At 40.5% G+C, this 72,089-nt stretch overlaps 2 protein-coding genes across 2 annotated transcripts; both read left to right on the forward strand.

Annotated features, from left to right (window-relative positions):
• Positions 1–1,131: 1,131 nt before the first annotated feature.
• On the forward strand, positions 1,132–2,661 carry LOC148025016 (chlorophyll a-b binding protein type 1 member F3, chloroplastic-like). Its single transcript, XM_087694715.1, has 2 exons — positions 1,132–1,384; positions 1,908–2,661. The coding sequence occupies exons 1-2, from the start codon at positions 1,242–1,244 to the stop codon at positions 2,557–2,559; spliced, it is 795 nt and encodes a 264-aa protein (XP_087550841.1). The 5' UTR covers positions 1,132–1,241; the 3' UTR covers positions 2,560–2,661.
• A 33,274-nt stretch (positions 2,662–35,935) lies between these two features.
• On the forward strand, positions 35,936–36,737 carry LOC148025017 (ruvB-like protein 1). Its single transcript, XM_087693792.1, has 2 exons — positions 35,936–36,057; positions 36,262–36,737. The coding sequence occupies exons 1-2, from the start codon at positions 35,943–35,945 to the stop codon at positions 36,387–36,389; spliced, it is 243 nt and encodes an 80-aa protein (XP_087549918.1). The 5' UTR covers positions 35,936–35,942; the 3' UTR covers positions 36,390–36,737.
• Positions 36,738–72,089: the final 35,352 nt, after the last annotated feature.

A 72,089-nucleotide genomic window follows, 5' to 3' on the forward strand; every position in this document is an offset into this window, starting at 1 on the left:
TACTCAAGTGAATTAGGTTCCAAGATGGAAGCTTGGACTCATAAACACAATCTTGAGTATGACACTAACTATGACTGAAAGGACAAAGTACAGTTGTATTCCATCATTGAATGATAAGAATGTACATCACTTGATAGGCTCATGATGGTTCCCTTTTTCTCCACTGTGCTTATCTGCCAGGCATAATGCAACTAGTACCATACGCATATGTTCACACGATAAGTCACAGATTATGCGGCAAAACCTCCTCGCGACCCATGCCCTATATAAAAGCACTTATAAGGCTTCTCGGTTACTCAGGATTACAATACAATGTCCACAAAGTAATATATTTAGAAAAGACAATAGCCATTCAAATTTTCTGTTATGCGCTTGGCTACTCTGCCTCCAAAGCTAGATCTGCCATGCATAATGCAACTAGTACCATACGTGCATGTTCACACGATAAGTCACGGATCATGCGGCAAATAGACAAAAATCTACAATACATTTCGATAAGGTATCGTGATAATTTCATAATTCCGATAAAATAGCGTGATAAACATAAGTTCATACCGTAATAAACATAATTCCATAATAATTTATTTGCGCAATATTGTAAGACTATAGACTAGGGCCTTCGATTAATGTCAATGTCGACCAAGACTAAAGAGCTGAGGTTGCAAGTCTTTTGATTGGCATGACATCCCCTAGACTCCATATCATGGCCATTGTATAAAATACTTTTGCGATAGTGGTTGGTGGCTGGGTGGAGTCCTGGTACTTGCTTAATTGCAAGTCTTAAGGAAGTCCTCTCTTCGTGGAAGGAACGAATGGATGGGTTTTACAATAAAAACAAAGTGGAGAGATTGAAAAAAGGAATAATGTTGTAGAGTGATATTGTTATGTCAACATTGTTATCAGGGAACGAACGGATGAGAGGCGATAAATCCTATTGGGCGAGCGAAGGCGCATGTCGATCGACAGCCACGAAGAGGCCCGGCACACGGCCGCGAGAGGGGGCCACGTGAGACATCAAACATTCCAGCGGCAATCCAAGCTGGGCGCAGGCGATTGGCTGTGGGGATCTTCGACGTTTGCCACATGGACTCACCGCGCGCACGAGTATTTAAATGATGGGCGAGCGACTCTCAGTAGAATCTCCGATTTGATCCTTCCCAGTTCCCACTCCTCGAATCTTCAATCGTCGGAGAGAAGCACAGCGCGTAGGCGCCCAGCTCTAGCCGCTCAACACAGCAAACATGGCGGCCGCTACTGCTCTCTCCTCTTCCTCCTCCGCCATTCTCAGCGGCTACAATGAGCTGGCGGGCAAGGTGCAGGGGGGCCTGGGAGAGGCGCGCGTCCAAATGATGGGGTCCAAGAAGGGCAGCGGCGGCAGCATCTGGTATGTCATTTATTCACAGGTACAGCTATCAATGAGCTGTAGTCCTTAGCTTGCTGATTGTTAACGAGATAGCGGCGGTAAATGTTGCTTACTAGCTCGCCAATATTAGATATCGGGGTAGTCCTGGCCGTCCATTCGCACTGATCTGATCGAGACATTAGTCTGTTCGATGTTGTCGAAACAATTTGCTTTCCGGTAGGATCCTTGGCTTGCAATGGGTTTGTTGTGTGGTTATTAAGCCCAGCCTCCAGGGGTGTACGCTAGTTGGAAGGAAGCTTGTAATGCTGGCGTCATCTCCGTGAGAGATGTTAGGTGTAATTCAAATAACCTACTACTTTCGCATTGAATAGTAATGATATTTCTAATGTAAATTTTCGGAAATACGAACGGATGGGAGGCGACGAATCCCATTGGGCGAGCGGAGGTGCATGTCGGCGGTCGACAGCCACCGCGCCAGGCGGCCTCTTGGTTAGATACGTACTGATCTTATCAAGTTGGTTTGCTTGCTTGAATCAAAATGCAGGTACGGCCCCGATCGCCCTCTGTACCTGGGGCCATTCTCCGGCAGCCCGCCGTCCTACTTGACGGGAGAGTTCCCGGGAGACTACGGGTGGGACACGGCGGGGCTGTCGGCGGACCCGGAGACGTTCGCCAAGAACAGGGAGCTGGAGGTCATCCACGCGCGATGGGCGATGCTGGGCGCGCTGGGCTGCGTCACCCCGGAGCTGCTGGCCAAGAACGGCGTCAAGTTCGGGGAGGCCGTGTGGTTCAAGGCCGGGGCCCAGATCTTCTCGGAGGGCGGCCTGGACTACCTGGGCAACCCCAGCCTCGTCCACGCCCAATCCATCCTGGCCATCTGGGCCTGCCAGGTCATCCTGATGGGCGCCGTGGAGGGCTACCGGGTGGCAGGGGGCCCCCTGGGCGAGGTGAGCGACCCGATCTACCCGGGCGGCCAGTTCGACCCGCTGGGCCTGGCCGATGATCCCGAGGCCTTCGCAGAGCTGAAGGTGAAGGAGCTGAAGAACGGGCGGCTGGCCATGTTCTCCATGTTCGGCTTCTTCGTGCAGGCCATCGTGACCGGGAAGGGCCCCATCGAGAACCTCTCCGACCACCTCGCCGACCCCACCGTCAACAACGCCTGGGCCTACGCCACCAACTTCGTGCCCGGGAAGTAGGCTGTATCTCTGTTCGTATGTGTAGGCGCGCCGATCCGCCGCTTATTGTACTATAGCATGAGGATTGATTATTAAACCTGCCCGCAAACAAACTTTCTCCAACCATGTGTCATCTTCTTTCTTCTTTCAAACGGCTCGCGCCTCGATTCTCTAATCGGGTGCCAGTGGCCACGCTGCCACTGCTAGCTGGTGGGATGTTTTTATACGCTCGCGGCTCCCTGCCTCGGATCTCCAACGTTTATTAAGCAATTGATAGGGAGTCAGAGCTGCCCCCCGTGCCCATCTGTTCCTACAAACAATTTTTAGACCTCTCCTTGCAGTTGCGACATCTCTTTCTTGCCTCTGTTTATGTCGTACTCTTATGACCCTTTTGCGTTTCACTCCATTCAACGACTGTACGTGTGTAACGAAAGCACCCAAAGCCGATTTCGGTTGTTTCATTGCGCTAAACCCCATGAGTGTTGCGGAGTTGCCAATGACAACTACGACCAAGCCCAGGAGGCCCCAGGTCTGCTGCAGCATGGGTCCATAGGAATCGCTAATAAGGAGAAAGAATTGCGACCCGTCACTAGAGTTGTCGACCGTACATGTACTTTACTATCCACTTGCCCCCCCCGCCCCGCAAAAATGGCAAGGCACGATAATTGCTCTCTATCTTGTATGCTTCAAAAGACTTTTTCGACTTTTCATGTTCCCCACCATTCACTTCGGTTGTCCTTTTTGATCTTCAAATAGTCTTTCCGTAAAAGCTAATATCAACCTCGCAAGGAGAAACGTTTCTCAAAATGTTGATAGCTTCTAATATTTGCTCTCAACCCTTGATGCAAAGCTCTCACATTCTTGGAATATATCATGTCTATGCGGCTTAGTCCCAAAACCCAACATTTCTAGCAACGTCTTACCAATCAATGTCGGCAATGACAACTATTGCAAAAGAGCTGCTCTTTTGCAATATATTGGGTCCATAGAAGTCACTAACAAGAAAGAAGTGCCATGTTTCGCAACATTTCTCAACTGCACATGTACTCTACTATTCACTTGCTCCCTAACTTTAGGGTAGCTATGTTTTGTAAATGTTTCATGTCATATATAGCTACACCTGAGGGATAATCTTTATATCTTCTTCACAGTGGTGCTCAGATGTGATTAGAAAAAGAACATGTACATTGTCTATAATTTGAAGTGGCATTTTTTATACAAGGGGATACCATACGTACATGTGGAATGGATACAAGGGGTTTGATTATACAAGCTAAACATACGTTAGGGTTAATTTTTGGAAAATATTGGTGCTATGCTATTGGCCCTAGAACATGCCTATGGACATGCTAAAAGTTTGATCGAAGACTTTGTACCCAAGCTTGTAAAAGAAACTAAATTCTTGTAGATCTAGAAATTCATTATTGCGCCATGGCCTCTTTGGCACATTTCAAGTCGCACTGGGTTGATTCAAATGGAGTTGCATTCACTTAAAATTTGAGTACGAAGATTGAATACTAACTAAATTTTTAATCTAGCCTTCTAGTTACTATTATTCAAGCATATTATTATAAGGGGGTCTAATACAAGCTATTGAGAAAGTGGATGGATAGCACATGCATGGAAAGAATGGCTTGGAGGACTTATTCAATACATTATTTGCTTATCACATGTGGAATATAAACGGGATGCAAGCTTAATAGAGAATTTTCTCAAATCCAAGATTTTGTCTACTTCATATTCTTGGTGATCTTCAATTATGATTGGAGGCACTGGCTTTGATATTCTTCTAGGGATACTCGATGTATGATATGGATCCAAGATTAAAACATGGAATACAAGATGGATTTTCATGGATTCGGGAAGTTGGAGATGATAGGTGATTGGATGTTTGGCAAAGAATCTTGAAGGTCCAAAGTCATCGATAATCCAATTTCTGGAAGGGGCGAGAAAAATATAGATAATGTCAAATAAGCCAAATGCAATTTTCAATTTTTTATGATGGATGTTGCATCCGAAGCTTATCTACATTTCTCTTATATTTCTCTTGAGCTTGTTTGATCTGCGCTTGCAAGTCCTTATGAATATCAAAGGGGTATTAATCCAAGACTATAACAGCAAAACTCTTCTCTTATGATCTTACATGATTGTCTATCCTTGGGCATTGACCTTAGTTAGCAAAAAATAGTGTGAATTGAGTGGAGTCATGGGAGGAAATATTGATGGATAGCGCATGCATGGAAAGAATGGCTTGGAGGACTTATTCAATACATTATTTGCTTATCACATGTGGAATATAAACGGGATGCAAGCTTAATAGAGAATTTTCTCAAATCCAAGATTTTGTCTACTTCATATTCTTGGTGATCTTCAATTATGATTGGAGGCACTGGCTTTGGTATTCTTCTAGGGATACTCGATGTATGATATGGATCCAAGATTAAAACATGGAATACAAGATGGATTTTCATGGATTCGGGAAGTTGGAGATGATAGGTGATTGGATATTTGGCAAAGAATCTTGAAGGTCCAAAGTCATCGATAATCCAATTTCTGGAAGGGGCGAGAAAAATATAGATAATGTCAAATAAGCCAAATGCAATTTTCAATTTTTAATGATGGATGTTGCATGCGAAGCTTATCTACATTTCTCTTATATTTCTCTTGAGCTTGTTTGATCTGCGCTTGCAAGTCCTTATGAATATCAAAGGGGTATTAATCCAAGACTATAACAGCAAAACTCTTCTCTTATGATCTTACATGATTGTCTATCCTTGGGCATTGACCTTAGTTAGCAAAAAATAGTGTGAATTGAGTGGAGTCATGGGAGGAAATATTGTATTCAAACTCAACATGCGGTAATAAATCCACATAATTATCTTGGTGATAGTTGATTGTGCATCTAAGGTATTGCTCCAAGACACGATTCACTCTTTCTATTTGTCCATCACTCTGTGGGGGTGATTGGTTGAAGAAAGATTCACTTGTACTCCCAAAAGTTTAACAAGTCTTCTCTAAAACCCAAATATAATGTGGACACCATGATCACAAACAATATCATCAAATAAACCATGGCATCGATATACTTGTTTTAGGAAGAGCCTTGTTGTCCCTTCTCTATTGATACTATTTGGTTGTGGGACAAAGTGTGCCATTTTTGTGAAATGATCAACCACCACCAAGATAGAATCATATCCTCTAGAAGAAGGTAGTTCAACAATGAAATCTGTGGCTAAGGATGACCATATCTTACTTTGAATAGGTCATGGTTAAAGAAGGCCACGAGGTCCATGAAAAGGGACTTTAGCTTGATCCAATGTGTCATAAGAATGTACAAAGTCCTTGACTAATTTTCACATTTGTGGCCACCAAAAATTGCTTAAAACTAGCTTGATTGTCTTGTTAACCTGAAAATGCCCTATTGAGGGGAGATCATGTCTCTTCTTGAGTATATCCACTTGTAAAGGACCAGGGGAGATGTAGAGAAGTCCTTAATAATAGAGCAACCCATCAATGTCCTAAATATCCCTTGAGTTTGTTCTTGGCCTTGATGTAATTTCCTCCTTGTGTCCTTGGTGAACGAGTCTTTTGTGATTTTTTTCTTAACCTTTGATAAGTATTCAAAGTCTTTTGGGGCTTTGTTGATAGTTGCTCTTAACTTTACTTGCTTAGATAATTTCAAGATTACTGAATTTTGTTAATCATGGGCTTCATCACCTTCTTTTGATACCAGAATGGATCTTTGATATAAAGCATTTGGCTTTCCTTATTGGTGGCTAGGTGTATAGGTAATGACAAAGTCAAATCTAGATAAGGAAACCACTCCATCTTGCTTGGTAATGATTCAAGATAAGGGAAGTCATAAAATATTCAAGATTCTTATGATCTATATATATAGTGATCTTATAAGGGGCACCTTCAAGTAGATGTTGCCAAGTCTCTAAGGAGTCCATAATAGCTAGAAGTTCTTAATCATGAATTTCATAGTTGATTTCTGCAACAACAGAGAATCTTATTGATTGGAAGGATACTAGATAAACTTGATTGTTATCATTGATCTAGGATAGAACAGCCCCAAGTGCAAAAATTGAGGTGCTTTTTGAACAGATGGGTGGAGAAATAGCGAGCATGACATTTTGCAAGATACAAAACACATAAAAAGAATGCACGCAATATAGAAAGCTAAAAGAGTAGTCTTTCTTCTTCTAGAGCAAAATGGTATTGTTATTATAACCCTATCACGAGCGAGTTCAAAGTGAGCAAGGATGATGTTTTTTATGAGATGAGTAGTTGGTATGCATGTAATGTGATGTATTGGATGGTGATGATGATAATGATAGTTATATACAAAAAAAAAGCAAGAATCATGAAGCCCTAGTGAACCAAAAACATCATCCGGTGCTACATCTATAGCTAGTGCTTGGTTTGGGAGACTAAGGAGTAGCCCCACATCTTTAAGTGCATTTGCCAAGTGTTGCAGGTAAAGACAAAGAAAAAAAGAAAGTGTTGGATGGTAATGATGCATCTACTAGTCATTTGGGATTCGATAGAGATTCCAGTGGTTCAGAGAGTTTGGATGATGAGCTTGGTATTCCTTTAGCCAAGGCACTAGTTTAGATGATGAGCACACGGTAATGTAAAGAATCTACTAAGTGATCTAATGGTATGTAGGTCTAGCAAGGTCAGATGCCTTATTAAAAGATTTTTTTATCAAGGTTATGTAGCTCACCATTATGCTTATATGATAAAGGTGATTGAGGATTTTGAACCCACTTGCTTTGAGAATATTGTTAGTCATGCTCATTGGGATGTAGCAATGGATGGGAAGATGGTTGCATTAGAAGACAATAAGACTTGGGATTTGGTACCATTTCCTAAGAGTAAAAAAGCTATTGGTTGTAAGTGGATTTACAAAATCAAGCATAATGTAGATAGTTCTATTAGCAAGTATAAGGCTAGGCTAGTTGCAAAAGGCTATGCTCAAACATACGGCATAGATTATGAAGAGGCATTTAGTCCAATTGCTAGTATGCAATTGTTAGATACATGATTGCTTTGGCAGTAGCCAAAGGTCAAAGTTTATAGCAAATGGATATTAAGAACGCCTTCTTGCATGGTGAATTGCAAGAAGAGGTAAATATGGAGCATCTAGCAAGTTATGAGGGTTTAAAAGTATCTCACATATGTTTGCATGTTAAAGATAACACTCTATGGTCTAAAGCACGTACTTAGAGCATGGTCTTACAAGATCGAAGAGTATATTTTCAAAATTGGCTTTTATGTTTCTGATTGTTGACCACTCACTTTATGTGAGAAAGGGAGATGTAGATTTGGTCATCATAGTCATTTATGTAGATGACTTAATCATTACATGTAACGATGATAGTGGCATTGCTAAAGTTAAGGACTTTTTGAAGAAGAAATTTAAGATGAAGGATTTGGTTGAACTAGGATACTTTCTTGGTATTCAGGTGATCAAATGTGATGATGGTATATGGCTATCCCAAAGGAAGCATGGCTTAGATGTATTACACAAGTATGGTATGACAGATGTAAGACTCTTTCAATGCCATTGGAGTAAAATGTGAAGTTGAGTACTGATGTTGGGGATAAGATCGAAGACCCTACTATGTTTAGGAGGATAGTAGGGAGTCTGATTTACAGGATTATCACAAGTCCAAACTTGAGTTATGTTATTGGTATTGTTAGTTAGTTTATGTAGATGCCTAAAAACCCTCATTTGGATGCAATTAGACATATATTGAGGTATGTGAAGTCCACTTTGCATTATAGACTTCTTTATAAGGAAGGGTAGGATATACATGTGTTTGGATACACATATGTAAATTTGACTAATAGCATGAGTGACAGAAGATCTATCTAGATTCATGTTTTCCCTTGCTAGTGCAGTAATTACATGGAGCATAAAAAAACAATCTATAGTTGCTTTATCAAGTATAGAGGTACTGCTATGGCAACATGTGAGGTGGCATGATTGCAAAAATTATTGGATGATTTTGATTTGGAAGAAGATCGTCCAATTGTCATTCACTGTGACAACATAAGCATCATACAGTTAGCTAAGAATCTAGTATTCCATGCTAGGATAAAATACATTGAGATACATTACCACTTTGTGAGAAAGAAGGCACTTTCAAGAGAGATTGACTTGGTATATGTCAATACACAAGATCAAATAGCTCACATTTTCACAAAGGCATTGGATGTAGAGAAGCTTCAAAAATTTTGAGGCTTACTTAGAGTTGCAGAGATACAGTTGAGCTTGAGGGGGAGTGTTGAGTAGACATTGATGATGGACATCCTGGTTAGTCCGCATGTCTACACTTAGCATGTCAGTGGTCATTGGTCCTCAAATGACCACTAACTTATCACTTATTTTATTTAGTTTTTTGCACCTACCTATAGTGACTGACATAATTATAGTGCCAATTGATTAGTATAGTCAGTTATACATTATTTGACTTAGTAGGCCACTTTTCTTTATGATGTATCTTGTCTATACTTTGTGTGTATTATATTGTGTGTGAAAGAAGAATAAAAAACTAGCAAGAAAATATTTTAGCCTCCATCTCTCTTCTTGTGGACCTCTTGAATGAGCTTCCTCTTGTGTGCAACAACTCAAGCAAGTGATCAATTTGCACTCAAGGATCACAAGTTGGTGATAATGATTCAAATAATCCCAATAGCAATCCTTTGATAGACCCTAGGTACCTATTTAAGTCCATAAAGGCTCTTCTTCAATTTTCACACTAAGTTGTCCCTACCACTTCTCACAAAACCCTTAAGCTACTACTTATAAATGTCCTCATGTTAGTTCCTATGTACAAAAGTTATCTTAATATCTAGATGATACACATACATATCCAACTAAGAAACCAAGGCCCAAACCAATTTTAGGGTACTCATCTTGATAACATGAGAGAAGATCTCATCAAAATCAACTCCTTTTACTTGTTTAAAGCCCTTAGAAGCTAATTTGAACTTATATGCTAGCTTAGAGTGACTAGGGGTACTCTTCAACTTATACATCCACTTTCATGGCAATGTACCCTTTTCATCAAGCAAGGAAACTAAGTTCCATGTATAGTTCTTTTGTAAAGAATCAAACTTAGATTACATAACCCTCTCATAAAGTATGAGAATCACCTCTACATATAGTCTCCTCATAGATAAGGAACTCAATAGAGTCTATCACCATGATATAATCCACAAAAGGATCATAGCAATTAGGAGGATATGAAGCTCTAACATTGTATCTCAAAACTAACGATGGGGCCTCTAAGGCATATCCTCTTTGTTCGGCATCATGATCCTGCATAATAGGTAGATCTTGAGCCACTACATCATCAACTGTTACAAACTATCTCATTGGGAGTGGCTAAACTATAGCAGGAGGCTCCTCTTGAAAGATCACCTTGTGTACCTCAATTACCTACTCTAATCTCATATGCATCTTATCCTCATGGAAGATAAAATCATGGCTATGGATAACCTTCTAAGCTTGCGGTTCCTAAAGATGATAGCCCATCTCACCTACATCCCCGTATTAAAGAAATATGCATTTGATAGACTTCAAATCCAATTTATTGTACTTATCTTTTTGAATATGGCAAAAAGTCTCACATCTAAAGACCCACAACTGTACATATAAGGAAGGCTTACTAGACCATATCTCCTCTCCAACTCTACCACCAAGAGTAGTGCACGGGAATCTATTAAATGAGGTGGATGGCAATAGTAATAGCTTTAGTCCAAAAATGTTTGGATAAGCTGACCTGACTAAGCATACTATGGAATCTATTTTGAATAGTCCTATTCATGCACTCTACCATAGCATTCTAGGGTGAGATGTATGGGGTAGTCAATTAATGCTTAATACACTTTATACCACATAGGTGCTCAAAAGCCTTAGATACATATCACTCCCATTGTCAAACCATAGGTATTTTAGCCTGTACCATGACAGGTTCTCAACCATGGCAAGAAAGCATTGAACCATACGAAAAACATATGATTTTTACTTAATGGGATTGGCCTAAACCTTATGTGAAAAATCATCTATGAACGTAAAAAGCATATTTCACACCACCCACATACATAAAATCAAACTTTTTATGTAAATTATGAGTTTGTTTGGCATAAATACAATGATCACATGAATGAAAGCAAGCGTAATCCAAGGATGGGAGATAGTACAAATGGGTCCATACTTTCATTCTTTTTAAAGACATGTGCCCAAGACAATGATACCATAAATACATATGCAAAATATTAGTTACAGCCAATATATGGGCAATAAACCCAAAAATAAGCAAAGGATATAGGCTTGCAATTGGGTGTAAGTATCACTACCATAAGGTTCCCTTATACATTGTGTTGGATAGTTGTGATATTCTCTTCACCCATGTGCCATGCTGATGATCATAGTTGCTACCACATTTGTCTACTCATTAATGCACCACTAGTCATCTTGCTTTAGATACCACTAATTGCTGCCATCCCTAACACTAGCATGCACAGCGGACTCAGAGCCATAGATTTATTTGTTGATATTGCCTTCATCCTCAGTGGGGCAAGTGCATTGTCTTCTTGGATTTGGTCTTGTTGTGGATATCAAGCAATGAAAGTATTGAATGTGGGGGAGGGATGGAAGGAAGTAAGGGGTGTGGTGGGTTGGGGTTTAGTGGAGTCCAAATGTTGGGTGTTTTCAGAATGCGAGGGTGGGGTCACAATTGAGGGAGCAAGTTGTACTATAGATAGTACTATTACAACTAGAGGTCCATATGGGTCCACAAGGAAGGCTGTAGCACATGGTGAAAGATGAGCTTGGTGGCGAGCTTTTCCAAGTAGATTGCTCCCTATTAGATCTTGCCACACTTGAATGTGATTCTAGTGAGGCAGGCTTGCAAACCATCCAATTCTTATTTTTTCATGGACTTGGCACTCAAGAGTGTATGCATGCAATGCCAACACTTCAAGGATAGGGGTTTGGACTTAGCCAAGCAGGCCTAGAGTTGATTAATATTGGCCAACTGCACAATACCTTGAGTGGCAGTGGAGGGGTCTCCAAAGAGTGGATCATCAGGGTTAGGATCTCTATCTCTGTGATCCTTGGTCGAATCATCATTAGGATTGTGGAGATTCAAGCTCATAGTCTTTGGTTAGTGTTCTACCTTAGTTGAATAAGGCTCGGGGAGGGGGGGGAGTCTTTCTAATTTCATGAGAACCCTTATATTGGAAGGTCAAGTGCATCAATAAAGATATTTGACAAATCAAGGGTTGAAGATGGGAGCGACATCTGGCTCAAAAGACGTAGAAGAAAGCAATGAAGATAATGTGGTTGCAGTTTTAGCTGCAGGTAGAGGAGATTGATATTTTTAATAACACTCATGATGGTAAGTGATATCTTTTTAACCATTGAAACCTCTAGTAAAATGTTATTTTCATATATGATAATTACCGATTTATGAAAGAGTTGAGCTTTAGTAAGGTTTGGATTTGTTTTAAAATCACTTTTGTATATGTATCTTAGGGCTAATTTCTAATCATTTTGGAGATTAATTTGTGAGAGTCTTGACTTGAAATTGTACAAGATCTGATTTTGAGCTTATTGAGGCAACATTGAATAACTACAAGATAAAGGGAGTGTAAGAGGTGTATGCAAAAGTATGATCAGAAATGATTGCATTTGTGCCCTTCAAGATCAAACTTGCACATGATTTTCACAGAGCATATCAAGTCAAAGTCTCACATCATAGTTGTATCCAAAAAAACATCTACCAACCATGTAGTTAGGTTTTCTTAAAATGCAAAAATTGAAAAAAACCTTCGATATAAATGAATCACAAAGATCAACTTACAAAAATGGGAGTGCACATTGGGTCCTCTTTAATACAACATTTTGAGCTAGTTGTCCTTATGAAATGTCTTGTGTGATGTCTAAGACACAAAATTACTTTTTGGGGCTAATATAAGAACCATGGTACTTTGAAAGGCAATTTAAGGTAGCCTAACACTCCTCATGCTCAAAATGGATCAAAGAGAGTGAAAGGAAGGCTCTAGTCTTGACCCAAAGAGTCCCACCCTAACGAGATTAAGGCATTGTGCCAAGGGTGTCACTCTGGACTAGTCAAGGACCTAGGAGGATCACGAAGGTGATGGATATTTTCTTTGAGTTTCCCAAGAGGTCACCCCAATGAAATCAAGACATCAGACCAAGGGTGTTGCAACGGATTTCTCACAAGCTTGCAATGATTGTGAAGGCAATGATTTTTGTTTGGTGGATGTTTGTTTGTTTGACTTGGCCCAATAGTTCATACAAAAGTGAGACTCAAAGTACAAAACCACAATCAAGGGTGTGGATGTAAAGAGTAGATAAGGGTAATTGCCTAACTAGTGTGGTAGTTGCTTGGGATCTTGTATGAGCAATGCTCATAATGCTCCACTTGATGAGGTAAAAGGAAACATGATGCTCAATGCATGGTTTTCCATTTGGAAGAGCTGAGTTGGAGAAGTAGTCACTATGGTAGTATCATGTTTTAATTTGAATTGTACAGAAGGGGCCATTAAAATGCACATTCGATTCAAATTTTAGATTTATAGAGGGGATATAACTATTGCCTTCAAAATTCACAAAAGGGGTATATAAACTGGTGAAATTTTTTTAAAAAGGGGTTTTTAAAGTATCCTTTGAACGCATGTTATATAGTGTACTTCTATAAGGTGACCTCCCCGAGGAATAAGGTTAAGTCATACTAACTTAACCATGGTCGGATCTAGGTTATGTGTCTTTTGTATGAGTGTGTTGTACACAATTGACTTCTCAGTGTTGATGATAATGGGATGAATAGGGAGCATGTCTGCTACCCTTTTGGCCTAAAGCTGTGTCCATCTCTCTCTCTGATTTCGTACATGGTATTGGAGCCATAGGTCCACTGTGTCCAACTGCTACACAAGGCTTTCCATACAGTTCTAATTGAGGCTTTTGAAGATCTGCAAAAACACTATTCATAAGGCACTAATAACGTAGCTTGTGTGTTTGCCAATTCTTACAGCTCCAGAGGACACAAGTATTATCTCGACACCTTTGCTAATCAGTTATTTCACCTACTCATAAAGGGAGCTAGCTCGCCGACCTGAAGTGCTACTTCCATTTGAGCCTATAGAACATGCCTTGAGAAAAAGGAATGACCAGCAGCAACGAGACGTCTAACTCCATAAAAATGATGATGTTATCCCCCTCATATCTGAATACACTTCAGATTCAATAGCCCACTCGATGATCTAATACTCTCTTTGGCAATCAGCCACACTGGAGGTACAAATCAATCAGATTTAGAACTGTAGAGCTTGGTTGACATGTTTTTCATTCTATGTTGAAGTTTGATGAGAACAAGCATGCCCCATCTTTTGCATTGATGTATAAGATTTATACAAATGCACACATGTGGGAAGATGATAGGATGATCCACTCTCGATTTTGAGACTCATGATGGATCCTTCAATGCCATTCATTAGCTATATGACTAGAAGACTGTGATAGGTTGTAAACTGGGGATGGTATTGATGCTACTGAAATGCACAACTAAGTGCAACCTTGTTAGGTCCAAGTATTGCAACACCCAGCACTGGCTTAGCTTCACGCTCAGCAACTCCAAATCTTGGTTTAAGTTCTCGGTCAGCAACATAAAAGGGTGCAGATTCAAACTGACTGCGTCGAGGTTTTGGTCAATGTCATTCACAGCTAATCGAGAGTAGAATCTTTGCAACATCTTGAGCATGTATGATTGTGTATTTTGGAGAATAACTAGTAGCAGTAATCAATGTGGATAGCAAGGAAAAAATGCGGATGTACTTCTGGATTATGGAGACAATTTCTACAGGTCATGTTTGTTTTGTAAAACAAGTCCTGAGCGTTCAATTCAAGGGTACAATTGGTATCAATGAACACTATTTGAAGCTTGTATTTGTCTCATGTTTGTAGCAGTAGTGAATGTATCAAGTAGGCTTGAAGATCACTTGGTTTAGCTTGAAATGTACTTGATTCTCTCTTATGCACTGGCAATGATTAATGGCAGCCCATTGCTAATGAATTTCATACCGACAGACTGATAAGTGATCATGTCAATAACTTTGGTTGGTTAAGCACTTGTGGAAGCTATTGAGCTTCATGTATAGGCAGTTCACAATAGACAGACTGTTGTCATAGACTTGGAATAATCTGATGAGGTCACATGGGTATTGAATGACTTGTGAATGTTGTGAGCATTAAATGCTCAGGTTTTGAACTAATTTACTACAGTTTTTGCAGTGGGGCTGATTGTTAACAGTTTGCAGCAAGCATATGTGGCATTGTTGCCTGAAGAGCTAGACAAGCATTGGTGTCTATTGAGTTATGTATTGACTCCCAGAGGTTGTAACACCTGGTTGTGTGGTTTATGGCTTGTTTGAGCTAATAATAAACTCATTTCGATATAGAATATATAACTGGTTACTTACAGACTACTGGTTACAGATTATTGTCAGTCATTGAATGCTGCATATGCCTACATGTCTATTGATCAAATAATGCTACTTGGTTGGAATGCTATTACATTTATATGCTTTGCCACATTTTTGGAAATGTATGATATTGTTGTGAACTAAAATCTACTGGTTTTGCAAAGTTGAAGACTTTGAAATGGCAAACACATGAGAGAAGGACACTATCACTCAGATAGTTGGTGAGAAGCTGGACTACAACAATTTTGTTCTATGGAAATTCAGGATGTCTAATTTCTTAATTGGAAGAGGCTATTGGGACCTAGTCACAGGTCTTGAAGATGAGCCCAAGCTACTAGATGATAGACCTCCAACACATGATCAATTAAAGGCACATAGGACATGGTTGGAAAAGGCCAGCAAGGTCTTGCATTGGCTGTCATTATGTGTATTAGACACAAAAGCTATGCAAATTGCAAACTGTACTTTCCCAAAAGCCACTTGGGACTTATTGATGAATTATGGGCATGTCACTCATGTGAGAAAGACACAATTGAAGCAAAAATTCAGCCACACATGGGCATGTCACTCATGCGAGAAAGACACTTATTGATGAATTATGGGCATGTCACTCATGCGAGAAAGGCACAACTGAAGCAAAAATTCAGCCACATATCCAGGCATGGAAGGTCTATTGAAGACTATGTCAATGAGATTAGAACCATTGTAGAACAACTAGGCTCAATTGGAGTTGAAGTTGAGGATGATGATTTGGTGGCCACTACCCTCCATGGTCTTGGAGAGGAGTATAAGTAGTTTGACACTTCGATATCAGTACGTCAGAAGCAGCCTGACTTTGATGAACTTGTGGTACTTATTTTGCATGAAGAAGTGAAACTTAGACTCAATACAAGTTCCAATGGGTCTAAAAACAGCAGGGATAGTGTCTTCTACTCAGATCAAAGGGGTAGAGTTGGAATAGGAAGGTCAAATTTTAGAGGAAGAGGTGCTCAAAATGCATATGTAGCCCATGGATAGAAAAGTACTGGATGGCAAAATAGGCAGCCTCAAGCAAATAGAGGTGCCTCAAATTCTCATGAAAGAGGGGGTTATTCAGATAGAGGTAGAGGCACTTGGCAACAGCCTCAAATGAGTCATGGAAAACAATAAAATGCAAATAAGGATCGTCATTATTGTGGCAAATACATGCATGTAGCTAAGGATTGCTACAAGAAGCAGAATGATCAAAGAGCAAGAGGAAGGCAACATGGTAATTATGCTTCTTCTAGTGGTATGCAGGAGGATGGCATTTCAATTGAGGGGATGGGTTTGCTGAATCCTGATTAGGATAAAAAATGCTAGCCTTCTTTATTTCTCAAGCCACTCTTGCTCATTGTTCCTTTGGAATGTGAAGCTAGAGGTCGGGATGGATACTCACTTCTAGGTCTACATGTTGTGGGACTTGAATTTGCTCCTCAACCTGAATGTTCTGTTCTTGTAGTGCTTGGTATGTTCTACCATCATCTGCCACTTTGGATCTATAGATCTAGTACCAATAAGGAGTCGAAGAAGTTTAGTGACATGTCCTTGTCATTCATGGTACTAATGGTGGGCTCTTTCCTAGAAAGCTCCTTCCCTTTCACTGAAGATGGAGGTGCGGTCTACCTGGTGGCTATCCCTTAATCCCTAGGTGGTCGATTTGTGAGGATTTTGAGGGTGGGAAAATTAGTTTGAGGTAGGGCCACCAGTTTGAACTTGATAGCAAAGCTAGAAGTAGAGTGTGAGTGAGAGGGTGTGGAACCAATAGGAGTACTCTCACCTTTTGTTGCTAAGGAATGGATGGAGTGGTGATGGTCTAAGGTTGGGGACACCAGTTTGAACTTGGTAGTAAAGCTAGAAGTAGAGTATGAGTGAGCAGGGGGGGTAGAACCAATAGGGGTACTCTCACCTTGTTGTTGCTAAGGAATGGATGGAGTGGTGATGGTCTAAGGTTGGGTAGAGGGGGTAGAATTGGCATCCAAGTCTAACTCATTTGGTTTTTTTGGCAAGGATGGGAGCTTGGAGTGGTGATGGTCTAAGGTTGGGTAGATGGTGATGGTTTGAGGTTGGGTAGAGGGGGGTAGAATTGGCATCCAAGTCTAACTCATTTGGTTTTTTTGGCAAGGATGGGAGCTTGGAGCAAGAGTTTTCCATGGTGGTGAGGAGGTCCCGCTTAGCTTTTCCCAATGATCAAGCCACTCCTTCTCATAGTCTTACTAGAGCTCTTCATGGTCTCTAGACTGAGTGGGATCACACCAACCGGGTGCTTCACTCCTAGAACACACACTTGAAGGAAGAGATTCTCCCTCTCTAGCTATTGCACTTTGCTTTTGATGTCATCTACAAAGGCTAGCTGTGCTTGTTGGCATGCCTCCAACCTTTGCCAATGTTTGTAGAGTGTGGCATTCTTCTAGTAAAGTTGTTTGGAGAGGGCAGTGTTGGCATGTTTTAAGATGCAGTCCCGAAAAAAATGGACCCATGTAGTAGGAAGAGCTAGAGGAGAAAATGAAGAGGGAAGCAAAATTTTTGGATATGCTAAATGCCTCTTTGATGGCCCATGTAGTAGGAAGACCTCTTTAATCACTGAGCTGAGGTGGAAAGCAATGGAGGGTCAAGGTTGCCATGATTGGGGCACAACTTCTCCTTGAACCACTTGGTGAAAAGAGTGTACTTATGACCATGGATGTGGATGGTGGAGCCTCAAACGAGTTGCTCCATGATGGACTATGTGTTGGGGTGAATTGGGGTCGTGCTCCATGGCAGGATATATATAGTGGTTGAGTTGTAGGGAGTTGATCCAAGGTTGTCCTTTGGTGAGAGTTTCCAAACTTCCTCTATTTCGAGTTGGAAGAAGGCCATGGAAGCGAGCACCAAGAAGATGTATAGACAAAGAATGCAGAGAAGTAAAAGCAAAGCAACGAAACAAGGCAATGATCACAAGTGTAAGATGATAAATAAGGGTGATGAGATGAGGAATCTTTCTTAAAAGCCCATTGAGTTAATGCGAATGTGTTGTGGCCAATGCATATTTACCATGTTAGAAAAATATGCCATAAAAGGGCATGATGAAGATGTGCTTTTTGAGATACCACGCCGAAGTTGTGGTTATGATCGAATGAGTGTTCATAAATGAATGCAACATCATTGTGACTGGTGATTGTTGGATCCAAGTCAAAGGTGGGCAATTAGTGGAGTGAAGTTTTGGAAATGTGGTAATGAAGGTGGAGAGATTCTAGATTGATGGAGAATGGATACCAAAATTTGTTGGCATGATAATGGTGTAGTCTAAATTCATTGATTGGTTTTCGGTAATAGATTTTCCTATAAGTTAGTTAGGTAAAAGAGTTAGTACTAGAATCATGGAACACCTAGAAGGGATGGCTCGATCAAAATTTGAGCTTGTTGAGGATCTAATTCATTAAGTTCTTGAAGAACATGATGAGTTGGGCTTTCCCAAAATAGTTTTTTATTGGAAAGCCTCTCAAATTGATGATTTCATTAGGGCTTTGATTTCAAATAAGATGTAAGCACACTACATATCTGATCTTCTTCCAACTAGTTGAGGAATTCCATCCAGAATCGAATAGATTCCTCTAGGATGAGCCATCATTGTACCACGATCTATAAACTGGGTACTACATACTCTAGATTTGTGATGGCTTCTAGGCAAAATGCCAATTTTTAAGGTATCATTCTAGTAGCGGCCCTGAAGGAAGTACAATAGACCCATAATGTAGTCGAAAGCTTGGTATCCAAGTCTTTGTGATTTTGATTTTTCAATTTAGTTAAAACTTTATAGAGTTTATTTGTGGACTCTACTAAGTCATTATCTTGTGGGCAATAGGGTGAAAAGAAGCTAGTTCCTTGATGACCTTATTAACAAAATGCATATCGTGACCAACTGACCAACATAATGGGAGTACCATAATCAGTGAAGATATCTTTGAGCAACCATTTGGCAACTGATTAGATAATGTTGCATTAGAGAGCACATGCTTCTACCCATTTGATATAGTAGTTTGTCTATCCAACAGGATGTAGTTGCTTTTAGTGTATGTGGCTATGAAGATGAGACCAATAAAGTCAAGATGCCTTTTTTGAAAGGGCTTCAAGGGGGGATTGGCTGAAGCAGCAAGTGATCTCTAGCACTAGGTTGAGCCAACCTTCAGTAAAAGTCACATCATTGGACCCATTTTTGTGTGTATTGCCATGCATCGTTGGCCACCACAATCCAATTTACTAGATTTTTTTAATGGTCACCTTGGTAGCAAAATAGCCACCGAAAATCCCTTGGTGAGATTTCTCCAAAACTATAGAGTACTTCATTGGTAGAACTACTCTCTATAGCACTTCAGACTCAAAGAAGTTACTATATGTATACGTTTAGACTGCAAATTGTCATGAAAGTATGTTCGGCTTTGGAGTTCTGATCGCAGAGCCAAGCCATAATAGCAACCTCATCATACATAAATTATGCACATGGCAGGTTTGACACATGACATAAACTGTTGTTTTCATTTCATTAAAACAAACGTTCAAACAAGCAGACACGTGTTCAGATAATTTATATTTTAAAAATACCTTATTTTGAATCCACATGATGCACATATATATTCATGAGTAACTTACCCAAGACTTCAGATAGGGTGTGTTATATAGCTAGCCCATAATAGCCTCAAAATGTTGTCTTCGAAGAGCTAATCATTTTTGCTAATCTTTCTAGAGATGGGACAGAGGCACTTCGATCTCCATGAAGGTTAGCATTTTTCCATACCATGTTCACATTGGATTAAGAGGCAATCTTTGGTTCATTTGTAGCTACTATAAATAAATGCACATTTCCTCATACTATGTTCATAGTGGATTAGGAGGTTTAGGCTTTGGTTCATTTCTTGCTACTATAAAAAAATGCGCATTCAAGATTTCATCATCAACACTAATTGGTCCTTCTCTACAATCCAATCAAGATAGAAAGTTGAGCTCCCAGTGGATGTATCACTTTGTACTCAAATTCTTATAGTAATAGAATCCACCCTATTAATCTTTCCATCACATTTTGTTGCTCAACTAAATAAACCAAGGCTAAGTGATCCACATGGAAAATAAAAGTATGACCTAACAAATATTGTTGAAATTTCTTGATACGCATGCACTCTCTTTTAGTAGCAAAGTAATTCTTCTCCGCATTGGACAATCTCTAGCTCTGGTATTGAAGTCTGGGTGGTGGACTTAGCTATTGGAATCTTCTTGCATGAGAACACCACCAATAGCCATATCAAAAGCATCAACAAAGACATGAAATGGTTTTTTCCAATTTAGGGGAATCAGTATGGGGGCAACATTTTTTAAGAACACAGTCACTTTGTGTTGATTCCAAAGAATAGTGACTTTGTCTTTATCCCAATCATGGGTTATTCTTGCTTGGTAGAGCTAAGGCCTTCCCAAAAACATGCGATTCTATTTGCCTACATGCTTCATATTCAAAATAAGTAAATAAAACAAGAATTGAATTGTTGTAATTTCCAAAAGCATAGAGCGTATGATACCAAGTGGTCTCATCCTTTGTTGATTTTTCATCCTCACTAGGAAGGGGACTGGTTCCTAATCCATCAACTCAATTCTTTATAGATTGTTAAGGTGATAATGTTGAATTTGGATCCACTATCAAACATGACATTTTGGATGATTTGGTCCTTGCACTGAAAAAGGATTACCATAATGGTCGGATCAAAAAATGGATCGGATGGTACTAGCTTGTACTGGATTTTTCAAACTGTCGCCTTCAAAGCATTTCCAGTCATAGCCACAACTTCAGGATCTGGTAAAATACTGGTCAATTCATCTTTAGCTAAATCATCTTGAATAGGTGGTCCTTGAAAGCTTGCACAATATCCTCCTAACTACTATGACCCCTTTATGGATTATATCATGGTGATAGAATCTACTAAGTCCCTTATCTATGAGGATGCTATGCATAGAGGTGATTCTTATTCTTGAGGAGAGAGCTATGTATTCTAAGTTTGATTCATCGCTAAAGAACCGTACATGGAACTTAGTTTCCTTGCTTGATGGAAAGGGTATATTGCCATGCAAGTGGATGTAAAAGTTGAAAAGTACCGCTAGTCACCCTAAGCTAGCATATAAGGTTAATTTAGCTTCTAAGGGCTTTAAGCAAGTAAAGGGAGTTGATTTTGATGAGATCTTCACATGTACTTCCCATCTATTCTCGTGCTGTAACCTTGAGTTTGGAATGTCTAGGTTCTTTGGATTTGTAAATTCCATCATGAACTCGGATGTGGATTTGTCTTCACACCTAATTGTATTCTTTGAATTGATAGGGTTTGTCCATCCCTGTTGGGACCAAAAATGGGCCCGACACTAGCTCTAAGTCTCTAGGGCCTCCTAAACTCACCTAAATAACCCCATGGCTTCACAGCTAGAAGCATATAGACACTATGAATTGATTTAACTAAAGAATGTGTTTGTAGATACTATTTCTAAATCATAGTCTAGTGTATTTCCCTTCCTAACTCCAAGAAATTGGAGTACCCAAACATATCGGTGATATACACCTTGTGGCCAACAGTCACAATATGTGACTAGCCCTCCCTTATACAAATTTCATTGAAAGAATTAAGAATGAAGACATACACCAAAATTTCATCCTAATATTCGAAAGATAATCCAAGATAGCAACATGTTAAGGCATTAGAAGCTAATCTCAAAGGTAGCAAGATCCAAAAATCTAATTCTGATTCCTTAGAAGCAGAAGGGAACATGCTAGGCACTTCAACCATTCCAAACTAATCCGAAGAACCAATCATATGGGGGGACTAGTGAATATCATTGTCCCATTAGGAGACATTTTAAATCTTGTACTAGCCTTTAAGGACCACTATTGAAGATGATCCAACTAAAATGACTACTGTTACCAAATCCTGAAGTTGTGGCTGTGATTGCAAATGCTTTAAAGGTGACATTTCAAAAAATCCAATAGGAGCTAGTATCACCAGATCCATTTTCTGACATCTGACCATTCCAATAATCCTTTTTCAATGCAAGGATCAAATCACCCAAAATGTCCTACTCAACAACAAATCTGAATTCAACATCATCACCTTGACAACCTATAAGGAATTGAGATTGATGGATTAGGAACCAGTCTCATTGCTAGGGAGAATGGAAAATCAGTAAGGGTGAGACCACTTTGGTATCATACACTCTGTACTTTTGGAAATTGATACAATTCAATTCTTGGTTTATTTAGTCATTTTGAATATGAAGCATGTAGGCAAAGATTACCACATGTTGATGTGGCCTTAGCTCCACCAAGTAAGAGTAACATATGATTGGGATAAAGATAAGGCCACTATTCACTAGAATCAACACAAAGTGACTGTGTTCTTAACAAATGTTGCCACTCTCTACCTTAAAACCAATTGTGGTAGAGACAATTAACATTATGGAAGGATTGAGTGATGATTAAGAAGAGAGATTTCTAAATATGAATGTAGATTTACAGCCGTGGCACCTAATTAATGTTTTAGGATTAATGAACAATGTGTGCAATTGTAGAGTCTTCTAGATAAACCCTTGGAGAAGGAAGAGGAAGGTCACAATCAAAAGAGTTTCAGAGCCCAAAACCTAGACTTTGTGGATGATGAGGACGATGAAGTGCTTGTCAAAGCTGAGACAATAGAAGTATTGAGATGATAGAGACAATTTGAAGGTCAGATGTAGAGGGTCACAAGAGTGAAGGAGGATGAATTAGCTACAATATTTTTGGGCTCAAAGGAGACCGAACCGGTGACATTTAGTGCTCAAATGGAACCAACATTCGGAGAGCAACTCATCAATATATTGAATGAGTTTAAAGATATGTTTGCTTGGGAGTACTGAGAAATGAAAGGACTAGATATGAGATTCTACCTGCACTAGATTTCCTCAAAGTCGAATGCTATTTGAGTCTAGATGTAGAGATATCGGGTGAATCCACACATGGCCAAACAAATCAAATTAACTACTGTGAGTGGCTTCATATCCGCATTAGATTAAGCCAATTGGATCTCATCAATTGTCATTGTCCTCAAGAAAAATAAGAAGTTGAGGATCTATATTGGCTATAGAAAACTCAATGCTACCACTATTTTGGATCCATTTCCTATTCCCTACCTAGATAGCATTCTAAATGAGGTGGCTAATCACGAGATGTATTCTTTTTTTGATGGATTTACTGGTTACATCCATGTCCAATTTTTCCCAAAAGATCAGTCCAAATTACCTTTTATTATAGCATGGGATGTTTATGTGTGTACAATGATGTGGTTTGGTCTAAAAAATGCTCCTGTTTCTTTTCAAAAGGATATATAGGAGATATTTAGGCACTATCTCACCAATTTCATGAGAGTATTTTTAGATGACTTTAGTGTTTTTGGGAAAAAAATGCTTCATTTGATGCACCTCCATCTATGTTTGATAAGATGCCAAGAGATAAGTTTGATTTTGAATCCTTTAAAGTGTGTATTTGTTGTTCACGGAGGTATTCTACTAGGCCACATTATTTCCAAAGATGGCATTGTTATCAACATCAAGAAGGTTGTAGCTATCATGCAAATTGCAATGCTAGATTCATTATCTATAGTTCTTTGATTCCTGAGATGAATTTGATGGCATGGATGTAACCTATGACTTTTGGCACATTTAGATGTCCCCTTAAATGAGTTGGCACAAGTGGAAAAATCTATTTTTTAGTGAAATAATGAAGCAGACCTACCATTTTGGTGCCTTAGACTATTAATATCCTGAGCCCCCATAGTGATTCCCTAGATTGGAAAAAAAATTCATGTCTTTATTGATGCTTTTGATGTGGCTATTGGTGGTGTTCTCATGCAAGAAAATTTCAATGGCTAGATCCACCCAGTCTTTTATGCCAGAGCTAGAGATTTTCCAATGTGGAGAAGAATTACTCCATTACTAAAATAGAATGTTTGGGCATGATCTATTCCATCAAGAAATTTCAACATTATTTTCTAGGGCATACTTTTATAATCCATGTGGATCACTCAATCTTGGTTTATCTAGTTAAGAAACAAAATGTGATGGAAAGATATTATGGGCCAGCTATACAATGCACCCTATTTGAAGTGCTACTACAGAGAGTAGTTCTACCAATGGAATATTTTTTAGTTCTAGAGAAAGCTCACCAATGGATTTTCAGTTGTTGTTTTGCTACCAAGGTGACCATTTGAAAAATCTAGCAAATTGGATTGTGGTAGCTAACCATGCATGGCAATCACGCAAGTGGGTCCAGCAATGCAACTCTTGCTCAAGGTTGGGGTCAACCTGGCGGTGCTAGAGATCACTTGCCACTTCAACCAATCCTCCCCTTGGAGCCCTTTCAAAAATGGGGTCTTGACTTTATTGGTCTCATCTCCATAGTATCAACATAAACTAAAAGCAACTACATCATATTGACAACAATAGACTACTATATCAAATGGGTAGAAGCCTGGGCTCTCTCAAACAACACTACCAAATCAATTGACAAATGGTTGTTCAAAGATATCTTTACCCAGTATGATACTCCCATTGTGTTGGTCAGTGGGTGGTCATGATACACATTTTGTTAATAAGGTCATCAAGGAAAAACTTCCTTTTTTGTCATTACGTACAACAAGTCACCACCCTATTACCCACAAGTTAATGACCTAGTAGAGTCCACAAACAAATTTCTCTATATAGTTTTACATAAATTGGTAAATCAAAATCACAAGATTGCATTATGGATCTACCGTACTTTCTTCAAGGCCACTACCGAAATGATACGTTACAAATTGGCGTTTGGCCTAGAAGCCATCACACATCTAGAGTATGTAGTACCTAGCCTATTGATCATGGTACAAGGATGACTTGTCCTAGAGGAATCTCTTCCTTTCTAGATGGAAGCCCTCAGCCAACTAATACTGCTGGAAGAAGTACAAAACTATATTGCTCACATCTTATTTGAAATTGAAGTGCCAATGAAAGCATCAAATCTAGAGGCTTTACGAGAAAAAACTATTCTGGAAGAGCCAACCCGTCTTGGTTTTCAAGACCTAGATGGGATAGCTCCTCGATAAGCTAAAATTTCGATGGAGTGGTCCCTTTTAGGTGTTCCATGATTTTAGTACTAACTCTTTCACCTAACTAACTTATAGGGAAAGCTATTATCAAAACCCATCAATGGATTTAGACTACACCATTATCATGGCAACAACTTCTAATATTTATTCTCCATTGACCTAGAATCCCTCCACCTTCACTACCACATTTCCAAAACTTTAACCCACTAGTTTCCAACCTTCGACATGGATCTAGTCGTTGGCAATCACAATGATGTGGCATTCATTTATGAACTCCACTCATTTAAGATAACCTCGACATCAACATGGTATCTCAAAAAGCACATCTTCATCATGCCCTTTTATGGCCTATTTTGCTAACATGGTAAATATGCATTGGCCACAACACATTCGCATTAACTAAATGGCCTTTTAAGAAAGATTCTTTCTCTCATCACCCTTATTTTTCATCTTACACTTGTGGTCATTGCCTTGTTTTATCAATTTGCTTTTACTTCTTATTATAGATGATTTTAGTGGCTATATGTCGCCAAATGGCTGTACTTTTATATTTTCAGATTTTTTTTCTGAAACTCGAGTAGGTTGAGTTATAACTCCAAAATGTTTTATTGGCTAACATTTCTAAGGTATATCAAGATTTTGAAGGCTCTTTTGCCATTCATGTGAAACAAATACATTAAATTTGCCACAATATTTATAAGTTATGGGATATATATAGAAACATTCGCCACATGTACATATGTACTCATACACTACAACATATAGACCCAATAGCAACGTTTAAAGCGATGGAATTATTCATGGAAAAAATTACCCCTGTCATTGCTATTCCTATCGCTATTAGCGACACGATCGATTCATCGCTATTAGCATTGCTAATTGGGTTAGCGATGCAAATAGCGAAGCTAATAACGACGCTTATAGCGACGATTGTAGAGTAAATTTTCGATGCAAATAGCGACGGTTACAAAGGGGAAAAAAATTAGGTGGCAGGGCATGCAACCCTGCCTCCCTTCTAACTATATGCACTAAATATTCTTGCATATTTCATTTGCCAATGTCACCTACACCTAATGTCTAAAAATTGTGTATCAGATTTTCAAAAAAAATTTGAATCCTTTGATTGCAAAAGCTAGATATAATCAATTCGAAAAGGTATTTCGCAAGGAGCATTTTCATCACTTGCTTAGGCCCGAGAAGAAAAAGAGCTTGTGATTACAAAAGCTAGATATAATCAATTCAAAAAAGTATTACTCAAGGAGCTTTTTTATCACTTGTTAGGCCTAAGAAGAAGAGCTTCACTTCAAGCTTTCATTATAGTTAGAACCCTAAGGTATGAATAAGTCCCATTGATCTTCTGCTCACTCCAGCTTATTCCAAGCTTGTTCAAGTCTTTTTGGGGGAGCATTTGGACATCTATAAGAGTTATACCATAGTGTTGGAGCCGAAAACACTTATATAGGGAGTGGTAGTGTCTCTAAGCTCTACTTTTTCCTTCTTGTTTTTACCTACATCTAAGTCATCTTCTATCTCTTCTTTCTTGTCTTCACCCTCAATCTCAATGGATGGAGGTGTTTTAAGATCAAAATAATCAAATTCATCCTCCCCCTTCTCAAACTCCATTTCTTAAGCTCAGACTAGTTGTTGTACTCCAAATAGATCCCTGAAACGAATGAATTTCTCTTTACCAAGTGATTTGGTAAAGATACGACTACTTGGTCTTCTGTCTTCACATGAAATAGATCAATCTATCCTGCAAGTACCATTTCTTTGATGAAATTGTAATGAATTTCTATGTGTTTGGATCTAGCATGATAGACAGGGTTGCTAGCTAGCATCCATATACACCTCAGGTTGTGTACATAACCCTCACGCTACTCCATGTATACCTCTTCAAGAAAGTCACCATTCACGAATGCATTTTTGACATCCATTTTTCATAATTTTCAACCCTTAGAAGCCGCTAATGTAATGACTATTCTCACCATTTCCATCTTGGCAACCGAGCTAAAAGTCTCCTCATAATCTTGGCCGTATTGCTATGCATATCCCTTTGCAACGAGCCAGGCTTTATACCTTTCCAACGAACCATTTGACTTGCATTTCTCTTTATAAACCCATTTGCTTAAAGACATGGAGTACCTCATCCTTGTACTTCCGAATCTACAACCATGTGTATCAGTTGAAATAATCTATCCAATCGACAGTAGATTCTTGCAAATTTTATTCTGCCATCTGTCCAATCGACAATAGATTCTTGGTAATAGAAGGTACATGTAGTATATCATGTAGGCTATTCTTTCTGTCATCATAGTTGCAGCAGTCTACCTTCCTACTGGTGGGCTGTCCTGCACTTGTGCCCAAAATCTTTCCATCCCTTTTAGCTTCAAGTCTTGCATGACTTCCTGAACAACATCCTTATGAAAAGATATTTTCGAGATGAGAAGCTCGTATCCGCACTGCATTCTCCTTATCTCCCGAAGGGTGATAGTGCCCGGTTTCCATCTCCTCTTCTTCTTTGGTAGTCATTGTGCTCTATGGGGAGCACCTGTTGCTGCACTAGAGGAGGCTCCACCTTGTGCTCCAGGTGGCTAGCTTTGGCATGAGGCCTTCCCATGACCGAGAAACTGGGACATGCTTGCTTGGTGCCTGCCATGCAAGCTCGAGGAGGGCAAGATGGAGAAGAGACAAAGGTTGGGGGTTCCCTCATTCTCCTTTGTATTTGTCCCCTCTCTTTTAGTGGATGCAGTGGCAATGGTAGTGGCAGTGGCAGTGGCAGGCTCTCTCTCTCTCTCTCTCTCTCTCAATCTCCCTTGTGTTTATCTGTCTCCCTTCTTCTCTCTATACATCTCTTCATTAACAAAAAGAAAGAGAGAAGTAAAGAAAAGAGAAAAGCAAACAGAGAAGGGATAATGCATTTACCTCAAAGCTTGAAGAAGAATCCTTTCGTGCTTCTCTCCTGCTTCTTCTTCTCCTTCATGGGTTTCCTCCTTTTTCTTTGCAGTTGTCCCCTCTCTTTTTGTGGTGGATTGGCAGTGACAGTGACCTCTCTCTCTCTCTCTCTCTCTCTCTCTCAATCTCCCTTGTGCACGTTGATCTCTCTCACTTCTTCTCTCTATACACTCTTCATCAACAAAAAGAAAGAGAGAAGTAAAGAAAAGAGAAAACAAAGAGAAGAAATAATACACTTACCTCAAAGCTTGAAGAAGAATCCTTTCGCGCTTCTCTCCTTCTTCTTCTTCTTTGCAGTTGTCCCCTTTCTTTTTGTGGTGGATTGGCAGTGGCAGTGACCTCTCTCTCTCTCTCTCTCTCAATCTCCCTTGCGCATGTTGATCTCTCTCACTTCTTCTCTCTATACACTCTTCATCAACAAAAAGAAAGAGAGAAGTAAAGAAAAGAGAAAAACAAAGAGAGAAGAGATAATGCACTTACCTCAAAGCTTGAAGAAGAATCCTTTCGCGTCTCTCTCCTTCTTCTTCTCCTTCATGGGTTCCCTCCTTCTTCTTTGCAGTTGTCCCCTCTCTTTTTGTGGTGGATTGGAGGTGGCAACGACCTCTCTCTCTCTCTCTCTCTCTCTCTCTCTCTCTCTCTCTCTCAATCTCCCTTGTGCACGTTGATCTCTCTCACTTCTTTTCTCTATACACTCTTCATCAACAAAAAGAAAGAGAGAAGTAAAGAAAAGAGAAAAACAAAGAGAGAAGAGATAATGCACTTACCTCAAAGCTTGAAGAAGAATCCCTTCGTACTTCTCTCATTTTTTTCCTCCTTGAGGAGTTCCTTCCTTCTCCTTTACACTTGTCTCCTCCCTCTTCGTGGATGGCGGCAGTGGCGGCGGCCTCTCTCTCTCTCTCTCTCTCTCTTGCTTGTTTACAAACCTGTAAAATGCCATGCTCGGGTTTTGACACTTTTTAATGAAGCCCCTCTCTCTCCCGTTTTTTATTTCTCTCCATCTCTCTCTTCCTTCCCCTCTATTCTTCTCTCTATTTCTCTCCCTCCTTCCCTCTCTACTCTCACTCAACTCATCTCATTGCAAAGAAAATCAAAGATAGAAAATAAAAAGCTTAAGAAACAAAGATATTGAAAGAAATGTCACCCCACCTCTCTTTACCTCTCTCTCTCCCCTCTCCCTTTACTTTTCTTTCTTAACCTTCTCTCTCATTCTCTCATTGTTTTCCTATTTCTCTCTCCCTCTCTCTCGCTCTCTATATTTTCTCTCTATCTCTCTTTCTCCCTCTCTCTCTCTTCTTTTCACTCTCCTTCCTCTCTTTACCTTACCCTTCTTTTCTACCTCCTCCTCCTCTCTTCCTTCCCTCTCCCTCTCTCTATTTCTCTCCCCTCTCTTTCTCTCTCTATTTCCCTTTCTTTGTTTCCTCTCTCTTTGTTTCTCCCCCCTCTCTCTCTCATTGTTTCTCTCACTCATCCTCCTCTCTCCCTCCCTTCATCTCTCATTTCTCTCTTCCTCTTTCTCTTTGTTTCCTTTCTCTCCCTCTTTCTCTCTTTCTCTCCCTTCATTCTTCTCCCTCCCTTCCTCCCTCCCTCTCTTTCCATGTATCTCTCTTTGCAAAGAAAAACAAAAAAATAAAACAAGAGAATACAAAAATAAAGCAAGAAGAGGCAATGTACCTACCTCAAAGGCCTGAAGATGAAACCCTTTGTACCTTCTTTTTGCACCTTCCCTCCCTTCTCCCTTGCACACTTCTCTTTCTTCTTCATGTATAGTAGCGGCAGCGGTGACGATGGTGATGAGCTCCCTTTGTCTCTCTCTCTCCATCTTCCTCTCTCTCTCTCTCCCTCTCAAAGCTTTAAGCTCTCTCGCTCTCTCTTTCATTCTTTCTCCCAAATGTTTTCTCGACAAATGTTACGCTCGGGTTTTTGAAACTTTTTCCTCAGACCAGCGTCACTATTAGCGTTGCTATTTGTGTTGCTAATAGAATAGCGTCGCTATTTGCGTCGCTAATAGAATTAGCAATGCAAATAGCGATACCTCTTTTTTGCGTCGAAAATGGCCATTGCTATTGCCCCATTCCCTTGTAGTGATACACATAGTACATACATAGACACACTTATCTTTGCTCCTTCTTTATATACTCATACACATGACTCACACACACGCCTCCGCACACACACATTACTTAGCACTACATCGACTCTTGTATTCATACATACATATGCAAAATTCTTAGAATCAAAAGGTTTGAGGTACTCATGGTCCTTGAGCTAGTTAGATCTTTGAAGCATGCATCTTGAAAGTTGCAAAGCAAGGCAGAGCTCTACCTAAAACCCATAAATGCTAAGGGACTTCCCCTCTTCATGGACTTGAGTACAAATAATACCTCCCCTTTAATGAATGATTTATCCAAGAGCAAGTTAATTTTAGCAAGGTGCTAAGTACTCTCTCCATTTTCACATCCAAGATTTTAGCAACACACTAGGACCAATCAACAACACTCTTGGGCTCAACTTCGGCTAGCACTGAGAGGCACTAGGACCAATCAACAACACTCTTGGGCTCAACTTTGGCTAGCACCGAGAGATGCTTGTGGAAAACATTAGCATATCCTAGTCATCAATAAAGGTGCATCTATTTTTTTCCTAAATAAATGTGATAGTCTCTCTTTGATGCTTAGATTTGAGAGAATTGAAGTAAAATTGATATGGAGCATCTCTCAGGAGGTCCGACCTAACTTAGCAAGAGGATCCAAATCGAATGTTTGAGCTACTAACACACAATGATAAGTAACAATGCCGATCAAGAGGTTGGGACCTTGGGGGTGGGGGGATCACCTTATAGAATATGTAATATACCACATGAGTTCAAAAGAAAGGGTATTTTTATTATGTTAACTTACAATTTTCCAAAAACAGAAGGGATTTATAAATTCACCTCATGTAAAATTTACATTAGGGGTTTTTTAATTCAAAAAATTTTAGAAGCACACTTTTTTAGGGAGGCGGGGGGAAGGGGGGGGGGGGAAGGGGATGGGTGGGGGGAAGATGGGGGGAGGGGAATCAATACTTAAAGGCATATATGTTTTCATGAGACAAATATTTACAACTAGCATGGGGGAGGGGGGGTGGATTCTATCATAGCTTTTCATCAGTATGAATTTACCTTGTATTCACATTAAAATCTAGACAACTTCCAAGTTTGAGGATTATAGGCAACAGAGGTGCACGTTTCCATCTAAACAATGCATGAATTTGTCACAAAAGTATGTAGCAATGGAAGCAAAGAGAAACTAAGGTATTAGATTGCAAGAACACAAAAGATTTAAAAGAACATCGCAAGAGCACAAGAATTCAAAGAGAATCATCTTAGGAAATGGAATCCATATACCACAGCACAAGAATAATACAAAGGCTTGGGCATGACTCAATAGCAATGTGTATAGTCTTTCTCTCTCTACTTAGAAGTAGAGTGATGATTAGATGTGTATCTAATTATAACTAATAGTGGGAGAGGGGAAGCCTATAAATAGGCTAAAATAATGCCTTAAAAATGACCAATTGGTTAGCTGAAAACTAGTGCCCAAAATACAAGTTGGCTAGCATGAAAATACTCGGGTATAAAATTAGAAATACATTGTAATGCCCAAAATCTTGCACCCATGAGATGTACTCTACTAACACCCTCTCTTAAATCATGGGTGATCAATAAATATATATATATATATAATGATAATGACACATCATAGTACATACAACAATGACCATTAGATAGGACCATGGATACCCAAGTAGTGGGTGATCAAGCCACCACAAGCATGCCTAGACACTGATGTCAATGTTGATTGTACCAATCCCTGAGTATGACCACAAAAAGTAGTCATACTTGAATCCCAATGCTTGTCATGAACCTCGGTTGGGATGAACTTCTTGTCTGAGTAAAGATGAAGGAGCTCTTATTATCTCTATTAGTACCCACCCTAGGCCATATAGGTCCGGTTTTTTTTACACATCATTCCCCTCCTCAATATACATCATCCCCCTCAATATATAAACCTATAAAACAAAGGGAGTCATGAAGATGAAAATTGATGTGAAGATATCAATAACATCATTATGTTACTCACAAGACACACTTAATGGATGTATCCTTTTGCATTCCTCTTTTTTTAATCAAGAAGAGAATATGTGCTCTTGAAAGATGCTTCTCAAAGCACCCATTGATGCAACCCCAAACCATGTACATGGGCTTCTCAGTCAAAACCCTTTTCCCTCTTTCGTGTTGTTGTCAATCAGTCATACAATACTTGGAAGTGACGTCACTCATTCAAACCAAGACATGGTCTCCCAAATAGTCATACACAAATATGAATTCACAAGTGACCATGTAATCTACAACATGTATCCACAAAGTATTCAAATTGTCTCAACATGAACTCAAATTTGTTTCCTATTTTGCAACCATGGAACTCTCCTCATATGATCAAATGGTTTGCCAAGCCCAAGGGTAGAAGGCCAAAGAACAATCATGTTGCCACTTCTAACCAACAATAGTGTCCTCAAGACTATATCCACTTCCCAAGGCCATATTGTCAAACATGTTAGATCCAACCTTATATTTGTTGTATTCAATGGCAATTGAAGTAGGAGATGGGACATGGGATTTTATCCCACCTCCCACTTTTGTAGACACCTCTCTCATTCCCACTCTAATGACATTGAAAGCAAAGAGTGTTGGCCTTCTATCCATCCAAGAACATGCTAGCAACCCTTGCTTTGATTATAAGAAAATCTACATTGTAACAATCTATCCAAGAACATGCTAACAATCCCTTGCTTTCATCATAAGAAAATCTACATGCTAACAATCTGTCCAAGGACATGCTAACAACCCCTTGCTTTCATTGTAAGCAAATCTACATGTATCTCATGGTGCTTGATCTTGATGCAAAGTTTACCTGCATAGAAAGTTCTTTCGATTACATATGTGTGTGCCAATATTGCCTTGTTTTGGTCCCTCAAATGCTTCACTAAATTCATATTTGAGGAGCACTTGAGACCTACCTATGAGAGTACAACAATATAGTGGTTGAATAGCAACAATAAAACAATATTAGTAACCAGTAATATAACAACAAAACAACAACAATATAATTGGACCCAATTCAAGGTTATGTGGTGCTCATCTACCCCTCGGGATCCCTTCTTCAATATTTGTCATTTTTTCATCAATAGACAGCTTGAAAGAACTCCATTTTCTCTCATCTTATTACTTTAGACTAAAATGCCTTCAATTTACTCTTTTTAGTTCAATGAAAAGATCCAATGTTGTATGTGCATGCTCCTCTACATACAGTGCCACTAGTCTAATCCTATTTTGTTTACATTGCATTTGGAAAATTTACATGAAGCTCCTAATACCAAAGGGCATAATAATGTCTTGAGGACATTACAATGTCTTTGTAGTGAACTAGTGTTGAGAGGGGTTTCCCACTAACCCTTTTGAAATGACATCTCAAACTATTCAAACATAGAGGATATTTTTGCATGTTATCTTTCCCAAGTATCCAAAGTATGGGGTCTTAAAGGTAAAGCTAGAGTAAATGCAAACTTATATAACCTCTTGCATGCTACTTACCTTTTGTAGGCTGTAAATTCCTAAAACAAATATATAGAATTTCTAAACTCTTGCAATTTACAAAAGTTATGAAACTCTCCACAACAAGCTATATATTATTGGTAATTTTTTTATTTTGGCCCCACTAAAGCTTGTTGTGAGTCTCACAAGGGATGGTGGGAAGCCTCTCTAAAACAATTTCTACTAGTGTGTTTACGAGAAGGGATGGTGGGAAGCCCCTCGAAAACAAATTCTACTAATGTGTAAGAATGATGTTGAAGTTTCAAGAATGAGGGAAAATGAGGTTAATAGTAAGAATAACAGTAACAATATTGATAACGATAAAAATAAAACAAAACAGCAACGAACATTTTTTGCTTCTTGTGAACGAACATTTTTTGCTTCTTGTGAGAGAGGGATGGGGTTTAGGAAGCCGTGCATTTCTGCTGTGATATATTGGACACACAATAACGGAGGGTCGATAGCCCTAACTGCCTTCCTTGTGCAACCATGAAGATCGAGGAAGTGTAGTCCACAACCAAGAAGCAGCGGGTGGCTTCCCACACGCACATCAAAGGCCTTGGTTTGAAGGTCGCCTCTCCCATCCTGTTGTTGTCTTTGTTTCCTTATAAACAAGCATACATACATTTAGACTACAAATTGTCATGCTATTGTGTCTTGCTTTGGAGTTCTGATAGCAGAGCCAAGCCATAATAACAACCTTATCATGCAAAAATTATGCACATGGTAGGTTTCACACAAGACATAAATTGTTGTTTTCGTTTCATTAAAACAAAAGTTCAAACAAGCATACACTTGTTCAGATTGCAAACTATAATGATATTAGTCTTGCTTTCTGATACAGAGCCAAGCCATTACACCGATATTATCATATAGGAATTATGCATGGGTGGTTTCCCACACAAGAAAAGACATAAATGTTCAACTATATACAAACATTTAGACTACAAGTTGTGTCCTTCTTTGGAGTTTTAATCATGTAGCCAAGCCATTGTAACTATTATAGTGTAAAGATCAACACATGGTAGGTTTTTTATGTAAGGGGCATTGCATGCATGTTTTGTTCCATGTTGCACTCTTGATGATGGACATGGCAGGTTCCCCACACAATGAATGTTGGGTCCATCTTGCATTCTTGTATGCTTGGATTACTGACTTGGTTAGCCACATTTTCTCGCCAATGCTTGGTGCTGACATGCTAGTTGGTTTCACATGTTATCACAAACTCTTGTATGTCACATTCTTCTAGTCCAGTTTGTCTTGCATACAAATTTTGTACAACATGCATACAATTACATGTTCATAAGTGGTGCATGGCCTAAGTAACATGGTGTTTGGCTTGAAACAAGCATGTGCGGAGTGGCATGAGTATGTTGTATTGTCTACTTATGTCCAAAAAATTTCCATGTTTAATAGTTTTAGTCAATCTCATATACCCTTTGCTCAATCAAATGAGTTGACAAGATGGAGGGCTCAGTTTTTATGCATGTTGGCCCTTGCAAGTCATTTCTTCAGCTTTGATGCATGTTGGCTCTTTTCAAGTTATTTCTTAAATGGTGCATGTCTTGAAGCTCTAAGGACTGGCCACCCATACCTTGTTTGCCAAGGCATTGGGCTTGAAAACTGGGCTCTTAAGTGGTTCAACAATCAGTTTTCATATTTCACTTGAGTGAGGGGGTTTCGATAAGTCATCCAACATCATTTAGTAATGTCTAGAAGTGGCACTCTAACCTACTAGACGTGTTTAGTATAAGTTTAATTTCTCAACCTTAATAGATTGATGTTGCAATCTGGCCACTGTTGTATTTGTGTCAAGCCTCACCACTTTACTATTGGGTCATTTGCATGCAGTGGTACTTTGTGCAATCAATATGCTTTGTTTACATGTAACACAGTTATGTATATTGGTTGCTTGTATTATTGAAAAGCCTATTTTTTCTGTAATTCTCTTTAGACATCTTTACTTCACATGCCATATGGATGAATTTTATGACATCTCTTTGTGTAGGCACAACTTAGATCAATTGGTAACTACATCAGCTAACAATTTTGTAACATGCAGTTTAACAAATTTATTGGCCATGTAACTGCTATATCAAAGTTGAATGATTGAAGAGGTTGATGTTTCTTACAATCAGGAAGATGGAACAACTCTGGGTATGGGATCAGGTTTTGTTGGTCAAGAACATGCTAGAGAAGTATCAGGGTTGGTGGTTGATATGATCCAGCAAAAAAATATGGTTGGACGTGCACTACTTCTTACTAGTGCTCCAGGTACATGAAAGACCGCTCTTGCTTTTGGGAATATCTCAGGACCTTGGAAGAAAGGCAAAGAATTTTTATTTTTGGACATTACAAAGTGGGTTTTTGCACAGTTATTTGTTGTCATCTGGAGCATAGGTCACTCCCAATTGCATAGCTTTCGCATCATTTAATTCTTGTCAGGCATGCTCAAGTTTTGTTTTTGTAAATTTCCAGGGCTTGATGCTTTGGCTCAAGCAAAGAGGGAGGTAGCTGCCGGTATTTTATCCAGGAAGTTTTCAGTCACAACACCTTCAATGGATGGAGAGATTGGCCCATCCAAGGGAATCAAATCTAGTGAGTAGATGACCACTTGTCCACTACAAAGATAAGATTAATGGATGCACTCGCAACTACAGATTACATGGGGTAGAGAGTATGCCTTCTATCTTAGGTTAGTTGTCTTTTCTTCCATTGGTATAAGATTGGAACCCTATGATACAACATGACTTGCATGAAATTAAATGTGGGCTGAATACATAGGTGCCATAGGTGAGGGTTCATAGTTTCCTACTGCTAGAGAGAACTCTAAAGATATGGTATTATTCTATGACAAATGAACTATCTCTTTGATTCCCTTTGAAAGTTTTGGCATTTTGTGTAGCAGTAGTCTATAGGAAATAATATAAGATTCTAATGTTGATGGTTGGGTAGACAGGTTTAAGTAGCTCAAGTAGGAGAGGCCTACCTCCTAGGCCAGAAAAGCATTACAGAGAGGTCCACAAGCAAAGTAGAGAGGATTCAAGAAAGAGTCGTAGGATTGAGCATACACATACGACATCAAGTGGTTGTTGTTATCATTGCACACAAAGTTTTGATATCTAGCATTGTTAAGGAAATTTTGAAATGATGGCTATTAACAAATAGCTTTCTTGAAGTAACACAAGTCATATGTTATTTTTTCTTGGCAAGTGGGACAATGGGAGGTGGGAGTGGAATGATTCACCATATCGTGAAACTACTCCTATGCATGGGCAAGATGAGACACCAGATTCCAGAAGAACTCCTTCATGTTATACCGATGGTATACACTCCCCTTAAAGAACTCCCGTGCATTACAAGGTTGACAGGTCTTCACGTGGAAGGTCTCCCATACATGACAATGAGGGCATATATTCATGAGGAAGGGCCACTAGACATGACAAGGATGCAACTCACTCTCGAGGAAGAGTTTTGGAGATGCTAGGTTCGATGAAGCAACTACTAATGGCAGGGGTGAGACACCTTATTGGGGGTCCGATGACAGATTTGATAGACTTAGGTCACCATCTCAATTTTACATCCCACCATCGCCACCTGAGTCTCGCATGGTCTCTCCTTGCGAAGGAGGAGACACCCCATATAGCATAGGTATTTTAGTTTTTATTTTCCCTGTGCAACGTTTGATTGGTTTTTAGTGTCCATTTGAACACTTTTGTTTACTTTGGTAACTTTTGTGTTTACAGCATCAACCTCTGGACAGATATTCTCCATCTCCACAACCCATCAACCCTATCCTTTAGAGTAGCTTCTGGGGGCTGTTGCATGCAGTTTGAAAATAGACGGAGCAAGGAAATGTTTGTTATGGATGCATAGACTTGATCAAAGTGGTCTGTGCCAAGTCAAATTAGTGCGGACATTGGCAATGGGTTGCCTACACTTGAGCAGCAAAGTATGACATGATGGTGTAGACTTGCAATAAGCAGTGTCTAGACCAAAACATAGGATAGATGGGCCTCATGAATGTTGTGCAGACAACAAATCCTCCCCACTAAAAATCACAAGTATCATATCCCTCTGGACTAGTAAGTACAGAAATAGTTCTGAAACAGCATAATATTTTTAAGGTGGCTTGGATACATTTTCTATCATTGTTTATATCATTGATGTATCTCCAATATATCAGGGTGGCTTTGAAGTTTGGAAGTGACAGAGTTGCAATTGTCTGTTGTAATTGTTGGTATCCTTGATGTAGCTACAATATGATGTTCTTGTCAAGAAGAGCTTAAAAGATGTTGCCACCATATTGGAACTAGAGATCAAAATTTCAAAACTATCCTTCTTCATTCATTCCTTGGCATGTATCTTTGAGTCTTCTACAAGATCTCAACATGTTAGTAATTCCCTTCTAGTCTCTCTTAGTACTTCTATCATAAAACACTCAATGTGTGTTGCTTTCTTTATAGGCGTACCTCAATCAATGTGTAGAGAATCGCCATTTTAATGATTAATGATTACCACCATGATGAAGCTAAATATTTTGATAATAAGAGACAAAACAGCTCATGTTGATATGATTGAGCCCATGCTATGTAGGAAGGCATATCAATGTGCCTAGCCTATGAATGGCTGCTTTATCTAGATAGGCTAATGTGATTTGGGCTATGGCAAGGAAGATTTATGCATAGTGAAGCATTGAGAGAGAGGGTGCAGTTTTAGGGCTCCACCATCTGAATAGAAGACTGGTCCATTTTTTCATGGTGCCGTGGTCACTCTAGAAGGCATTTTTTACCAAAGCTAGAATGCATCCAATGGAAGTGATAGGCTAAAAGCCATGTTTAAGAGGGTGGTTTCTTGAAGCATGATGCAGCCCAAAATGGCATAGCTCAGTTTGTGGAGACCTTCGACAAGTTTTGGCGGCCAAGGGATCTCAACAGGAGTGTGGCCATATTGACTGGATAAAGGTACAGTAGGAGAGCAACTACCTTTTTTGAAGTCTAAAGAGGGCCTACGTGATTTGGGCCTAGGAGTAGCTGTAGGTAGTCATCTATCAAGGTTGATATGGAGAGGATTTGTCAATATGGTAGCTGGGGGGCAAATCCTGGCTAGTTGTTTGCCTAGTTTCTAGATCCAACCATTGTAGTTAATGTGGATCTGTTTATTTGTTATTGTTGGGCACTTAGATTAGTAGTGTTCATGGGCTCAATGATTCAGGGTTTTAAAAAACGAGTCCTATGACTCCACGAGGTCATTTACTACAGGTTCTCTGTCCATTTGAGGGTATCGTCACTGTTGGTGATGTTTCTTTGTGCATATTAGTGATGTTGGTACATTGCCTCTCTTGTCTGACCATTCATCGAGCTCTATTTTTTAGGTCTTCTCTCTTCTCTCAATTCATGGTCTTCCTAGTCTCGGGACTCGTAATGTCTACATCGAGCTAGCCGTCTTTGTTATGGATTCTTCAATAGGAGCCACTTTTGTGATAGGTTGGCAAGAGAGTGTTGAGATGACAAGCTCAACACATGCGGACATTGATGATGGACCGCCTGGTTAGATGGGTCCACACATCTACACTTAGCACGTCAGTGGTCATTATGACTCTCACATGGCCACTGACTCATTACTTATTATATTTAGGTTGTTATACCTATTTACAACTGGCATAGTTATAACACCAGTTGACTAATGTAGTCGGTTATGCATTGTTTGACTTAGTAGGCCACTTTCCTTTATGTTGTATCTTATCTATACCTTGTGTACATTGTAAAGAGTGTAAAAGAAGAAGAAACCAGCAAGAAAACGTTTTTGGCCTCTATCTCTCTTCTTGTCCCTTGAGTGAGCTTCTCCTTGTGCATTTTGTGTGTTTGGCGCAGCATCTTGAGCAAGTTCCCCTACCACGCGATTCTTAACATGGTATCAGAGCCACGCCACTGAGAGAGGCTGATTTTGAAGGCTGAAGTGAAGGAGAAGAAGCAAGGTTCGAGCAAGCAAGCCACGGGTAAGAAGCTCTCCCATCCTTCCACTCTTTCTCTTGGATAGTGCCTGTGGAGGCACCGGAAGCAGGGTAGAGCAAAAATCTCAGATTGCAGTGAGATTTGGTGTGCGCGAAGAGCACTGGTATTTTGAACAAAGATCCTTTAGGGCTTATCTGCATTTATTTTGGGCATCTGAGGCCATTTTAGGCCCCGTTTAGAGCCACAAGTTTGCGGACAACAGTTTTAGAGTACACTGTGATTTCGGCTATTTTGACCGAAAGTGGGTGCGCACGTTACAGATTGCGAATCTGTAATTCTTGAGGTATTTGTAGGAAGCAAACATAAGGTTTATCTGCAAACAGGTTGCAGATTGCATGTATTGTTGAGCAGACAATGAAAAAGGCTGTTTGGTGTATTGCTGTGCACTATAGGTCAAGGGTTGCAGAAGATTTGCTTGCTGTTTGATATTAGTTTTATGATAATGGTAGAGAATAGTGGAAGCCCCATCATTGAGAAGCTCAACAAGAACAACTACCCTTCATGGAAGTTCCGTGTCACGAACTTCCTTATTGGAAAAGGCCTCTACGAGTTTGTTTCAGGTGAAAAAAAGGAGTCGAAGGTGAGTGATCCTCCAACTGCAGAAGAGACAAAGGCATGGAAGGAATGGAATGAAAAAGACAAGAAGGTCATGTATTGGCTGTTTGCAGTAATTGACAATAATATGCTGGGACATATTAGAAATGCAGAGAATTCATATGCAGCTTTGACCATACTTGAAAGCATGTTTTTCGTAAATACAAAGGCACAAAAGATTCAACTCAAGCAAGAGTTGAATACATTGAAGAAAGGGAAGATGTCTATCAATGAGTATGCACTAAAGATAAGGAGCATTGCAGATGCATTGGCAACGATTGATGCAATGCTCGATGATGATGATTTGGTGTCGTCTACCTTGGGTGGACTTAACAATGAAAAGGCTTGGAAGTCTTTTGTAACTTCTGTATATGTCAGAAATCCATTTCCAGATTTCGATGAGTTGGTCTCCCTTATGATCACTGAAGATATCAACATGCAAAGTGAGACATGTGAAAGAAGTTGTGAACAGGTCCAAGCTTTCTACTCCAGTTCAAGAAGGGGACGTGGCAGGTTCTCTTCAAGAGGCCATGGTACAGGACGTGATAGTGACAACCAGCAAAATAGATTGAATCAGCAATTTGGCGATATGCAGGTTTTAGGAGGTCGTGGTAACTTTAGAGGCAGGGGGAGCTTTAGAGGAAGAGGTGAACGGCAGAACAGAGGTTCTAACAAATTTGGTATTGTGTGTCACTACTGTGGCAAAACAGGTCATATTACAGCCCAATGTTATGCTAAGAAAGATGATATTCGCAGTGGTAAATTGCAGCAAGGAAACTATGCATCGTCTTCACGACAGAATGAAGATAAAAATGAACGTCTGTTTGTTATGTAGCATATGCTGAATGCTGTTACAGGAAAGGGACAACATGATGATGTTTGGTATGTTAATTTAGGTGCATCCAATCATATGACCAGCCATGCAGAATGGTTTGGAGAGTGCAGGATTTGCAAAATGCAGGTTATGTGCAGACGGGTGATGATTCATGCCACCTAATTTCACACATTGGAAAAGTTCCCTTGTCCTTACATAATGGTAAGACAAAGAGTCTTTTAGATATATTACATGTACCATCTATTACAAAGAACTTGGTGTCAGTCGGTCAAATGGTAGAGCAAGGGCTGCAAGTCAGATTTAATGCAAAGGGCTGCTTTGTAGAAGACTTCAATGACAAGTGCAGGTTGGTAGCAAAGGGAAGTAGAGTTGGATATATGTTTACTATGGATGTTGGAATTCTTACTATGAATGCTGCTATGTATGCTAAAGGAAAAGGTGTTGTTGCAAATATTGAAATTTGGCACAAACGCATTGGACATGCAAATGTACAAAGACTAAAATTAATGCAATCCAAAGGGTTGGTTACAGGTTTTCCTACATTTAGAGTTACAGAATTTCATAAGGTATGCGAAGCATGTCAGTTTGGTAAGCAGGCAAGACAACCCTTTTCACATGACAAAGATGTAAGCAGAAATATCCTTGATGTTGTGCATATAGACATTTGGGGTCCTACACAAAATGTATCTCTTGGAGGCAGTTCATACTTTGTCACATTCATTGGTGATTGTTCTAGAAAGCTGTGGGTATATTTTATGAAGGAAAAGAGTGAAGCGTTTGAGCACTTTAGAACATTCAAGGCTGCAGTTGAAAGAGAAATAGGCTTGAAAGTAAAGTGCTTGAGGTCAAATGGAGGGGGAGAGTACTTCTCGAATGAGTTCAGTGATTTTCTGAGGTCTCATGGGATAAAGAGACAGTTCACATGCAGATATACCCCATAGCAAAATGGGGTTGCAGAAAGGAAAAATAAGCATATTACAGAAGTTGCATGCACCTTGGTGGCTAAAAAGAATATGCCTAAGCATTTTTGGTATGAGGCTATTCATATTGCTGTTTATATTATGAACAAAACTCCCATAGCTGCAATTCATGGGATGACTCCTGAAGAATGCTTTACTAGCAAGAAGCCTGATGTATCGCACTTGAAGGTATTTGACTGTGTTGCATACGTTCATGTGCCAGATGAGCTACAGAAGAAGCTTGATCTAAAGGCAGAAAAATGTATTTTTATTGGATACTCTTTAGGGAAGAAAGGGTATCGCTGTTATAACCCTGTCACATGTAAGTTCAGAGTAAGCAGGGATGTCATCTTTGATGAAATGAGCAGTTGGTATGCATCTAGTGGTGATGCATTGGATGATGATGATGATGATGATCATGAATCATGACACTCATGTGCAGGCTGAAAAGCAAGAATCACGGACTCTTAGTGGACTAGAGACATCATCTAGTAGTCCTTGGTCTGGGAGGCTAAGGAGTACCTCTACATCTTCAAGTGCATCTAGTAGCACTACAGGTAAAGACAAATGAAAGAATAAAGTGTCAGATGGCATTGATGCAGTTCTTGATGGAGACTCTAGTGGCTCAGAGAGCTTGGATGATGAGTTTGGTATTCCTTCTGTCAGGACACCAGGTGTACAGAGAGCTCATAGTAATGTAAAGGCTCCATTAAGTGATCCAGTGGTACGCAGATCTAGCAGGGTCAGATACCCTGTTAAAAGATTTGGTTTTGAAGGTTATGCAGCTCACCATTATGCTTATATGGTGAAACTAATTGAGGATGTTGAGCCCACATGTTTTGAGGAGGCTGTTGATCATGCTCATTGGGATGCAGTAATGGATGAGGAGATGGTTGCATTAGAGGCCAATAAGACTTGGGATCTAGTATCATTGCTGAAGGGCAAAAAAGCTATTGGATGTAAGTGGGTTTGTAAGATTAAGCACAATGCAAATGGTTCTATTAGTAGGTACAAAGCTAGGCTGGTTGCAAAAGGCTATGCCCAGACATATGGCATAGATTATGAGGAAACCTTCAGTCCAGTTGCTAGGATGACAACTGTCAGATGTGTGATTGCTTTGGCAGCAGCCAAAGGTTGGAGGTTGCAGCAAATGGATGTGAAGAACGCCTTCTTGCATGGTGATTTGCAGGAAGAAGTGTATATGGATCAACCAACAGGTTATGAAGATTTAGAACATCCCACGTATGTGTGCAGGTTGAAGAAGGCGCTCTATGGGCTCAAGCAAGCACCTAGAGCATGGTCTGACAAGATCAGAGAGTATCTTGTCAATATTGGCTTTTATATTTCTGATGTTGATCACTCACTTTATGTGAGAAAGGGAGATGCATGTTTGGTCATCATAGTCATCTATGTGGATGACTTGATTATTACAGGTGATAGTGATAGTGGGATTGCTGAAGTCAAGGATTTTTTGAAGAAGAAGTTTGAGATAAAGGATTTAGGTGAGCTAAGATACTTCCTTGGCATTGAGGTGATCAGATGTGATGATGGTATATGGCTGTCCCAAAGACAGTATGGCTTGGATATGTTGTCCAAGTATGGTATGACAGCATGCAAACCACTTTCAGTCCCGTTGGAGCAGAATTTAAAGTTGAGTGCTAATGTTGGGGATGAGATAGAAGACCCTACTATGTTTAGGAGGACAGTGGGGAGTTTGATCTACATGACCATTACAAGGCCAGACTTGAGCTACGATGTTGGTCTTGTGAGTCAGTTTATGCAAGTACCTAGAAAGCCACATTTGGATGCAGTCAGACGCATATTGAGATATGTGAAGTCCACATTACATTATGGACATTTCTATAAGGCAGGTACAGATGTACAGGTGTTTGGATACACAGATGTAGATTGGGCTGGTAGTATGTTTGATGGAAGATCTACCAGCAGATACATGTTCTCTCTTGGTAGTGCAGCAATTGCTTGGAGCAGCAAAAAGCAATCTACACTTGCTTTATCGAGTACAGAGGCTGAGTATAGAGGTGTTGCTGTTGCAACATGTGAGGTAGTATGGCTACAAAAGTTAATGGCTGATTTAGATGTGCAGGTGGAAGGTCCAGTTGTCATTTATTGTGAAACATGAGCAGTATACAGTTGGCTAGGAACCCTGTGTTCCATGCCAGGACAAAACATATTGAGGTACACTACCACTTTGTGAGAGAGAAGGTACTAGCAGGTGAGATTGACTTGATGTATGTCAGCACACAGGATCAGATAGCTGACATCTTCATGAAGGCATTGGGTACAGAGAAGCTTCAAAAGTTTCGAAGCTTACTTGGAGTTGCAGAGATGCAGTTGAGCTTGAGGGGGAGTGTTGAGATGACAAGCTCAACATATGCGGACATTAATGATGGACCGCCTGGTTAGATGGGTCCACACGTCTACACTTAGCATGTCAGTGGTCGTTATGACTCTCACATGGCCACTGAATCATTACTTATTATATTCAGGTTGTTACACCTATTTACAACTGGCATAGTTATAGCGCTAGTCGACTAGTGTAGTCAGTTATGCATTGTTTGACTTAGTAGGCCACTTTCCTTTATGCTGTATCTTATCTATACTTTGTAAAGAGTGTGAAAGAAGAAGAAGAAACCAACAAAAAAACGTTTTTGGCCTCCATCTCTCTTCTTGTCTCTTGAGTGAGCTTCTCCTTGTGCATTCTGTGTGTGTTTGGCGCAACATCTTGAGCAAGTCCCCCACCACGCGATTCTTGACAGAGAGGGGGCCACAGAACCTCATGTTAGTCTCAAATGTCTCTATCAAAGCATATGCCATATGCAATACTTTACATCCATTAGATTCAGTCTGATCCTATCCAGAAAACTGTCCTACAGGACCACCCTGTAGAAAACTGCTCGTATCTTTTGAACTGTAACTCAGATTGCCAAGCTTTAAAAAAAAAAATGTAGGACACTCATGATCTACAACTTATCTGAAGACACCTAGACTAAATTCTGAAGTTTATAGCCCCTAAAATTTTTTGCGCAACCTACAATTGTTCATTACAGCATGTAGTCCTAGCTAGGCATCGACCTTCGTGACTCTGTATCTCTTGCATACGAACTGGGATGTTAATCAAGATTAATAGGAGAGGGGGCCACAGGACCTCATGTTAGTCCCAAATGTCTCTATCAAATCATATTCCTCATGCAATACTTTACATCCATTAGATTCAGTATGATCCTATCCAGAAAACTCTCCTACAGGACCACCCTGCAGAAAACCGCTCGTATCTTTTGAACCATAACTCAGATTGTCAAGATTTAAAAAGAAAAAATTTAGCCCCACTCATAATATACAACTTGTCTCAAGACCCCTGGACCAAATTCTGAAGATTTCATCCCCTAAAATTTTCTGTGCAACCTGTAATTGTTCATTATAGCATGTAGTCCTAGACATTGGCCTTGATGACTCTGTATCTCTTGCATACAAACTGGGATGTTAACCAAAATTCATAGGACGGGTTGGCAGGACAAGGAGCCACAAGACCTCATGTTAGTCTCAAATGTCTCTATCAAATCATATGCCACATGCAATACTTTACATCCATTAGATTTAGTTTGATCCTATCCAGAAGATTGTCCTACAGGACTACCCTGCAAAAACTACTCGTATCTTTTGAACCATAACTCAGATTGCCAAGCTTTACACACAAAAAATGTAGTCCCACTCGTGATATACAACTTATTTGAAGACACCTAGACCGAATTTTGAATATTTCAACCCCTAAAATTTTCTGCGCAACCTACAATTGTTCATTACAGCATGTAGTCTTAGCTAGACATCGAACTTCGTGACTCTGTATCTCTTGCATACGAACTTGGATGACAACCAAACTTCGTAGGATAGGTTGGTAAGAGAGGGGGCCACAAGACCTCATGTTAGTCTCAAATTTCTCTATCAAAGCATATGCCACATGCAATACTTTACATCCATTAGATTCAGTCTGATCCTGTCCAGAAAACTATCCTACAAGACCACCCTACAGAAAACCGCTCATATATTTTGAACCATAACTCAGATTTCCAAGATTTAAAAAGAAAAATGGTAGGCCCACTCATAATCTAAAATTTATCTGAAGACAGCTGGACCAAATTCTGAAGATTTCAACCCCTAGAATTTTCAGCGCAACCTGCAATTGTTCATTAAAGCATGTAGTCTTAGCTAGACATCAGCCTTTGTGACTTTGTATCTCTTGCATACAAACTCGGATGTTAACCAAACTTCATAGGATAGGTTGGCAGGAGAGGGGACCACAGAACCTCATGTTAGTCTCAAATGTCACTATCAAAGCACATGCCACATGCAATACTTTACATCCATTAGATTTAGTCTGATCCTGTCCAGAAAACTATCCTACAGGACCACCATTGATGGAACCTAAAATGGGCCGGCACTGGCTCATGCACTAGCTGGACCTCTATCATGCGCTCAATAACCCCATGGCCTCGCGGCCAGGAGCGTGGATGGCACATACATCATCTTCCTAAACATCTTGCGTTTGTATCACATATCGTAGTCCAACTCTAACCCAATTAACACTCCTTAGAGGGAGTCCCAACACATTGCCAAATAGCACGAAGCACAAACATAGGAGGTCCTCCCATGGGTGATTGCCGCTACCTCACTGCGACTCTCCTACACCTTGGGGACTGGCCCCTCGATGCGTCACTAAATATATATAACATTTCGCACACAAATTTCTCTCTTTTATGATTCGCATATTTCCAGGAGATATACCATGCTTCCTCACTTTCTTTCCCCTTAGACCCAACGCCTAGCCTACAGCTTGGACAACTTTATTTACTCAACGTTGGTCATGTTTTTGAAAGCAATTGCCATGCATCTAGGAGGTATTATCTGATACTTCTTAAATTTCATGCTTCATGCAAATTGTGAATGTCCATGTGCTCAAACAATTAAGAAAATCAGCATTGGTGCACATATGGAAAACATTTCTTTCAATGATTTTGACTATTGCTCGTACGCGGCGTTGCATGAACCTAGCACAGAGAAACCCTCATGCTACTAGGTCCTTAATTTCTAATTATCGACTTACCTAAATGGTATGCATAAAAACCAGCAAGCTTTTCATCATTTCATTCAGCATTTAAATACCTTTCATACACTCTACCCCCTCACCCGTTTAGGTTGTGCATTATTGATCGGTTTAGGGTTTATTTTTCACATTTTTTTTGTATGAAAAGCAATAAAAACTCACTAAAACATAAAGGTAGGGCTGAACTGAGTCTAAACCTCATACTTCAGACCCCCCATATATCCACAAACATGGTTCTTATTTTTCCTTAATTTTCGGCATTCAAAATCCATTTTTTCCCTATTTTTAGTGGTTTTTCCCTATTTTTCTTGTATTTTTTGCAATATTAAATGACTAAAAATACAAAATGAGTTTTGGACTGTGGCCCTTAGGTTCATTTGCAGCAAAAACACAAATTTAGTTGGTGTGTCTTATTATATTTTCCATTGATATCTCAAAAACACCCAATTTCCCCATATTTTGCATGTTTTACGGGTTTTACACTATTAATTTCATCCACAACACTTATGATTTTCTAATTTTCTGATCTCAAACAATTGGAAGACATTGCAAACAACACTATAATGCATAATCATCCCATGGGAACAAGTTTTCATGAAGCAAATTGCATAAAAACACCATTTTCCTTTGAAAAAATGAGATTACCGTTCTTTGCGGGTTGCGGGTTTTTATTTGCCATATCTCGGGACTGATTTCCAGTGGCCATTAATGCTCATGATAGTCCACAATCAGCAATCTTCCTTCCTCTTGCACCACGGAGCAATCCGGTCTTCATTGGACAAGCATCCGTTATCCATTCTTCTTCTTCTTCTTCACCACATGAATCTGCCTTTAGGGGAGAGAGAGGGAGGAGAGAGAGAGACTGAAATCAGAATTCTTCATAGAGACCACCATTTCTCGGGCGAGACGCGGTGATATGATCAGCAAGGAGAAGGTAGACAAGGCCAATGATCATTTGCATAGGTTGTGTGCAGCAGGCATGTTGCCTCCTCCCATCCCATGGCGTGATTTTCGGCGCCATCTGTTCCTCACGTTTCTTCATCCTCCTCATCCCACGATTTGTCATGTTGCATGCCTTTTGGTTGGGGGGTTAAAATTTCCCCAAAGGGCACCCCCCCTTTGGTCCATGTTGTGGCCACCCTTTCAAATCTTGACCATTTCTTGGCCTTTTCCTCGTCCGGACTCGGAATTGAGCTCTGAAAAATCATGGGCATCCGGCTTGGCATCCCACATTGGCCGGTAACTCATGTCAACCCGCACGATTGTCTGAAAAATTATGAAAAATCAACAACTGTCACTCGGGCACCTTTAAAGCACTTTGCCGCTTAAAATCGTCCTAGATCGAGCTGCCGCCTTCAACGTTGAATATTTTCCCCTTGATATTCATAATTTTTAGCTATTTTTAAGCACTTCTCAGCACCAAAATTCTGCTCTCATTGGCGACCATGGGATAGGGCGACTCAGCCCGTCGAATCCCACACCAAATCTGCACAAAACAACCAAAGGAAGCATCAAGCTGATACAAAATAGATACATATTAAACACAGTATAATGCTCACCCTACCCCCTGACAAAACCAAGGCATGACATCCACAAGGAGTAGGCCTAGCATAATCTGATAGAAGTTCCGAAGCTAGCCACTAACCAATTGCTACAACACGGCCAAACTAAAAAGAACTGTCAAAGAGGTTGCCCTAAGTGGTGGTCTGAACTACCTACCTAACTAAGGACAACACAACTAGGAGTTCCTACTAGGCGAGGACTCCTATTGCCTGATCAAGAAGTTTCTTCTTTCAGCACATTTCTTCTCTTAGGGTTTTTTATTTTCCATACTCGGGCATGTAAAAAGGAGGGAGCTGAGCGTAGTGACCCAAGGAGAACGGGGCATCAGCCTCAGGACCTGTCTCGGTACCCAAGAACCTACCAAGCCCTCGTAAGGCGACACTCACTTTTATTTTCGCTCCAACCTTCCTTACATTCTTCTTTTCTAGCAAGAAGCCACCCCTAGGAAGACGAGGCATCGGCCCTGGGTCTGACTCATCCCCAGGAACCTACCAGGCCTTCGCAAGGCAATGATCAACTGCTTATAAATTCTTCTTTCTTTTCTTCTTCAATTTTTATAGGGGTTAGAACCCCTTTTTACACACCTTTGTATCTATTTATTGTCTTTAAGATATTCAGGGTTTCTTTTCCTTTATCATCTTTATTTGTTTCTGGTAGGCTTCTCTAACTGCCTCACAACTAGCAAGAACTCCTAGAACTGCTGCCTAGCAGGCTAGCAAAACAGGGTCACCAGATGTCCCTTCTAAAATAGATCTTTTGATGCTTGACAATGTCTTTACAGGAGGCAACGATTACTCAGACCTCCCTCAAACATACTGAATCTAAACCTCGGGACTTCATGCCTTGGACGCCGGTCCCCCATAAGAAACGAAAAACCCCTCTTAACAAGTACACGAACATATATAGCATAAAAGCCACAGTACTCATAAAGGAGAGATATCACATGGATAGGGCCACGAGAAGCTTCCATACAACAAACGGCTCCTTCCAAGCGCTTCTTCAAACCTGTCTAGCAGAGAACTCAAACAAGAAACCATTAACCGCACCTGCACTAAACAGACAACTGGCCCTCTTGGCCAAACTATCCGCTCTTTAGGTCGCTGAACTGGCTTTATTGCCTCTTTTTTAACTTTCACCTTCTTCCTCAGTGGTTCCTCATCCTTCTTAACATTGGCTTTACTCTCCACGGGCTTCAGAGGTCCCCTTTCCATGGCAGGATCCAAAACTTGCGTTCCTTTGTCGCCCTGTTTAGGGTTTCCGTCGACGGGCTTATCCTTGTCGGCCTCTCTACCCTTTTGACCTCTTGTAATGACAGCTCGCAGATTAGAGGTCTCATCATCATTAACATGCACAGCCTCAATCAAACTAACCCCACTACCACTAGGCAGCTCCTCCACTATAGTCTTTGGTTGTTGGAGTATTTGTTTAGGCTCGTCTTCTCGATGGGAATAATTTCCTTGTGCACGATGATTAACAGGCCCTGGTTGCCGACTACCTCGCTGGAGGGAACTAATCTTTCTCCAGCAAGTAGCTACTAAATGGCCGGATTTTCCATAGATGTCGCACTTGACATTTGGGAAATTTCATGGATAAGGTTGCCCACCATACCATTTGCAGCTAAACCTCGAAGGTGCACCCTCATCCGGGTATCTACTTCCTATCAGATTTTGTTGTTTTTTAAGAAAGTTGACATCAACCGCTATTTGTAGATACTGCTCCGTAATCACATGGGTATAATGCTTCATCATGTCCTTAACCTCGCCAAGAACATTGGAAGCGCTCGACTCGTAGCCTTGATCATTACCCAGTCGTTCCATCGGCCTAACAATTCGATTAGGCACTGGTTGTTGAACCATAGGCATGGTACTAGGATTAACTGCCTGGCCTCCACCATTTAGAGCCATTTGACTGCCCGTAGGCATCGAGATGCTAGGGGGGAGCTGGTAATAAAGGCACATTCTGCATCATGTTCCCTCTCCCATTAGGATTAGCCATCGCTATCCCTTGGCTACTACTGCCATTGGCTGTCGCCATATTATTTCCCAATGCTAGACCCATATTCGAATTGCCTCGAGAGGCATAGGCTGCTTGTAGTCGGGATTCCACTTCTTGTGCTCGTGTAATGGCACTATCTATATCCCCCAAAGGGACACTACTCAACTGCAACTGGATATTAAAGTCCAAACCATGGAGAAAATATTGCAATTGGGCAGTTGCAGGGATAGGAATAGAGGTGTCCAACTTACGGAAAACCTCTTTTAGTTTCTTCGCATAAGCACGAATATCCTCGTGTGGTTCTTGGCGGGTCACGTTAAGTACACGCAACCAATATTGCCCACCCCTTTCAGGGGCAAACTCCCTTCCAAAAGCTCCATAAAATGCATCAATATTCAATATGGTTCCGGCTTCTAAACCATGATACCATATGGCATCTCTTCCTTTGAGAGTCATGTTGAAGAACATCATTAAATGTCCTTCTTCTTGGATGCGATAGTTAAACATCAGCTTTTGAAACTCCTTGATGTGGAGTTCCGTATCTTCCTCAACTAGCCCATTAAAAATGGGTAGCGGGTAACCTAGAGCCGGCAAATCCGTCGTTCCTACAGGAATTGCAATAGGCTCCGCCATGACGGAAATTGAATTTGCACTAGGAATAGGGGACGGTGAGGTTACACCTCCCGCACTTGATGTAGACTGGCTTATGGAAGGAAGGGGAGGACTAGAGCTCCCTCCTTCTTCTAACTTACTGCTTGTGGCACCAAGACCACTAGATCCACTCTCTCGTAAGAGTGCAGCACCGCTACGCTTAGGGGAGTATCTCCTAAGAATTTCAGCACGTCGCCTAGCTCTTTTGTCTCTCTCTTGCTTTTGGATTTCTGCTAGACGATGCTTATCGATGAATAACAAATCAATCTCAGTATCCTTTGGCATAAACTGCTAACTGGTCCCTAGACAACCAAGATTCGAGGACTGCCACTTCTAAGCGGCTCCTGGCAGACACACCACTGATGGGACCTAAAACGGGCCGGCACTGGCTCATGCACTAGCCGGACCTCTATCATGCGCTCAATAACCCCACGGCCTCGCGGCTAGGAGCGTGGATGACACACACATCATCTTCCTAAACATCTTGCATTTGTATCACGTATCGTAGTCCAACTCTAACCCAATTAACACTCCTTAGAGGGAGTCCCAACACATTGCCAAATAGCACGAAGCACAAACATAGGAGGTCCTCCCACAGGTGACTGCCGCTACCTCACTGCGACTTTCCTACACCTTGGGGATTGGCCCCTCGATGCGTCGCTAAACATATATAACATTTCGCACACAAACTTGTCTCTTTTATGATTCGCATATTTCTAGGAGATATACCATGCTTCCTCACTTTCTTTCCCCTTAGACCCAACGCCTAGCCTACAACTTGGACAACCTTACTTACTCAACGTTGGTCATGTTTCTAGAAAGCAATTGCCATGCATCAAGGAGATATTATCTGATACTTCTTAAATTTCATGCTTCATGCAAATTGTGAATGTCCACGTGCTTAAACAATTAAGGAAATCAGCATTGGTGCACATATGGAAAACATTTCTTTCAATGATTTCGACTATTGCTCGTATGCGGCGTTGCATGAACCTAGCACCGAGAAACCCTCATGCTATTAGGTCCTTAATTTTTAATTATCGACCAACCTGAATGATATGCATAAAAACCAGCAAGCTTTTCATCATTTCATTCAGCATTTAAACACCTTTCATACACTCTAACCCCTCACCTGTTTAGGTTGTGCATTATTGATCGGTTTAGGATTCATTTTCCACATTTTTTTTGTATGAAAAGCAATAAAAACTCACTAAAACATAAAGGTAGGACTGAACTGAGGCTAAACCTCATACTTCAGACCCCCCATACATCCACAAACATGGTTCTTATTTTTCCTTAATTTTCGGCACTCAAAATTCATTTTTTCCCTATTTTTAGTGGATTTTCCCTATTTTTATTGTATTTTTTGCAATATTAAATGATTGAAAATACAAAATGAGTTTTGAGCTGTGGCCCTTAGGTTCATTTGTAGCAAAAATACAAATTTAGTTGGTGTGTCTTATTATATTTTCCATTGATATCTCAAAAACACCCAATTTCCCCATATTTTGCATGTTTTACAGGTTTTACACTATTAATTTCATCCACAACACTTATGATTTTCTGATTTTCTGATCTCAACAGTTGGAAGACATTGCAAACAACACTATAACGCATAATCATCCCATGGGAACAAGTTTTCATGAAGCAAATTGCATAAAAACACCATTTTCCTTTGTAAAAATGAGATTACCGTTCTTTGCGGGTTGCGGGTATTTATTTGCCATATCTCGAGACTGATTTCCAATGGCCATTAATGCTCATGACAGTCCACAATCAGCAATCTTCCTTCCTCTTGCACCACGGAGCAATCCGGTCTTCATTGGACAAGCATCCGTCATCAATTCTTCTTCTTCTTCTTCACCACATGAATCTGCCTTTAGGGGAGAGAGAGGGAGGAGAGAGAGAGACTAAAATCAGAATTCTTCATAGAGACTACCATTTCTTGGGCGAGAGGCGGCAAATGATCAGCCAAGAGAAGGTAGACAAGGCCAATGATCATTTGCATAGGTTGTGTGCAGCAGGCATGTTGCCTCCTCCCATCCCATGGCGTGATTTTCGGCGCCATCTGTTCCTCACGTTTCTTCATCCTCCTCATCCCACGATTTGTCATGTTGCATGCCTTTTGGTTGGGGGGTTAAAATTTCCCCAAAGGGCACCCCCCCTTTGGTCCATGTTGTGGCCACCCTTTCAAATCTTGACCATTTCTTGGTCTTTTCCCCGTCCGGACTTAGAATTGAGCTCTGAAAAATCCTGGGCGTCCGGCTTGGCATCCCGCATTGGCCGGTAACTCATGTCAACCTGCATGATTGTCTGAAAAATTATGAAAAAATCAACAAGTGTCACTCGGGCGTCTTTAAAGCACTTTGCCGCTTAAAATCGTCCTAGATCGAGCCGCCGTCTTCGACGTTGAATATTTTTCCCTTGATATTCATAAATTTTAGCTATTTTTAAGCACTTCTCGGTACCAAAATTTTGCTCTCATTGGCGACCATGGGATAGGGCGACTCAGTCCGTCGAATCCCACACCAGATCTGCACAAAACGACCAAAGGAAGCATCAAGCTGATACAAAATAGATACATATTAAACACAATACAATGCTCACCCTACCCCCTGACAAAACCAAGGCATGACATCCACAAGGAGTAGGCCTAGCATAATCTGATAGAAGTTCCGAAGCTAGCCACTAACCAACTGCTCCAACACAGCCAAACTAAAAAGAACTGTCAAAGAGGTTGCCCTAAGTGGTGTTCTGAACTACCTACCTAACTAAGGACAACACAACTAGGAGTTCTTACTAGGCGAGGACTCCTATAGCCTGATCAATAAGTGTCTTCTTTCAGCACATTTCTTCTCTTAGGGTTTTTTATTTTCCATACTCGGGCATGTAAAAAGGAGGGAGCTGAGCGTAGTGACCCAAGGAGAACACGGCATTAGCCTCAGGACCTGTCTCGGTACCCAAGAACCTACCAAGCCCTCGTAAGGCGACACTTAATCCTTTGTAACGTTCACTTTTATTTTTGCTCCAACCTTCCTTACGTTCTTCTTTTCTAGCAAGAAGCCACCCCTAGGAAGACGAGGCATCGGCCCTGGGTCTGACTCATCCCCAGGAACCTACCAGGCCTTCGCAAGGCAATGATCAACTGCTTATAAATTCTTCTTTCTTTTCTTCTTCAATTTTTATAGGGGTTAGAACCCCTTTTTACACACCTTTGTATCTATTTATTGTCTTTAAGATATTCAGGGTTTCTTTTCCTTTATCATCTTTATTTGTTTCTGGCAGGCTTCTCTAACTGCCTCACAACTAACAAGAACTCCTAGAACGGCTGCCTAGCAGGCTAGCAAAACAGGGTCACCAGATGTTCCTTCTAAAATAGATCTTTTGATGCTTAACAATGTCTTTACAGGAGGCAACGACTACTCAGACCTCCCTCAAACATACTGAACCTAAACCTCGGGACTTCATGCCTTGGACGCCGGTCCCCCATAAGAAATGAAAAACCCCTCTTAACAAGTACACGAACACATATAGCATAAAAGCCACAGTACTCATAAAGGAGAGATATCACCTGGATAGGGCCACGAGAAGCTTCCACACAACAAACGGCTCCTTCCAAGTGCTTCTTCAAACCTGTCTAGCAGAGAACTCAAACAATAAACCATTAACCGCACCTGCACTAAACAGACAACTGGCCCTCTTGGCCAACATTAGGAGAAATATGGACTCTCTTTTTTGCCCCTTAGGGAGTGAATAAACAAATATAGGCCTAACCAATGAGAGAGCTGGGATTCCAGATTCATGTAACATGAATCTTCTAGCCATATCTTGGACCAAATCTTCCCTCAGCAATAAAATAAGGGAAAAGGGGAGTACAAAGCTGTCACTTCTTGGAAGTTTGTGCCTCGAATTTTCATTTTCTTATTTTTTATGTTTGACTTTTCTTTTCTCCCCTTTTCAGTTTCCCCCTCTTTTTTAGGCGGAACTCAAATTTGTCATATCTCTTTCCCCGCTTCTTCTTTCCTGACGAAATTTTACAGCCTCACTGTTTCTTGCCATGTCTGTAACCCTGTAAAATTTCATTTGCTTTGCACAAGCACAGAGAGAGATTCATGTGTTTCATGAGAGCAGAGCTTGTTTTACCAAAGCCCTAAGATTCTCTTCACAAAACTCTACAGGTATATTTTTCTCTTCCATAGATGTTCTATGGTAAAGTTTTATCTCGTTTGGAGAAAACCTGTGCAAGTTATGTGCATTCTTTGACATGTAATTTCTTTTGTTTTGATGCTCTAGGAGTCTCTTACAGTCAATAATAGTGACATTTTGAATACTCAACTTCTTCTTCAACATCTTAGGGTTTCTCTGTAAACAAAGTTACAGGTATATTGTCTTGTTTTTTTGTTGCTCCACTGTTAAATTTTATCTCGTTTAGACAAAATGTATACAAGTTACATGCATACTGAGATTTCCTTTGTTTTTTTACTCCAAGAATCTCCGAGGGTGAAGAACAATGATTTATTAAGAACTCAACTTCTACAACATCTTTGGGATTTTGAACACTCAACTTCTTCTTCAACATCTTAGGGTTTCTCTGTAAACAAAGTTACAGGTATATTGTCTTGTTTTTTTGTTGCTCCACTGTTAAATTTTATCTCGTTTAGACAAAATGTATACAAGTTACATGCATACTGAGCTTTCCTTTGTTTTTTTACTCCAAGAATCTCTGAGGTTGAAGAACAATGATTTATTAAGAACTCAACTTCTACAACATCTTTGGGATTTTGAACACTCAACTTCTTCTTCAACATCTTAGGGTTTCTCTGTAAACAAAGTTACAGGTATATTGTCTTGTTTTTTTGTTGCTCCACTGTTAAATTTTATCTCGTTTAGACAAAATGTATACAAGTTACATGCATACTGAGCTTTCCTTTGTTTTTTTACTCCAAGAATCTCCGAGGGTGAAGAACAATGATTTATTAAGAACTCAACTTCTACAATATCTTTGGGATTTTTTGCAGAGAAAGCCACAGGTATATTGCCATTTTTTACTACTGTTCCATGGTTAAATTTCAACGCATTTGGACAAAGCCTATATAAGTTATATGTATGTGTTGACCCAATATTTCTTTTGTTTTTGTACTACAGGAATCTGTCAGTGAAGGAACAATGGTCTTGCTATAAGTCAACTTCTTGTTCAACATATCTAGGGATCTTTGTGAAAGAAATTACAGGTACAATGTTTCTTTTTTAAATTGATCCATTTAAATTTAATTTCATTTGGAGATAACATTTGCAAATTATACACATGTTAATAGGTAACTTTTGTATTTGGTTGTTACAGATGTCTTCACGGAGGAAAAATATCAGTAGCATACTTACAGTGGAGGTCTTCAATAGGAAAGATAATGGCGGTAATTGGATTTGTGATAAGTATTATAAGTTGGATTGGATTTTGATGCACCCAAGTACTCAAGGGAGTTTCAAGGTCAAGCGCAAGGATGTTGCAAACCCTAGCAAACATTGGAACGGTAGAATTCTAGAGTTCAGAAAAGTGTTTAATGGCACAAGTGCAGTAACAGAAGTGTTGATTCAACATGTTTATACGCATAAATAAATCTCTGTACACGACGAGAACAACATTGCAAATTATAAACAAAACAGTAAGTTGTTAAATTTTATCATTGATTATTCTTTTGTATCAGAGTTGTTTTTAAAAGTCTTTGCAGTATTCTAATTCAGTCTTGTTTGATTGACAGCTCTATATCCATCGACTTTGCATGAATGGCAGAATGTGGAATGTTTAAGCGGCAAGATACATGTTTGGCATGAAGAGATAGGTTCTTTGATCTATGATAATACCTCTACAAGTCAACTTGCCACTCAAAATATCTTTTTTTATAATTCATTGTATGTGGTAGAAAGCCAGAGATTGCAGCATGTCCCATTGCCGCCATTGTCTAGTGGTGAATGGTTCATTGGTAGCTTGGAGTTGTCAGGAGCTTGCAAGTCGAAGATAAAATCTGACATCAATAGTGCTATGAAACCCACCACAGGCTCCAAAGATGTGCATCTTAATTGGTTTATTCCATTCTCATTGTTTGCACATTTGTTTGGTTCATGTGATGTTTTGAAGAAAACAAAGATTACTTATCAATGCAAGTGTCCATCCGAGGAATGGATGAGTCAGCTATTGGGTGAGTCTTGGGAAGTCAAAAGAACACATTTTGATGAGACGATTGAGTGCAGGGTCAACCAATCTGATATTACATTCAGGTAAAACTTTTTTACTACTTTGCATACCTTGATTTAATTGACATAGGTCTCGCTTAGATGAATTGTTATGTTAGTCGCATTGATCACTTACCATTATTTTTGTTTTTATTACAGGTATTTCATTGCTAGACAAACTCTGTGCGTTCGCTTTCGATATAGAAGATGGCGACTTTTGCGAGGGGAGTGGATCAGCTTGGATCAAGATATCCGAGATGACACACATACAGCGCTCGTAGATGTGGTAATCTTGTGGAGTGGTCATAATCCTTTCGTAGTCAGTGCAGAGAGTCATTGGCCCATTTATTTTCTGAGACAAGAAATCCAATTAATGTCTAGTGAGCCCCTCTACAACTTCTATTTCAAGTTAGATAATAGAAAAGTCAGGACTCGTAGTGAGCAATCCATGACATGTAAACAATGTGCTTCTCCACATATCCTTGAGATAGTGGAATCCTTGTAAAAAAACTTTATAAAGAGCGAATACATACCTTTTTTGAACTTCTGAGTACTTTAAATTTTAGTTTACTGTGATCCAAGCGTGCGATAATACATACTGTAATTACTCAATCGTGCAGTTAAAAATCATAATTAAATTGCAGGTTAGAGGTCTATAATCTAGAGAATATTGTCTTTGCACAATGATATATTGTAGCGCATCTCTGCTGCTCGTTTATTACATTTTAATATTAAATTGGATCCAAAGGGAATTTCAAGGCCTTTTAGATTTATTTTCTTTAAAAAATTATATATTTTCTCTCGTTAGACTTGAATATACTCAGCGACCCAAACATATTCGAGGATATAATAATGTAGAACGAAGCGTTTGTCTGTATGAGTAATTTTAACAGTGACTTTAAAGTACTGAAATAAAGAAACTAAGGTAAGAGTTTTAATTTGAAACTTTAGAATTAATAACTTTATAAAGAACCTTTATTTAAAACCCTAGACACATAAAAGCTATAACTCCAAACTCATTTTCGCTTTCATTCTCCACTTCCCTACACTTGTGCTCTCATTCCTTCTCTCTTTGTGTGCCATGGCTACCACTCCCGCCTTCGCCGCATGGATCAGTTCCACATGCTACGCGCACATAGGGGACCAGATATACCCTAGGTTTTGCGTGACCTTGAGTCTAGAGAGCTCGCTTTCCGCTGTAGACCCTGACTCTAGTATACTAGCATCGTTTTGTGATGCAGTGAACCCTCTCACTTGCTCTATTCCCGACTCCACTCTCAGGTGGGTTCCCATGGATTTTTTGTATAGTTTGTGTGCCGGATCCAGCCATGCAAAGGTGATAAGTCGAGCCCTGGTGCATGTGGGGCAACATCTCCGCGCTAGAGCAGTGCCCACCTCGTCACAGGACCACGTCACGATGGATCTCATTGAGAGGGATGCCACCTTTGCCATATATGTTATGTGCACTGAGGTGCAAGAGGACAGTGACGAGGACATCGACGCACCCTCTCGGCCACTATTAGAGTACTTTGAGAGGGAGCCTGAGGAGATCACTTTCGATCTGAGTGTTGAGGCAGCACAGAGCTTGGCCATTGTGCACCCACCTCCCTGCCCTGATGAGATGCCCACGAGCGAAGAGCCACCCCTCTCTTCTCTCCATGCTATCACCATCGAGGGGGTGGAATATCTACTCATGCAGGATGTGCTAGAGTTGTTGGAGCTTAGGGAAGAAGAACTATACTGTATCATGGTGCGTGATGCACCTAGTGATTTCATAGATTTTGATTTACAGGATGCCCCACCACATGTTGATGAGGTGGCTCGTTATGATGGCACGAGCATCGATGACATCTCTGCCATTGTGAGCATCCAGGAGCAGATTGAGGATGCGGCGCCACAGTATCAGATCTCTGATGAGGAGTTCGAGCGGTTGCAGGAAAGCCTTTTTGGTCCTCGACCCGACTATGCAGTGCCTACCCAGGAGAGAGACGAGGGCAGCCCAGTGGCAGGAGCAGACCTGGATGCTCCATTACAGCGGCAGATAGATGATGCAGAGAAGGTAATGTTCTCGGTTTCATATGAAACTTAACCAGTAGGGCCTCTAGGGCATCGGGAGCACACACATGTGTTTTTGTCGGGATCGGGCCCCCAGAAGTGCCCTGGCCGGAGGCAGATTCAGGCCCCCAGACGCGAGCCTCCGGCCAGGGCACTTCTGGGGGCCCGATCCCGACAAAAACACATGTGTGTGCTCCCGATGCCCTAGAGGCCCTACTGGTTAAGTTTCATATGAATATGATTTATATATCTTCAGCACACTCCATGCATAGTGAGTCTGATACTGAACTTGTGTGTTGCAGGAGATTGTCTATATAGATGAGTTTTCATCTAGGCAGGGTGGCCGATCTGGTAGCCAAGGAAGGGTGCAAGACTCGGCATTGAAGGAGTATGTTGGGCAGCTTGTCAACGGCATTATTGTATTTCATAAGACATGCTCCCCTGCTTTTGCAGAGAAATTCTTGAAGTTGAGGGCACTAACAAAGGCTGGGCCCTTCAAGACCATCCCGACCAACTCCAGCCTGGAGAAAGTAGTGTTGCTTCGACGTTCGAAGCTTCTCTACTTATTCACGAGTACTAGGTCTGGCCCACTTTTCTCCATGGTGGCCCGTGGCATGGTTGCCGATGTTGAAGACCCCACTGTCATTAGACAGGAACTATTGGGGCAAAATGTATTGTTGCCTATGATCAAGAATAGCTCTGACCATGGGGAGCCTAGCTCCAAGAAGCCTAGGAGAGAATAGATGTACTTATTGCCTACTGATATCGCATCACTGATGTACTGCACTTTGTAATCTTCTCTTCAAGTAATGAAAACTGATGTTTGTTGGATTCGCGTGCAATGTAGTTTGTGATACGTGTCATTTACTGTTTTTTTTAACTTGAATGTTACATTTATTTATCGAATTTATACGTAACATGATTCGTACCCTAAATTTAATACACAGTGCTTTATCGAATTCGTGCGCAACATGTATTTGTTCGAACGCATGTAACGATAACTCAACGACGTAAATAAAATAAATATCAAGTGACTAAACAAAAATAAGACGCGCCAAAAACTTTGTATTTGTATTAATAATAATTTTACATGGGGTCCATTACGACCAAGGCTTTACAAAATGTCTTCAGAAGCTACATTCCATGTGCTTTTGAGTTTGTACACCTCTATCCTTGCTGACCTTCGCGAGGACTATCTTTCCATCGCCGAAAGAACCTGACTATCCGCAGATCCCTCTCGGTGACAGTGACCCTCCTTGCATACACCGCTGCATAGACTGAGTCTCCAAATAAGTCGACGAGGTAGGCTTCAGCAGCCTCTTGTAGTGTGAGGAGGGCCTGGGCAGTCCAGCGATCCGGTTGTTTCGCGCGTGATGTGTTTGGAAACTGGTTCCTGTTGTTCATGATCAGTATGCCCTCCATGATCTCTCGCACCAACTTTTGGAATGGAGCCTTCGGTATCAGGAGGTGAGTGGTCTTCTGGTAGTGGCGGATCTCGCGAAGAGCCACTGTGCCTGGCTTCCATCGACGCTTGCGATGCTGGCGTGGTGGTGGTGGTGGTGGAGCTGGAGGACGTGGCTGCCGTATGGAATTTCCAGGGGGGTATCTCCGGGCCGCTTGCTTGGTGCGTACCATGTCTTCTAGGAGAGAGAACTCAGAACTCAAAAGTGAAATGTGTAAAATGAGGTGAAACTTTAAACTTATAGCCAAACTTTTCAAAAACCCTAAAATTTCAATTAATGAATCCACGCTTAGGAAAAATATCACCAGTGCTCCCATTCACATGAAATTTTACCTGTAGGCTCCTCAAGGACACATCAACCATCCAAAATTTTTTTGGCCCCAACAGAAGCCTCTGGATCACCTGTCCGGAGGCTCGCGTCTGGGGCCCTGAATCCCCAGATTCAGGGCCCCAGACGCGAGCCTCCGGACAGGTGACCCAGAGGCTTCTGATGGGGCCAAATTTTTAATATAAATGAGTTTTTCTAATGCCCAGCATGAGGGTGAAGTTTCACCAGATTCCGATTTATAAATTTGACGGTTCAATCTTTTTTTGAAAATGCGTTAACTGCATTATACTGCACTGATAATGTATTGTCAACCTCGCAACTGTAGATTAAATGTATTGATAATGAGTGTGTGCAACTGCAGATTAAATGTATTGTCAACCTCGCAATGCGAAACATTGGAAACTTAAAAATTGACAAAAAATAAATCATGGGTAAAATGGAATATCGCATCAGATATACTGTTGCCAAACCACTAAATATAGTAAGGATATAGTGCATCGGCCCATGTACAACTGATCACCGACGTGTACGTGGTTGCACATTGAATTTATCCTCAACAAAACTACTTACAAAATTGGAAACTTGAAAATTCACACAATGCGAAACATGGTCAAAATAGAATATCACATATTGGATTTAGCATTGCGAAACTATGAAATACACGGTAGATAGTGCATCGCACCAAGTACGACTAGAGCTAGGGAAAATTTAGCTCCATTTTGCAGGCCACTACTATCAAATACTTGAAGGTCTATTGGAAAGATAACCCAAAACTAAGATCCTTACAATCTACAACCAAACCTGAGCTAAAAACATAGATCCAATTACAAGGTAGCTTCTCAAAGCATATTGTTGACATTAAGATTAAATGCATCCTTGTTATTGCGGATCCTGCGAACAAGAACCAGATCTATGGGCTTAATAGTGATACGTCGGGCATGAATGGCTAAAAGTTGACCATCACTCATTAGATCAATCAAGTAGCTTTCAACTGCTTCTTGGAGAGCAAGCAAGGCTTGGCTTGACCATCGCCCCACATTCCTTGCCTGGTTCCTCGAAAAGAACTTGTGATGATGCCCTGACTGTAGATCTTGCAGTATTTCTCGCACCAACCTGGAGAATGGTGCCTTAGGAATAATCAAGTCGGCACTCTTCTGGAATTTCCTTATCTCGCGTAGCGCAGCTGTGCCTGGTCTCCATCTTCGCTGGAGCAGTAGTGGGAGGTGGAGCAGCTGGAGCATGTGGACCACCATTTCTGGACAATGGCGAACCATCATTATCGACCATACCAGGGCCACCATTGTTGGCCACAGTAGCGCCACCATTATTGGCTGCAGTAGGGCCACCGTTATCGGTCACCAGGGGATCTTTGTCACTCACAGTACGCTCACTAGATTCGGAAGAGTGTTGAGCTCTTGCTCTCGCAGGCGCCTTTTTGATAGGAAGCTTGGAACGTGCCATGGCTGTGATAATGAAGGATAGAAAGGTGGAGGGTAGAGTGGAGAGCAATGGGAAAAAATGAAAGGAGAGACGACTTAAATATGAAACTTTCAAACTTACTGTGGTGTAAATGAATTTTAAATTTATCATTTCATTTCATTTCTCCACCCCATCCCTACCTCTCTCTATCTCCTGACACCCCCCTCATGCCCCCCCTCTCTCTCTAGGCCAATGAATGTTCCAATGTTTAGAATTTTCATATCTTTGTCTTAGGATTTCAAAATGGACTTTTCATAATTAAAAAACAAAGTTCGAAATCGACTTTGAAAAATATAGTGACAAACCTTTGAAATTTTAAAGAAAATTTATAAGACATCTCATGTTAGAGATATGAGTATTGATGTGTCATATCCTTGGGACTTGTGCTCTCTTGTGGACTCTAAATGCATCAAAATTATTATCTTTATCTAGGTCTCCATTTTTTGCCATCTCTCTCTTGGGTTGCCAACCATTCTGCGTGCCGTTGTCTAGCTGTGCTGTTTTCATATCTTGCTTTTCTCACTTCATATATTGCCCTACTTATAGATTCTGCTTGAGATGTTTTGGACTTCTTTTCTTTTTCCTCGTATCGTATCTCTAGTCTCCTATACCACCATTGGAATAATTGCCTCATAGAATTGGAATCATTGATGCCACCTCCATGATCAGTTGCCTTTTGAAAAGCACAGCGAGCTTGCCAGTGAGATCTTTCCATGCCTTGAGTTGACCATATTGCCAAACTTCCTTGATCTGCAAAGTATGGACCATGTGCTTCAAGTATATGCTGCACAAGAAAAGAGATTAGAAACACAAAGTAATTCGAAATGATGATTTTTTTTTGCAATGGTGATAATACTGACCATGTAGTGTGTTATGCTATTTGTAGTCCATGCCTCCACCATGGACTTATGAAATTTAGCAGCTGTCTCTTTAAATGCATTGGCATCACCATCCATAAACCCCAACTTCTGTAAGAGAGCTGCTAATCTATCTAGGTGTATCCACACTTCTGCCTTCGCAATCCTCGTTCGTCCCCCATTGCTCCAATCTGAAACAGCAAGGTGCAACTTTTTCCATGCTTCGTACTTATCTGGTTGTTTTACTAGTATATTGCCTTCCTCATCTCGAGGTGGAGATAAAAACTTCCTACCCTTGGGTCCGCCAAAGCATGGTTTACAAGGAACATTTCCACTCTTCCCCGATTTTTTCTCGTCCTTTTTTATTTCTACTTGGCCTCCGTGCAATCCAACTTCAGAGAGGACTTGTTCTACCTTCTTGCATGTAGCATCAGATTCTGACACGGGCTGCATCTTGTATGCAAAGCATATATATTCATATACTAGCTTCTCAATTATTCTAACCAAACAATGCAATGTGCAAAAGTGAACCCGTGTTAGTGGTATTTCCAAAATAGGGCGCCAGTTTGGATCCACTAGAATTAGCATTCCATTTCTCATGACTTTCTGATCACGTGTCGGAGCACCCTGTTGTCCTGCCTTGGCAAGCCATTCTTTCTTTCCATCTTTCCCTTTCTTCCTAGTTTGCATGCAGTATATGCACGGAAATTTTGCATTTGCTGCATTTGATAAACCAAACATACACTTCAATGTTTTTAAATCACCTGCAAGATGCCATTCAACTTGATAGTCCCCAAACCCCTCAACATGTAAAACTGCTCCATTATTTTGCTGTTGAATAACACTGGGTATATTAGTGAGGTTAAAAAAAACTTTAAGTACTTCATGGTCCTCCTTTGGTACTTCAAATGTTGCAAGCCACCATATTTCATTCTCCGATTGTACACTGAAGTATAAAGGATGTTTTTCATCGATGTTGGGATCCAATGCTCGATTCATAAGTGTTATACTCACACGCTCAAGTTTTTGCCCCTTGATAATCTCACTCTCATCAAGTTTGAGGACAAACTTAAGCTTGCCTCTACATTCTTCCATAGACATATTGTAAAATTTGACCATAGAAATCTGAACCCTACATATATCCAATACAAAGTTGTTGGATGCATTCAATACAAAGGCAACTTCTTTGGAACCATACTTCAATATGTGTGTGTGTTCCAGATGCGTAGGCTCACCAATTAGTTCTAAAACTTTCTCATTTAGTTGTTTTCGAGCCTTCTTCACGTGAAATGGTTTTGGCAGAGGCATTACTCGCTTAGTATTGAAGACTTGCTTAAAACCTGTATCCAATTGTTGATAGAGCATACTATATGACTCAGAACTCATTCCCACCTTGTCACATAATCCCTGAGCATCTGTAGCAGTAAACAAGTTGCTCACATCCCTAAGACGTTCACTAGCAACACCATCCACAATGTCCCTGAATTTACGATTTTCCAATGCATTTTTTACCATATTCTTGCTAAGGACTTTTGCAATAGTATCATTCTCTGCATGAGGAAACATATTTCTCATTGTAGTAGATTGAGCATATATCCGTCTATGATATTGTCCACTTCCTTTGGCTAATTGGCCAATTGGTTTAACGGATCGGATGCGCCGACGTGCCCCTTTGGTTTTTAAAGTGGGCCCAATCTCCAAAGTTTTTGTGAGCTTCCTCTCTATGTTTTGATTCTCCTTCTCCAAGTCATTGACTTTAGACTGTAACTCCATATTCTGCACGTGTGTAGCATGCATAGCATCTTCAATGACAGACATTGCTTGTTGTAGGTTCTGGTTCTCTCTATCCTTCTCAGCCAATAATCTATCCTTTTCCATCAAAGACTGCATATTCCCTTGTAATCTTGTCTGCATATTTGTCAAGGTTTGATGAGCCCCTGCTATTCCTTGTGTGACAAGTCTGCATGTGTATCCATACAATCCTTCATTGCCTTCACAAGCAAACTTTACAAATGATGTAAGCCCTTCAAATTGTGGTGGCCTTCGAGTGAGTGGATCGGGTGGATAAATGCACCCATCAACCCAAAGGTCCACATTTTTTTTCCCTGCATTTCTTTCTTGTTGCATCCTGCATCTTATTGCATCATCTCTTTCCACAGTTCTTTTGAACATTGGTGCATATTCATCCTCCAATTGAAAGTGAATATCTCTCTTTCTCTTGGTACATCCTGCACCTGCATTCTGCAAAAAAAAAAAGTATGCAAATGTTAACTTGGATTAACATTCAAATAGCAGAACTACACCCCTTTGATTCACTATATCTGTGTTTTTTTTAAAACCCAGTTGGTTCTTGTCTCTTTCTCTTGCTTTCAGTCTTGATAGACCCTAATCAACCCCTAATCAGCCTGTAATCTTGGCTTTTAATCTACCTCTAATTAGCATCAAATCTTATCTTTTGTTCTATCCAAAATATTCTCTCTCTCTCTCTCTCTCTTTCTCTCTCTCTCTCTCTCAACAAAAATTCATCAAGGAAACCCTAAACACATTCATACTGAAGCTTGGCTAGTGGAAAACAATAACATCATCTTATCTTCTACCCTAATTTACTATCTGTCACTCTATCACTTATTTTCTTTGTTCATCTCACACAGTCCTCTCTGTCCCCCCCCTTCTCCCCTCCTCTCTCTCTCTCTCTCTCTCTCTCTCTCTCGCTCTATGAATTGATGCTTAAGGACTGAACAACAACTGTGAAGAATAATAACATCACAAAGATTTAAAAAATAAAGATACCTCCATTATCACTGGATTGCTTGTAGTATAGACTGTTGAAGACGGAGATTTCTTACTGCATATTTCTGAAGAGGAAGATGGCTTGTAGCAGGGTAGAGTGTGTTGTAGATAGAGATTCTTTGATTTCAACAAATGGTATCAAAACTACTCCTCAATGCTGCTTCAGAAGAACTCGTATGCAAGAAACCATATTCTGGAGGGAAAGAGAAGAATGCACAAAATTTGGGACAAAACTAGAGCTTTTTGAGGGAATGAAAAAATGCCCAGAAATAGGTATATACTTGTCCAAAAAAGACAAAAATTTACAAGGAAACTCTTGAGTCAAAAAGGTGTCTCTGGGTAAAAAATAATCTTAAAATATGATGTGTACGTCATTTTATATCGTTTTTTAACTTCCGCCCTTTTAAGAAGCGAGAATGAGAATGATTGAAAAGTCATGAGGGCACTAAAGAGGGCATTAAAGAGTCATGAGGGCATTAAAGAATGATTGGCTGCGTTTTTAGAAAAAATAGAATTGTATTTTTTTAGTTATGAGGATTTTGAGAAAAAGTGACCTTATCCTGCAGTTTGGGAATAAAATAATAGGTGAAATCTATTGAAAACACAAAAACGAGATTTTCTTGATTGTAGAAGATCTCTTTTTATAATATTATTTTGGAATCTCTTTTTTTTAGAGAGAGAGAGGTGAGAGAAACCCCTTAAGGGGCAAAAAAGAGAGTCCATATTTCTCCTAATGACTATCCGCTCTTTAGGTCGCTGAACCGGCTTTATTGCCTCTTTTTAACTTTCACCTTCTTCCTCGGTGGTTCCTTATCCTTCTTAACATCGGCTTTACTCTCCACGGGCTTCAAAGGTCCCCCTTCCATGGCAGGATCCAAAACTTGTGTTCCTTTGTCGCCCTGTTTAGGGTTTCCGTTCGATAGGCTTATCCTTGTCGGCCTCTCTACCCTTTTGACCTCTTGTAATGATAGCTCGCAGATTAGAGGTTTCATCGTCATTAACACGTACAGCCTCAATCAAACTAACCCCACTACCACTAGGCAGCTCCTCCACTCTAGTCTTTGGTTGTTGGAGTATTTGTTTAGGCTCGTCTTCTCGCTGGGAATCATTTCCTTGCGCACGATGATTAACAGGCCCTGGTTCCGACTACCTCGCTGGAGGAAACTAATCTTTCCAGCAACTGGCTGCTAAATGGCCGGATTTTCCACAGATGTTGCACTTGACATTTGGGAAATTTCGTGGATAATGTTGCCCACCACACCATTTGCAGCTAAACCTCGAAGGTGCACCCTCATCCGGGTATCTACTTCCTATCAGATTTTGTTGTTTTTTAAGAAAGTTGACATCAACCGCTATTTGTAGATACTGCTCCGTAATCACATGGGTATAATGCTTCATCATGTCCTTAACCTCGCCAAGAACATTGGAAGCGCTCGACTCGTAGCCTTGATCATTACCCAGTCGTTCCATCGGCCTAACAATTCGATTAGGCACTGGTTGTTGAACCATAGGCATGGTACTAGGATTAACTGCCTGGCCTCCACCATTTAGAGCCATTTGACTGCCCGTAGGCATCGAGATGCTAGGGGGGAGCTGGTAATAAAGGCACATTCTGCATCATGTTCCCTCTCCCATTAGGATTAGCCATCGCTATCCCTTGGCTACTACTGCCATTGGCCGTCGCCATATTATTTCCCAATGCTAGACCCATATTCGAATTGCCTCGAGAGGCATAGGCTGCTTGTAGTCGGGATTCCACTTCTTGTGCTCGTGTAATGGCACTATCTATATTCCCCAAAGGGACACTACTCAACTGCAACTGGATATTAAAGTCCAAACCATGGAGAAAATATTGCAATTGGGCAGTTGCAGGGATAGGAATAGAGGTGTCCAACTTACGGAAAACCTCTTTTAGTTTCTTCGCATAAGCACGAATATCCTCGTGTGGTTCTTGGCGGGTCACGTTAAGTACACGCAACCAATATTGCCCACCCCTTTCAGGGGCAAACTCCCTTCCAATAGCTCCATAAAATGCATCAATATTCAATATGGTTCCGGCTTCTAAACCATGATACCATATGGCAGCTCTTCCTTTGAGAGTCATGTTGAAGAACATCATTAAATGTCCTTCTTGGATGCGACAGTTAAACATCAGCTTTTGAAACTCCCTGATGTGGAGTTCCGTATCTTCCTCAACTAGCCCATTAAAAATGGGTAGCGGGTAACCTAGAGCCGACAAATCCGTCGTTCCTGCAGGAATTGCAATAGGCTCCACCATGACGGAAATTGAATTTGCACTAGGAATAGGGGACGGTGAGGTTACACCTCCCGCACTTGATGTAGACTTGCTTATGGAAGGAAGGGGAGGACTAGAGCTCCCTCCCTCTTCTAACTTACTGCTTGTGGCACCAAGACCACTAGATCCACTGTCTCGTAAGGGTTCAGCACCGTGACGCTTAGGGGAGTATCTCCTAAGAATTTTAGCATGTCGCCTAGCTCTTTCGTCTCTCTCTTGCTTTTGGATTTCTGCTAGACGATGCTTATCGATGAATAACAAATCAATCTCAGTATCCTTTGGCATAAACTGCTAACTGGTCCCTAGACAACCAAGATTCGAGGACCGCCACTTCTAAGTGGCTCCTGGCAGACACACCACTGATGGGACCTAAAACGGGCCGGCACTGGCTCATGCACTAGCCGGACCTCTATCATGCGCTCAACAACCCCACGGCCTCACGGCCAGGAGCGTGGATGACACATAGATCATCTTCCTAAACATCTTGCATTTGTATCACGTATCGTAGTCCAACTCTAACCCAATTAACACTCCTGAGAGGGAGTCCCAACACATTGCCAAATAGCACGAAGCAGAAACATAGGAGGTCCTCCCACGGGTGACTGCCGCTACCTCACTGCGACTCTCTTGCACCTTGGGGATTGGCCCCTTGATGCGTCGCTAAACATATATAACATTTCGCACACAAACTTCTCTCTTTTATGATTCGCATATTTCCAAGAGATATACCATGCTTCCTCACTTTCTTTCCCCTTAGACCCAATGCCTAGCCTACAGCTTGGACAACCTTACTTACTCAAGGTTGGTCATGTTTCTAGAAAGCAATTGCCATGCATCAAGGAGATATTATCTGATACTTCTTAAATTTCATGCTTCATGCAAATTGTGAATGTCCACGTGCTTAAACAATTAAGAAAATCAGCATTGGTGCACATATGGAAAACATTTCTTTCAATGATTTCGACTATTGCTCGTATGCGGCGTTGCATGAACCTAGCACCGAGAAACCCTCATGCTATTAGGTCCTTAATTTTTAATTATCGACCAACCTAAATGGTATGCATAAAAACCAGCAAGCTTTTCATCATTTCATTCAGCATTTAAACACCTTTCATACACTCTACCCCCTCACCCATTTAGGTTGTGCATTATTGATCGGTTTAGGATTCATTTTTCACATTTTTTTTGTATGAAAAGCAATAAAAACTCACTAAAACATAAAGATAGGACTGAACTAAGGCTAAACCTCATACTTCAGACCCCCCATACATCCACAAACATGGTTCTTATTTTTCCTTAATTTTCGGCACTCAAAATCCATTTTTCCCCTATTTTTAGTGGTTTTTTCCTATTTTTCTTGTATTTTTTGCAATATTAAATGACTGAAAATACAAAATGAGTTTTGTGCTGTGGCCCTTAGGTTCACTTGCAGCAAAAACACAAATTTAGTTGGTGTGTTATTATATTTTCCATTGATATCTCAAAAACACCCAATTTTCCCATATTTGGCATGTTTTACGGGTTTTACACTATTAATTTCATCCACAACACTTATGGTTTTTTGATTTTCTGATCTCAAACGTTTTGAAGACATTGCAAACAACACTATAATGCATAATCATCCCATGGGAACAAGTTTTCATGAAGCAAATTGCATAAAAACACCATTTTCCTTTGTAAAAATGAGATTACCGTTCTTTGCGGGTTGCGGGTTTTTATTTGCCATATCTCGGGACTGATTTCCAGCGGCCATTAATGCTCATGACAGTCCAGAATCAGCAATCTTCCTTCCTCTTGCACCACGGAGCAATCCGGTCTTCATTGGAGAAGCATCCGTGATCCATTCTTCTTCTTCTTCTTCACCTCATGAATCTGCCTTTAGGGGAGAGGGAGGGAGGAGAGAGAGAGAATGAAATCAGAATTCTTCATAGAGACCACCATTTCTCGGGTGAGAGGCGGCGATATGATCAGCAGGGAGAAGGTAGACAAGGCCAATGATCATTTGCATAGGTTGTGTGCAGCAGGCATGTTGCCTCCTCCCATCCCATGGCGTGATTTTCGGCGCCATCTGTTCCTCACCTTTCTTCATCCTCCTCATCCCACGATTTGTCATGTTGCATGCCTTTTGGTTGGGGGGTTAAAATTTCCCCAAAGGGCACCCCCCCTTTGGTCCATGTTGTAGCCACCCTTTCAAATCTTGACCATTTCTTGGCCTTTTTCCCGTCCAGACTCAGAATTGAGCTCTGAAAAATCTTGGGCGTCTGGCTTGGCATCCCGCATTGGCCAGTAACTCATGTCATCCTGCACGACTGTCTGAAAAATTATGAAAAATCAACAAGTGTCACTCGGGCGCCTTTAAAGCACTTTGCTGCTTAAAATCGTCCTAGATCGAGCCGCCGCCTTCGACGTTGAATATTTTTCCCTTGATATTCATAATTTTTAGCTATTTTTAAGCACTTCTCGGCATCAAAATTCCACTCTCAACCATGCAGAAAACTACTCATATCTTTCGAACCATAACTCAGATTACCAAGATTTAAAAAGAAAAAATGTAGACCCACTCGTGATCTACAACTTGTCTGAAGACACATTGACCAAATTTTGAAGATTTCAGCCCCTAAAATTTTATGTGCAACCTGCAATTGTTCATTACAGCATATAGTCCTAGCTAGACATTAACCTTCATGACTCTGTATCTCTTGCATACAAACTCGGATGTTAACCAAACTTCGTAGGACCCTTCCCAAGGTATAAGAGCCCATTTTGTATGTGTCGGTCACCATTAATCCTCTCCCAATTAAAACAATTTTAGACATCTTCAGTTCAGCCCTGCCTTGTCCATTGTAGTCTCCTACTTGATCAAACATCCATTGGATAGTTGACCAAGAAGGCACACATACATGTAGGACATCCCCTTCTTAGAAGTGGTGCAGCAATGGAAGCATAAACATGTGCTGAAATAAACTATTGAACATAAGACAAAAGAAAAGAAAGAGATAACACAATACAAATGATAACTCAAATGCATACTTGGGAAATGGAATCCATATACCAAGACATGAGACAGTACAGATACAATGT

The sequence above is a fragment of the Lygodium microphyllum genome, chromosome 15 (genome assembly GCF_053477565.2).
Source record: "Lygodium microphyllum isolate KBCC chromosome 15, Lygodium_microphyllum_v1.1.10, whole genome shotgun sequence".
Taxonomy (NCBI): Eukaryota; Viridiplantae; Streptophyta; class Polypodiopsida; order Schizaeales; family Lygodiaceae; genus Lygodium; species Lygodium microphyllum.

Excerpts from the sequence above, each read along its gene's own strand:
- LOC148025016 (XM_087694715.1), top strand. The coding sequence starts at position 1,242 with ATGGCGGCCGCTACTGCTCTCTCCTCTTCCTCCTCCGCCATTCTCAGC. Across the intron at positions 1,385-1,907 it reads GGCAGCGGCGGCAGCATCTG|GTACGGCCCCGATCGCCCTC; the intron begins GTATGTCATTTA and ends ATCAAAATGCAG.
- LOC148025017 (XM_087693792.1), top strand. The coding sequence starts at position 35,943 with ATGGGATCAGGTTTTGTTGGTCAAGAACATGCTAGAGAAGTATCAGGG. Across the intron at positions 36,058-36,261 it reads ACTTCTTACTAGTGCTCCAG|GGCTTGATGCTTTGGCTCAA; the intron begins GTACATGAAAGA and ends GTAAATTTCCAG.